We start from the raw sequence: 72,089 nt of genomic DNA, 5'->3' as shown, positions 1-72,089 counted from the left end.
GTCTCTGTACATTCACAGTCTTCCTGGGCCCAGAATAGCTTTCTAAAGGTGACTCAGGAGCCCAGTTACCCAGACACGAACAGACCTACAGGACTGGGCAAAGGCCTGGCCAGGGCTCCTCAGCCCACTCTCCCCCTTCTCAGCTGTGTTTCAGGGAATGATTTCAGGGGATCAGGGTGACAAATCGGGTCCCTAACTTTTTTCCCTCCTTTCACAGGAGCCCTCCCCAAACCCTCCATTTCAGCCTCACCTGGCTCCCCAATATCCCCAGGGACAGCAGTGACCATCTGGTGACAATTATCACTCCAGACTCCCCTTCAGAACTACAGCTTAGCCCTGCTGGAGGCAAAGAGCCTGCGGCCCTTCCATCAATGGAGCCCTGCAGGGACCTGGGCTGTTTTCTTACTTCTGTCTGTGAGGCCCGAGGACAGTGGGAGCTACAGCTGTATTTACTACAAGGAGACAGCCCCAGCACATCGGGTCCCATCCCAGCAGGCCCTGGAGCTGACTGTGCTTGATGAATGGAGATGGGAACCCCCAAATCCCCAAATCCTGCACCCACATAGGGCCCCACCGAGCCATGGGGACAGCACAAAATCCTGGGAATTCCAAACAGATGGTTTGGGGGGGGAGGCTGAAGGAGACCCTGGGACCCTCTCTTATTCTACACAGACTTATCTTAGGGCCCCAGGAGAGTGGGGGCATTCCCAGCTCAAGGCAGGCCCCAGACAAGAAAGTGAAAACAGAGCCAAGGTTGCTATTTCCCCTCTCACTAAAGGGTTTGAGGGTGTGGGGGGGGCCTAGAAATGACATCTAACTCTGACATTTGGTGTTTTTCCCCTCAGGACAGCTCCCCAGGCCCACTCTGTGGGCCCAACCTGGATTCGTGGTGGCCCCAGGGGCCAACATCACTCTCTGGTGCTCAAGGCCCAAGCTGTCTTCCCTTGAAGAGGTGACCTTTACTCTGTATAAGGCTGAGACCCTTACAGCAGCAGGCCTCAGCAGAGCTCTGGACTAGCTTCCTGATCCCATATGTGAGACCTGAAGACACTGGGAGCTACAGCTGTTCTTACAGGGAAAGGAAAGTATCTTCTAGAGGATCAGAGCCCAGTGAGGCCCTGGAGCTGCTGGTACCAGGTGAGAGGGGTGTGTGGGGCCCAGAATAACTCTGAGTATGACCCCTCTGCTCTCTGCCTAGACAGGTGTGTCACTGAGACAAGGCCTGGTGTCTACACAGCCAGCTCTGCCCTGGGGTTTGTCAGGACTCAAGGGCCTTGGAAAACATGAGGCATTTCTATTCTGATGTAGAAACTGGGGAAGAAAGGTGATGGTGGGGACTGTGCTGGGGGTTGGGAGAAGAGTCATAGAGACCCAGAGCTGAAAGAGGCCTTGGAGGTTCTTGAGGTCAAATCCTCCACTACCAATGAGCAAAGTGAGGCCCAGAGAGAGGGAAAGACTTGTCCAAGGTCACACAAGTTAGTGACAGAGCATGGAAATGACCTTGAGCCTTCCCATTCCTGGGCCGTGATCTGAGCCCTGGGTCTCTGTGATAGCCCTGATGAAAAGTGAGTGGTCATGACCTTCTCTCCTGTGAGTCATCAGAGGCCCAAGACCATAGGTAAATAAGCTCCCTCTAATGTGAAAGTCACTAAAGTCCCGGGTTGCTAGAAGAAGAAAGGGCTGAGAGATCTTCTAGTCAACCCCATCATTTATAGAGAAGATAACTGAGGCCCAGACAGGGCCAGTGACTGGGCCAAGGTCACACAGGGACTCAGAGGCAGAGCAGGGGCTTGACCCAGCTGTCTTAACTCCAGCCCCATGTTCTCCCTCTCACAGGATCTCTACCCAAGCCTTCCCTCTCAGCCCTCCTTGGCCTTGTGGTGGAGCCCAGGATGCATGTGACTCCCCAGTGCCGCCAGCCTCATCAGTCATCCCTCTGGAGGGTGACATTCACTCTGCTGAAGATGGGGACCCCCAAGCCCCTGCAGAGCCAGAACTCAGCTGGGACCTCAGCTGCCTTTCCTTTCCTCTCTGTGAGGGCCCAGGATGCTGGCAACCACAGCTGTGTCTACCACAGGAGGGTGACTTCATACCAGGTGTCTGAGCCCAGCGAGGTCCTAGAGATCTTGGTGACAGGTGAGGAGTCACCTGTTGTCCCCAGGAAACATCAGAGGAATGAAAATCCAGCCTTGAGAGACTCATACAGGGAAGTTGAGGGGAAGGCAGTGCAAGGAAGGGACTGATGTGAACACTGTTAAGAAACTGAGGCTGGACCAAGATTAATTGTGGGGACGCAGAGTAGATGTGGCCACTTCAGCTAATGCCCCATGATGCAGAGTCCTTGTCAATCAATAAGTATCTCTTAAGGGCTCACTTATTTGCTAGGCACTGGGGTAATTCCTGGGAATACAAAAAAATGCCAAAGACAGTCCCTGCCCTCAAGAAGCTCACACTTTAATGGAGGCAACATGTAAAAATTCCTGTGCCTACACGATATAGACATGGAAGGTGGGTGGTCATTTCAGAGAGGAGGCTCTAGCATACCTGGGAATGGCCTCCTGCAGAAAGAGGGATCTTAGCCGAGGCCTGAGGAAGACCAGAGGAGGTGAGGGGGCAGAGTATTCCAGCCAATGAAAAGGCACAGATTCAGGGGGTGGAGCATCATATGTGAGCATCCTCACAGAGGTCAGTGAAAATGGATCGTAGAGTTAGTGGAGGGCAGGAGAGTAGTGGAAGGGAGTAATGGAGGAAGGGGATGTAAACTCTGAACAGGGACCTTTCTGTTCACTCCTGGGAATCAAAGGGAGCCACTGAAGTTTATGGAATAGGGGAGTGATGCAGTCAGACCTACCTTTTGGGAAGCACACTTTGGCAGGTGAATAGAGGGGGTCTTGGAGCATGGGAAGATATGTGGCAGACAGGCTGGAGCTGAGATTAGGCTGTTGCAGTGGTCCAGCTGCATCATGATGAAGGTCTGCATCAAGTCACAGAGGAGAGAAGGGGAGAGCATTCAAGAGATGTTGGTGAGAGGGAAACAATGGAAGTAAAGGGATGGACTCCTACTTCTCAGGAGTTCTGGGGAATGAGGAAATCTCAGATCTGTGTTCCTGGGGCAAGGCTTTTGAAAGATGCCTAGAAAACAGGTATGTTGGGAGGAGCTCTTTCCTAACTCAGGAAGAGCTGAGCCCCCCGTCGGCAGGTGTCGTGAGCCTCTCCACAGGGGCATGTCTTTCACCTCCATCCCTGTGTACCAGCTGTTCCTACATGGGACAGGTATCCTGCGGGTGATATGGGCATAGGATTCATTCTCAAGATGGGTTTTCAATGACCTATCCAGTCTATCCCTAGGCTTACCTGCCAATTTTTGACTCCACCCTCATTCTGATGGGAATTTTTCTGGTTGGATTCCAGCATTGTTTCTATCACCTTAGACAGAAATTCACACAATCTTCCCATCATCTGTTGACTGACACGTTCAATACCCTGACCCCATAGATATCTCCATGTCCAGCACCACCTTAGAGCACAGGGCCATGAGTGGAGCACAGAGAAAAATGAAGGTTTGTCCCAGCTACTGGCCCTGTGAGGTTCATCTCAAAGAGCGACCACACATGCTGCTTTCCTCTGAGAAGGCTGAGCCAAATCAGGGCCTGTAGCTACTCCAGGATTTGCAGATGTGAGAGGCTCAGAATCAGCTCTGCAAATCACGCATGATCATGGCTCCCAAGGTGCCTTGTCCAGAAAGATACACGCCCTCCTGATGCTATCTCCTAGCAGTCTTAGGGGTCACTGCTGTCGCCTTCTCCTCTCCAACTCCCCGTGCACAGATGTTCATTCTTTGTCCCAGAAGCTACCCAACTCACTTCTTCTAATACAGGTCTACTCTGAGGACACTCTTTCACTACCCTGCTGCCTCCTTGCCATCTATGGCTGCCCATACTCCAGTTACACAGACCTTTCAGAATCTACTTGACATATTGACATGCCTCTTCAGCACCTGTCTTAGTGGTCTCAGATGCCCTGGTTGTGCCCCTCTGCCCCCCTTCTCAAGGATGACCTCTCCTCTGGGGAAGTGATAAAGATAGGAAGAATGTAGCTCTAGGGTAACCAGGAGGAAGCATCAGAGGAAGGCCAGGGGAGGACAAGAGTTAAAGGATCCATCCCCATGAGAGTGGTTAGGAGCAGGAAAGTGAATCTCAGTTTCTTTCCTTTGCCTTTTCTCCTCCACAGGAGCTCTGGTGGGATCCTGTCCCACACCAAGCTGTCCAGAGCTGAAGACGAGTGAGTTGTTGGGAGTGCTCAGCCAACAGGAGGGGAGGAAGGACCGGGCTAGGGGCTGGGGTATTTCAAAGGCCCCTGGAATAGAAAAGCCCCTTTCTTATGTCAATAATGGCCTCTGACCTTCTATTTCTCAGCTTCTACCCAAAAGGATTATACTGTGGGGAGTCTAATACAAATTGGCCTGGCCACACTAGTCCTTGTAACCCTAGGGATCATCCTGGGTGAAGCCTGGAATAGCTGGAGGAGGAGTGAGGGCAGAGCTCCCAAAAGGGACCCAAAAATCAGCTGATGCCTGAGCAGTCAGGCCAGGAAACTAGAATGCAGAGAAGGGAGCAGGGAGGAGCAAGTGTTGGCTTCCTAGAAAACCCAAGGAAGATTACTAAGTGCTTGAGGTTCTGTGGAAATGATGCCACCTCAGGACATTTGCAGATACAGTGCCCCCTGCCTCAACTACCATCCCTCCTCCCTTTGGCTTTCTAGAATTGCCAGTTTTCTTTGATAAGCTTCCCAGATACCAAGTTCTACCCAGACCCTGGCTGGCACTGCTTCACTTCTTCCCCCCAGTTCTTGGCATTGTCCCTTTCCTGAAATGACTGTATTCCTATGGCTCATTGTATACATCCTGTATCCCTCCTTTCTCTCTCTCTCTCTCTCTCTCTCTCTCTCTCTCTCTCTCTCTCTCTCTCTCTCTCTCTCTGTCTCTCTATCTATCTATCTCCATCTCTCTCTTCCTCTCCACAGCAGAACATAATCTCTTTGAGGGAAGGAGCAAGTTTTTTCACTTTTATTTTTCTTTCAACAGCTCTAACATTGTCCTTTACATATAGCAGACACAATATATATTTGTTAAGTGGGTGAAGCAATAAATGATACAAAATGATATGACAAACATTTATTAGGGGCATACTAAGTGCCAGGCACTGTGCCAAACACTAGTGATGCACATAAGAAAAATGGAGGACAGTCTCTGCCCTCAAGGAACTTACAATCTATTGAAGAAAGTGATAAAAGGAAGTTGAAAAGAGCTGGGGGGAGAAGGGAGTGCCGGAAGGTACCTGGCCCTGGGCATGATGAAAATGATAGTAGATAGTAGAGTCAAAACCAAGCAAAGAAGCTGCTGGCAAATGAAGAGATGAAAGGCATTTTCAGGCCTCCATAAAGGGAAGTGATGGGAGGAGGTTTTTTGCTCCTAACCCCACATGAATGAATGAATGAGTGAAAGGGCTCTGGACTAAGCCCATTGGGATCCATCTAGATTCCATGACTATTCCCTGCTCTGCTATGCTCTGCCTTCACCCCTTGCCCAAGTCTCACTGCCCCTGTCCCTCCCATGTGCCCACATATACCCTGTTCCTATAGCAGTCAACATTCATTGGTACTGAAGCTTTATTCAGCACATCTTCTTTCTTTCTTCACAAGAGGGCTTTCAAAGTGTCTGCAGGTACATAAAGATAAAGGAGAAATGTAACCATAGCTCAGGGCATCTTCCATGTTCTAGAAGTCTCTAGGCACAAGAACTCTGGTTATGAGCCTGGGTAACAATGGTGGTGGTGGTGGTGGTGGTGGTGGAGGTAATGATGATGATGATGAAGATGGAGATGACGATGTTGATAATGATGATGATGGTGGTGTTGAAGATGGTGGTGGTGACTTGACATCTTTATTGTCTTCATGGGTTACACAGCATTTCTCTCCCACTAGCTTTTGGAAGGGGGCAGGATGGGTGTCACTCTCTTTATTGGAACAAATGCTCTCCTCTTTGTGTTCCTCTTTAGTCCCCATACATAAAATGGGTTGGTTGGACTCTGATTTTCTAGGATCCTTTCTTTCCTGCAATTCCATGGTTTGATCTTGACCTTCCATGGTGGCAGGGTCTGTAGTCCCAGAGGAAAGTGTGGGGGAAAGGTGACAAAACCTACTGGGTCTTGGGTTTCCCTTTAGCCTGCATCAGCAGCTCACCCAAAAATGCCCCAGCAAGACTGTTCAGAGCTTTCAGTATGTTATTCTGTGATCTTAGGGAGTAGAGCCAGCAGAGGTCAGTAGGGAAACTGAGGAACCAGGGAGGCCAGGTCCCTTAAAACCCAGTTTTGCCCCCAGCTCTGAGAAGCCTTTGCTAGTTCAATAGCCATGGTGTCTGACCTTACGTTCCAAAATTCCAGCAATGTCCCCACTCAGTTCTGCACCCAGTCATCATTCCAAGCCCTGTGGTTAAGACAATCCTTTGACTGCCCACACCATCCAGAACACTTGAGTAGAGGCATTTCCAGAGGTAACTGATAGCCTTTCAGGCTTTAAAAAGCTGTAGGCAAGAAGGTTGAATGCAGTCAGTCAGAAGGTCTCCTGGAGCCCCAACAGCTCCACTGAAGTTCTAAAAACTACTTCTATATTCTCTTGATGTCTCACTGATGGGTCCCCAGATCACTGCACCCAGGGGCAAATGCCACCTCAATCCCCTCTCCAGGTCTGCACCACAACTTCCATGCTCAGTGACACAGTGGAGAGAGTGCTGGCCTGGAGTGAGACCTCAGATACCTGACCTCAGATACTTCCTAACTATGTCACACTGGGCTAGTCACTTTGCCTCTGTTTGCCTCAGTTCCCACATTTATACAATGGGGATGATAATGATAACACTGATCTCATGGGGTAGTTGTGAGGGCCAAGTTAGATAATATTTGTAAGGCACTTAGCTCAGTGATGGGCACATGGTAGGCACTATATAAATGTTAGCTATATTATTATTAGTCCTGACTAGTTTTGTGTCCTACAGGACTTCTGAGCCCAAAGGCCCATCTGTAAGGTCACCTGTCCACCTGCCCTTTGGAGGGTCAAGCTACTTGTCTCCAATTACTTTCCTGGCCCTTTTTCTCTAGCCAGCAGTTTCCTTTTAAGTGAGGCTAAAGGTAATGGTGGGTATCCAATTTGATTTAAGCCAGTTAGCTTCCTTCACTGATACTGATTCATCTGTATGTCTAAACAAAACCTTGTAACTGTGTTTTCTCTGCTCTGAAAAGTTGTCAAAAATGATTCAACAGCTTTTTCCTTTTACCTTCTTTTCCAGGACCACCCCTCTCTTCACCTCAACTCACTCCCTTCTCCTCATCCCCTATCTTCACCTCCCAATTCCCAGGAGGCCCTGGAAGCACAGCCAACCCCTGACCAATAAGTGAAAGGTGGACATCTGTTAACCTCGACCCTGTCTCTCCTGGCCAGTATCTCAGAGGCTATAATTGTACCTCATCTGCCTCAGTGGCCATGTTTTGGGGAAATGAGGACAAGGAGAAGCAGGCTGCAGGCGCACCTACAGAAATATCCATCAGACAAGCAAGGGATCCCACGACCTCCAACGTGGTGACAGCCCCAGCTAGTCCTGATCCCAGGTTCACAGGACCTTCCACAAAGCCCCAACCCTTGCCACTCCAGGCAGAGGCACAGATTTGTGAGTTATTAGTACCTCTCATCTAAGGTGGAGAAGACTGGGCTGGGACCAGAATCGGGGGGTTTGTGCTGGTCCATGGGCCCAAATTTCTTGGTCTCCTTAGAGTTGCCCAAACCCTCTGTCAGTAGCAGCCTTTGTCCGAATGACTGCTCCCCTAGGTTGCACCACTCTCAGTCAGATTGCTTAATGTCTAATCTCATCCAGAGTGTCCTGGCCAGGCTCATCCTCATTGCCCTAGGACTCTTGCTGTCCAAGGCCAAAGACTACTAGAGTAGCCATGGAGCAGTGAAGGGACTCCCTGACTGAATGGAAAGGAAGATGGTGCATGTGGGGATAGGGGTGGGAATGTCAAAAGGTGGTGCGGAAAGCAATGAATAAATCATTCACCTAAACCTGGGCAGGGGAAGGGGTCCAGCCCAAATTCACCTGCTTTTGGGTACCCACCTGTATTTCCATTCAAGCTTAAAAGTGTTCATTGATCTCTGTGGCTCCCATAGAACCTAGGGTCCTTTGTACCTGAAACTACCAATGGCATACTGTCCTCAGTCAAATTGCATCTGCTCCCCCTGGTTTTACTGGTCATCTCCATGTCAGTCTTCAAAGCTGAAGGGTCCTTTCAGGCTACAAACTGACCAAGTCTTCTTTCCCTTTATGCTGGATATTATATTGAATGCAAATGGCCTGGAGCCATTGCGCTAAGTCTCATTAACAAGCTGGATCTCCAAAGGGTGGCTCCCATATCTCTCCTCAGAGCTCTAGGGGTATCTTTAAGGGCTTTGGGGTTGTCTTTCTAATTTGATGGCACATGAACCCTCACCGGTGTGATTCCAATGGTTAGTGAGCCAGACTGAAGTAGCTTTTAGAAAGGAGACGTTTAGTATAGTATAGTCGATAAAAAACATCCTCTCCCCACATTGTCATTTCTTCCTTCAAGTCCAAAAGTGCTTCGATAGTGCACCTAGTCATGCCAGGACAGGCATAAAGGATCTCCCTTAAGGACAACTCTCATTCATGGCCCCATCTCAAACTTTCTCCTTTCCAGGCTAAACACTCCTGCTTTCTCGACCTGACCCTCTAAGGTCATGGACTATTAGTGCTTGGAACTTTGGAGGTAATGCAAAAATCTAAATGACAGCAGCTACTAGAGCTTTCCCAGAGAACCGTCTTAAACTGGGGTATAGAAGGTCTTCTAGGGTACCCCACTTGACTTACTAGTCTGGAGTTGTGGGAGGGTTGACAGCAAATACTTAACGTTTTGTGTTCTGAGAGTCTAAGCTGGGGTATGAGGTTGATCAGGAGATCAATGTGTGCCTCTCAATAAATTTGTGGAGCTCACAGAGCTTAAATCTCATTCTGATGCGTAACTGGAATGGAATGGGAAATGCATTCATTAAGCACCTAATTTGTTCCAAATACTGTCACCAATGAGTTACTTGGACAGTAATATGTCTAATCTTTAGTAGGGAAAGGAGGTTGCTTGTTTAGCAGCCCTAGAAGCATATTTATTTTCTGGAGGGGTGTCTAAACTACCAGCAAGTACTACGTATTCTTGGGGAGACTGTAGGACTTAGGAAGGAAAAAAAATAATATTAATATATTTTAGCATGTTGTATTTCCCCATCAGATTATGAGCTCCTGCAAAGGGATGGAATCATTCTGCCCTAATTATGTCAACTGTAGGGTGGCAAACACCTGAGGAAAATGCTGAGATCTCAAAGAAGGGTGCACACCCAGTTTGGTTATTAATAGGTTTTGTCAGGGTTATTTAGGTTAATGGGAGAGTTTACTCAAAAGAGGTCAGTTGCTCTGGGCAGCAGCAGGACAAAGAATTATGGTGGATCATGCACCAGCCCTGGGACAGACCAGGTATTCTATAGAAACAGAATAAAGGAGTCAGAGTGCCAGGATGGCCCAGGGTCACATGATACAAGCTTTCTCATGGGATAGCTGCATCTTCCTTTGCTGTTTACTTTTACTCAAGGTAATTTACGGTCTCTGTGAGATTCAAGACGTCATGTTCCTAGGCTCTGACTACCACGGACAGTTCCTTAAGGGCAGGAATTGTCTTTTGTCTCCCTTTTTATCCCTAGTGTTTAGTACAGCGCCTGGTGCAGGGCAGGCACTTAATAAATGTTTATTGACTATCACTATTTCTACTAATAATAATAATTAGCATTTGTAGGAACTTGAAAGTTTATGAAGTGCTTTATGTATGTCATCTGATTTGATCTCAGAACACATTTTAGAGGTAGATACTATAACTATTCCCATTTTAAAGAAACTAAGGCACAGAGAGTTTAAGTGACTTGCTCCATGTCTAATGCAGGATTTGAACTCAGGTCTTCCTAACTCCAAGTCCAGCGCTCCATCCACTATGTCATTTAGCTTCCAGCACTAAGAACTCTCCTTTGATGGAATTACAGAATTAACCAATCAAAGGTGAAAACTAGATGTGGACAAGGCCTAGACAACTCAATGGATCAACCAGTCAAAGGCTGAGCAGGTACAGACCGGATAGAAACACATAACTCCACCCAGAGAATGCCTTGTGATTAAAGAAAATCAGTCATACCCTATATAACTTAGATCAAATGTGAGTCAGGCAGCTGAGGATGGGGCTGAAGACTGGCCATGCCCTCCCCCTCCACATGTATCTCCCTGTCTGTTTGGCTTTAGAGAGTCCTAGGGCTGAGCTTAAGTTCAGAGGGTGAGTCAGAGGTGGCTCCTTGGTGGTGTGGGGGAGGGTAAAGGGGCACAAAGGATAGCTGTCTGTGAGACAGGAGGGATCACTAAGGTCAAGGAGGGACTGTCCAGGTGTTGGGATGTCCCTCTGCTTCTGACCCAAGGCTGGGCTCAGAGGTGCTGAAGGAGGAGGTGCCCAGCACTGGGTCCTCATGGACATGGCTGAGTCTGGACCAGAGGATCAGGGCCAAGCATGAGTACTTCCTCCATGCACACCCCAGACCCTCAGGTAAGCACAGAGAACTCCTCACTAGTTTGTCAAATTCTTTCTTATTATATGTCCCTATCAACCAGCTCCTTATGGAAATAACCCAGGGGAGGGCAAACTGAGGTGGCCCTGGGATAGCTGTTGTGCTCCTCTGACACCAGGAGAGGAAGGCACAGTGTGAGAAGAGATGTTCCCCACCTCACAAGTGTCTGATGTGAAATCTTGGGCCTAGATTTGAGGGTAGTGAGGGAGAGAGCACAGAAGACAGCAATTCTGGAAACCACACTGGGGCTGCATCCTGCTCTTCCTTTTACCCACAGTTTGTCAATTCGGGGCAAGGGTGTCCCCTACACTCACCTGCAGAGTCATGGTGGTAGGATGGATGGAGGAAAAGAGCCTCCAGATCCCCAGAGCAGAGGATAGTGGTGCTGGTGAGAACTCACACTTTGCCCTGACCCTCTCCCATTCCTCTGGGCCTGGGACAGAACCTCTCTTTGGTAAAGGGCATGTGGGATAGGAATGGGAGAGCCCTCTCTCAGGGCACAGGAAGGTAAATCATCCCCTCTAAACATCGTCCAACTTCTAACTTCACTCAGCACAGAGAGCAGCCCCTAATGCCCCCAGAGAGGGAGAAGGGGAAGGGGGACATTTAAGAGCTGCGCTGAGGTCGATGATTCCAAGACTCCTAGGAGGCTCTGAGACAAGAGACAGAGGGAGAGTGGGGGGTGGGGGGAGAACAGGCATCTAAGAAGGCAGATGCAGAGTATGTGGACATGGTACCAGGGCCTAACCACCAGCAGGGAGAGGCAGGACTGGTGTGCATTCGTGGGTGCACGTGTGTGTGCATGTATGCACACTCTGGTGTATATGGGGAGATGGGTGATATCCATGACACATGACTGTGCCAAGATTCCAAAGTCATCCCCTCTTACCTCCTCTGGCTTCCTTCTTCTACACAATCTGCTTCAAATCTGCCACACGTGCATTTTTTCTACCTCTCCCCCACATTCTTTCTCTCTGAAGTTGTGTCAGTGTGCCTCCCTCCTGGGCTGACTTCCTCCCCCCATAGATATTTAGTCCATGGGATCCAAGCAATCTTTCCTCTAAACCACTTAGTTTAAAATCTTGAATTGAGTCAAATGCTCATGCTCTGGACCAAACAAAAACACTGGCCACCCTTCACTGTTGTGCCCAAGGTGATTGTACTTTCACAGCAAGGCCTACCTTTCCTCTTCTCTATAACAGGTTCTAAGAGGAAATACTCACCACCACCACCACCACCACCACCACCACACCATAGCCCTGTCAAGCCCCGTTCAGCAACCAGTCCTTCCCCACTGGTCCAAGTTGGCTATGAAGGAGCTCTTGCCACCCCACTCACCTTCATGGATTCCCTTCATATCACCTTTGATATGAGGTCTTCCTTCATCTTCTCAGTGACTTATGATGCCTTTCCCCACCCCAGGTTGTCTTGAATTTTTGAAATTTATTTTGTTTACAATTTGTAGCCTAGTCATTGCTTCATAGTGAACACCAGACTGGCCTCCCACAGAAAGACTGACCTCTGACACTTACTTGCTCCAAGGTGTTTAACCTGTCACTCCCCCAGGGCGGTAAGACTATAAAATGCAGAGCAAGTGTAGACCTGAATTTGTGGAGGGAGTTGTCCTGCTGAGAGTTCCCTATCCTAATAAAGTCACTAGTCTGGTCCCAAAAGATTTTTGTATCCACTTCTGTATACCCACGTAGTCTCCCTTATTAGACTGGAAGCTCCTCCACAAGAGTGACTAATTTTCATCTTTACATCCTCAGCCCTTAGCACACTGTCCAACTACGCACAGTAGGGACTTCATAAATACTGGTGGATGATTGATTGATTGATTGACAAATTGATGTTTTCTTGAATTGTATCAACACCCTAAGCTCAACATTGTCTGCCCTCTACTGTCATCATCAAGAAGATCTCTTGCAATAATCCTGCTTCCTTCTTTCTTCTTCCTTTTCTTTCTTCTGGCAGACCATGGCAGATGGCAAACAATGGCTGTTTCCATTGCCCTAGGGTCTTTGATCAGAAGCTTCTCCCCACCTGGCTGAGACCTTCTCCCTTCACACAGGACTGGTTTATCCATGTCCAGTCCCTGGGAGATGCTGGAGCCAACCTACATGGGGGTGGCTTGGCAAAGATCAAAGGTGCCCCTCAGACATCAGGAGAAGGAGTCACAGGGATGAGAAAAGATACTTCCAGGCTTCTGCTGGCTTAGGTTGGAGGAAGGGAGTGAAGGGGGGGTAGGAGACACCAGGGTCTCAGGATTCCAGGGTTGGATGGAACTTCAGGGGCCAGCTTTACATGTACAATCTATATTAAAAAGCCTGCCTTCTGAAGGAAGAGGGAGAGGACAAAGGAATAAGAGAATTCAGAACTCAGAATGTTTTTTTAATTCATGTTAAAAATTGTTGTTATGTGTAGTAGAGAAAAAGAAAACATTTTCCCTAACACTGGTGATGTCCTCTGTTCATCAGAATCCTGACATTTTCAAGCCTCAGAGTGCCACCTAGTGGTTTGGACTCCTGTTGCATCAGAACTGAATTTGAGGTCACTCCCATTTCTCCCAGAATGAAGTTTCTATTGGCCCAGACCACTTTCTTAGAAGTCACTGACTGTTTCTGAATAGGGAAGGGACAGTCAAACATGAACCCTAGAAAGACTGTATTGGCAGAAGCTGAAAGACCAAACAGGAGGAAAAGGTCATTGCCCACATGAGAAGAGATGAGAGCTTGAACTAGGGTGCTGGCCCTGTGAGTAGATAAAGGGTGGCAGAATCACAAAAACCCAAATTCACCAGTTGGAAAGGCCAACTGCAGTGCCTCATCCATGGAAGACACTTAATAACTTCACAGGAAAGTGACTGTTCAGCCTCTGCATGAAGGCCTCCAAGGTGGGGAGGTGTTTCTCAAGGAGGCCCCTTATGTTTTGATCTAGCTTTCATTGGGAGGAAGTCTTTCCTGACATCAAACCTAAATGAGCCTCCTCATATCTTCCATCTACTGCCCCTGGTTCTGCCCTCTGGGGTCAAAATATGACTAATCTGAGCCCTCTTCCACATGACAGTCCTTCCAAGACTTGACTATCATGTCTTTCCTGAGTTTTCTTTTCTCCAGACCAAATTTTCTTCAGTCTTTCCATCAATATTCCTATGACATAGACTTAAGACCCTTCACTAACTTAGACGACTTCCTCTGGACACCCTCCAGCTTATCAGTGTCTTGCTTATCACAGACTATCACCTCCCTATTGCTAGAGGCCATAGCCCTCCTAAGGTAGCCCAACATCCCATGAGCTTTTTTGGCTGCCATATCAAACTGCTGCTACTTCACATTGGGTTTGCAGTCTCCTGAAACTCCCAGAGCTTTTTTCACATCTGTTGCTGTCTGCCTATCATTTCTCTAACTTATACCTATGAAGTTGATTTTTGTCCCCAAATCTAAGATTTTATTTTTAGCATTTTAAAATTTACAAACCTCTATCTTCTATCCATATGCATCTATCTATCTATTTAACTATATATACCTACCCACCACTCTATATACCTACCCACCTATATACATATATACATATGTACCTACTTATCTTCCTTTCTTCCTTCTTTCTTTCTTTCCTTCCTTCTTCCCTTCCTTGTTTCCTCCCCTTGCTCCATCCCTCTTTCTTTCTATCCATCCACCTACCCACCCATCCATCCTAGCATCTATCTATCTACTTTTCTATCATCTCTGATATTTACAATAGCTCTGTGAAGCAGGTGCTATGATTATTCCTATTTTAAAGATAAGTAAACTGGCTGAGAAAGGTTAAGTAACTTGCCTGGAATCATACAGCTATTAAGGGCCCAATGATCTCTCCACTGCACCACCTAGTGGGTAAAAGATTGTACTGTCATTTGGAAAATTCAGGCTAACTATCCTGCTGACAATGTCCTCTGTGTCTTTATCCAAGTTCATAAAATGATAAATATAAACAACTCAGGGCCAAGCACAGATTCTAGGGGCATTCCAATGGAGACTTCCCAACATGCTTTCATGGAATCACTAACAACTACCTTTTGAGCCTGGCCATTCAACCAGCTCAGAGTAGATACTAGATAGAGGGCACAAGGTGACTTGAAGTTTAAGAGGTCATATCTGGAGAATAAAATTAAGTGATGAGAGAGGATTATACTAGGAGAAGAAGAAAGGGAGAGGTAGAAACAGGGTAAATTATCTCACAAAAAAACAGAAAAGAAAAGGCTCTTGCAGAGGAGGGAAAACGGGGGAAGGTGAGAGGGAATGAGTGAATCTTATTCTCACAGGATTTGGCTTAAGAAGGGAATAACATACACATTCAATTGAGTATGGAAATCTATCTTACCCTACAGGAAAATAGGGGGAGAAAGGGACAAGAGAACAGGGGGATGATAGAGAGAAGGGCACATTGGGAAAGGGGTAATCAGAAGGAAGTACTTCTGAGGAGGGACAGGGTCAAAAGAAATAGAATAAATGGGGGGGCAGGACAATATTAAGGGAAATAGAGTTAGTTTTTCACAACATGTCTACCATGGAAGTGTTTTGCATAACTGCACATGTATAATCTCTATTGAGTTGCTTGCCTGTTCAATGAGGGTGGGTGGGGAGGGAGGAAGGGAGAAAATTTGGAACCCAAAGTTTTAAAAACACATGTTTAAAAAAACGTTTTCACATGCAACTGGGAAATAAGAAATACAGGAAATGGGGTACAGAAATCTATCCTGCCCTACAGGAAAATAGAAGAGGAAGGGGATAAGAGAAGGGGGGGAGAGATAGAAGACAAGGCAGACTAGGGGAATGGGTATTCAGACTGCATGCCATCTTGGGGTGGGGGGAGGGACAAGATGGGGAGAAAATTTGGAACTCAAAATCTTGTGGAAGTAAATGTTGAAAACTAAAAATAAATAAATTTATATTTTAAAAACAATTGGAGAAGCAAAAGAAGTGAAGTTTTTAGGCCTCAGGTAGCCCAAGCAAGAATTCAATTTTTATTTGTTGATGAAATACTACCCTGATTCTGGCAATGAGCAGGATGATTATAGCAGTGACAAGAATTAGCTCAGTTTGGTTCTGACTCATTCATGGGTCGTAGAGAGGACCACAGTGTGCAGAGATGTTGGGACTACTGCAGGAGCCGGGGCCTAGGACTATGAAAAGCCCACTGCACCCATCTTTTTAACCTAGTCCCAACTCCCCTGCTGTATACAATGCACCTTTTCAAGGCTTTGAATTGGCAAAAAAAAAAGAAAAACACCAATTTCTCTCCAGAGGTTTCATTCTGAGTTTTGAGATTGGACATGACGTGGTTAACACAGTCCATCTAATAAGAAATAGATTCATTTTTCCTGTATGCCAAGCCTTGGAGGTCCGCTCTATGAATATGTTTGTAAGGATGGACCTCATTTATCTGACCAGCACCAAGTTGGAAGTTCCTGGCCAGAAATGGGCTCAAGTCCATGAGGTCAATATCCATTACTGACCAGGAAAGACACATGCATTCAGATGTGTTTTTCTGAGAAGTCCATGTAGCACTAAAGCTCAGATGATATGTGGAGAACTGAAAGGTCTCTGTAAAACTCAAGGAGCCACAGTACAAGCAGATGACAGTAGAGAGGGCATTTTAGGACTTCCACCAGATAGCATGCTAACAGCACATTGAGCCAAGCCCATTTAGCTCACATATCTGATGAAGGGCTCTGTAAAGTAATAAAAGGTGGCCATGTCAAAGGGAAAGCACCTTATGGTAGAAGCAATGGCAGAAAGGGGAGCTGTCCCAACCAAATTGTCACTGATCCTTCTCATGATGCCAAATAGCAGCTGGTTCTGCCCACAGCTGATCACTCTGTAGTCACAAAAGTCATACATGGTGACTCTAAGCATATGACTTAAGAAAAAACTCTCTGATGAGTAATAAACAGTTTTTATTGGCCAGAGATAGCCACAGGTGGCACTAAGAAGTGTGAAACTTACATGGTATGATATTACCAACTGGTGCCCATATTTGGAGATTAGGTCAGAGATGGTTAAGGCTTGTCTGCCTTGGCTTTTTTCCCTCTTGAAGGAGAGAGCAAGAAAACGAGTCACAAGTTGGTGGTAACTGACCACTTCCTTGACAATGTGTGCATAGGCTTATCTAATTAGCAAGCAGACAGCTTACATGGTTGCTAAAATATTCTGAGAGTTGTATCTCTGAACATATATATTTTCTGCCTGTTTCCTTTGGGACCAGTGCAGAGACATTGAAATCATGATGTACAAATAAATGTTAGCTTCGGTTGTGAGACCCACAAACTCAACATTTCAGTCATATCCTGGTGAACACATGACAAACAGATTGGGATGTGTTGCAGTCAGGTACACTGATAACAGAGCAACAATTTCAGTGGAATTTATGGCTCTCTTGTCACATTCATACAGCTCGATCCAGAATGACACCACTGGCTTCGTATCCAAGTTCCTGGTGTTTGGGCAGCAGCCACATGGACTTGTTGTGTCTGAGCCTCTGAAGCTATAGAGAATGCAGAAACCCCCCATTAGGACACACCTTTGCTTAGAGAGAAGCTAAAGTATCTCAGCCCATAGAAATTCTGAAAGAAACAATGCCAGGATGCCCAAATCTGCTGTTAGGACCTTTGACAAGGTCATGCTTTCTACTGGGCAATGTTGGTGTTCATGAAGGACGCAAGGGAGCAGATGCAAGGCCCTCTCTATACTTAGCAGTGGAGAGACAGGGCAGTTTGTTCATTTACAAAATAGTCTGAGAGACTGGTGGGCACCCTTCAAAGATGATTCACTTAGGACAATCACTGGCTGCCAACAAGTGAGACTCCCTGCTGAGCAAATTGAGAGTGATGGACATTCATCTCAGTGGAGTCTGTCCCATAGAGAGAATAAGCACTCATGAAGTGCCTCCTATATTCCAGCTACTATATTGCATGCTTTACAAAGATGATCATCTTTATGGCGCAGCATAGGGACCGCCTGCCAGTCATGCAAAGTCTGTCTGGCTCAGAAAGGGACATTTGAAATGAACAACCCAAGACGTCCTTGACACCAAGAGACCAATAACACCATGCATGGGCCTGGGCCCCTACAAATTCTGGTCCAAGAAGGCAGGACTTTAGTTCTGATGGAGAGGATAATCAGCCAATCCCAGGAACAAGCCTTGCTATAGGGCAGATGGGTCAGCAGGTCACAAGAGAGCAAGGCTTGTCTGACCAAGGACCAAATTGCCTGAAGATGTCCCAGGTGATACTGGGAAATCAGGTATCCATGTGACCAACGCTCACTGAGGCATTGGGTGATCTGTATGAAATTATATTTTTGCATTGATATTCACACTAGTTACTCCAAGCACATTTTGAAATGTGTTCCCTCTAGAATATTTTTGTATTAGTTAGAATGATGCCTGTATTGTATATTTGGGTAACTATGCATAAGTTTGAGTTCACAAATTAATCTGCCTATCTTGCATAGCCCCCTAATGTAATTATAGGATGGCCCAGGCTGGCAGGCACAAGAGGCAGGAGGAGACAGTAACAGGAAGGGTTAGGATAAAGAGCAGGCCCATGGAAATGGGGCTGAGGAAGGCTTGGAGGGTCAGGGATGGAATGAAGAAGGACCCAGGCAGCTGGGCCTCCTTCTGGGGTGGGGCTGGGGGAATTGTCAGCTGTGCTGTCCACACCCTGAACGTGCAAAACGCCTCATCTTCATTCTTGCTCCATTTTTCAATCAATAGTCCCCTTATTTTCCAATAGAGTCTCTTTAGGAGACACCCCATGTGCCTAAGCCAGGGGAGCTGGCACATGTGCGTAAGTAAGTGGCAGCAGCAGCAACAGGAGACAGAGAGAAAGAGGCAAAGAGACAGACATAAAGAAAGAGACAGAGAGAGAGAGAGAGAGAGAGAGAGAGAGAGAGATCGTCTTCACTGTACTCAAAAAAAGCTGGGGTTTGATCTATAAGAGGCTGAGGAAAACCTCATTTCCTTCTGGGATTTGGGGGGCCAGATGGCTTGTGCAGATGTGGGGCTCAGTCAGGGACCTAAGGGTGGTCCAGCCCAAGTTTGTGCCAACACTTATCTTGTACCATCCTCAGGGGAGGCTGTGCTTAGCTGGTCAATGTGGGATAGAAAGGAGAGAAGCAGCCAAGAGAAATGCCAGGAGAAGAGGCTCAGAGTCCTGTCTAGCATGAAGCCCCATTAGATGAGCATTTATGAAGAACCTGCAGCACTTTGGGGAGGACAAGACAGATACCGGGGATCCACACCCTGGAGGCTCAGTCTGGGTCTCCAAAGAATGAACTGTCTCCTGGGGAGACCAGAGGTGACCTCAGGAAAGTATGATCCTAGGCACTGGGGGAAGGAGGATCTTCTGCAATAACGGTGTGAGATCAGGACCCTGACTATGCAGGCTTCTATCCCAGTCTTCAAAGTCTGGAAAGTGAGGCCAACTGCACTGGGGTCACTCTTCCACTCAGTGACACCCTGTGGGCAGAGCCAGGCTTGTCCACGGCCCCAAATCAATGTGGCAGGAGATGAGGAGGCCGAGGGCAGAGAGGAGGCACTTGGTTGGAAGAACTCTGGCCCCAAGTGGACCTCCCCAGCAGCATCATGGCTGCTCAGTGACGGGGACCTGAGGAAGATGTATAAGAGGTCAGATGAAATGGGGCTGAGGGAGAGGAAAACTGAGGGAGGGAGAGGGTGAGAGAGGAGAGGGAAGTCTCTGTGCTTATCCCTCCATGCAAGGACACAAGAGTGAGAGAGTGAGCTCTGAGGATGTGTCCTCAGTGTCTGCCTCCTAGTCAATGTCCTTCTGTTCAGCTGAATATGGGTCACTTCCTGAGGGTTCCACCATTACTCTAGCTCCCAGGCCCACTACTGCCCTCCACCACCCTGCCCCAGGATCATGCCTCTTTCCTTCCCAGATAACTTACACATGGCCTCTTCTTGTGGGCTTCAGGCCATTGGGGGAGGCAAACACCCCAAGGAGGACAAGGGCAGCAGAGGCACCTGCAGGGACAGGAGGAGTTCATAGGAGAGGGGGGACAGAGGTCATTCAGGGAGGCCCTGTGAGCATCCTTTCCTTATCAGGGACTCTGTCCATGAAGATGTTCTAGGGATATGTGGCAAGGAAGGAACAGGGACTATGGGAAGAGGAGCAGGGTCCTTACCTCTCGAGCTGTCTTCCTGCAAGGTCCCTGGGGAGAGAGAGATGGCAAGGGAAGCAAAGTCAGAGAGGATCCCACAGGAGGAAATGAAGGCCCCAGTCCTCACCCATCTCCTTGTTCCTTCAGACCCCAAGGGGTTTCCCTCTCTCCTCTCACACTCACCCATAAGGATGGGTCCGTGGCAGAAGAATTCAAGGAAAAGGAGGAAGAGAAGGAGGAAGAGGAAGACCACACAGTGGACTGTGACAAAGAAGGTGTAACTGGGTTCTGATGTTGGGTGGGGGGAGGGGGGCAAGGGGAAGAGAAAATTCCCATGAATTACTGCCCAGAGGAGATCTTTATCTGACCTCTGCAAATGTCCTGAACTTCCTCCTCCCCCACAGCCCCCATCACCGCCAGCATCCAATAGTTTGGCACAAATCCTGCTCAGAGAGGCTCCCTCCCTTCAAATTAGGGATAGAAAGTCAGAAACCAAGATGGGGAAGGGTGAGTCACAGAGAAGTATGGGAAAAGTCTATGTCCCAGATCACACCCAGGTCCCCATGGACCCAGAACTGGGGACAGGGTCAAAATTTTTCTTCTCCTTTTTCCTATGTCTCTTGGCTAGAGCCAAGGCCTTGGTTTCATTTCCTCATAGGGATGATGGAGGGAGTGGTCATTGGCACCTCCAGTGGGTCCCAGGGGCTTCTTCCTCTCACCTCTCACTCTAAGCTGTAGCGGGTCACTACTTTGTAGTGAGAGACTTCCATTGGTGACAAGCTGGTAGCTGCAGCTATAAGTGCCAGAGTCCTTGGGAGTCACATGACTTAAGAAGAACCAGGCCCCATCTGGAGAAGTATCCATGCTCAGCAGGCTTTTCTCATCTCCCTCTTTGTACAGAATAAACCTAGAACCCCATGAGGGTCCCCAGCAATGGAGGGTCACATTGGCCCCTGGGGCATCTCTGGACCAGGCTGGGCTGAGAGGGAAGGCTTGGGAAGACAGCCTGTGAGAGGGAGAACATGGGCTTGGCATCAGGACACCGGGGCCAAGTCTGTGCTCTACTCCTGAGTTCTTTTGTGACCGTGGGCCATGCACTGGGCCCGTCTGAGTCTCAGTTTAGTTGTTCAGTTGTCTCAGTCATGTCCAACTTTTCAGGACCGTGAAGGGTTTTCTTGGAAGAGGTACTGGAGTGGTTTCCCATTTCCTACCCAGTTCATTTTACAGATGAGGAAATTGAGGCCAACAGGGTTAAGTCACTTGCCCAAGGTCACACAACTAGTGGCCAAAGTCACATTTGAACTCAAGAAGACAAGTCTTCCTAAGTCCAAGCCCAACACTGAGCCACCTGGCTGCCCATGAGCCATGGTTATCTCATCTGTAAGTGAGGGGTTTGACCAGAAGACCTAGCTAGGAACCTAAGGAGACTTTTATATTTCAGGGAGCTCAACCAATTTATGGTCTCCTGCATCTGATGATGCATAGTGGGGAAAATCATGACCCCTCCCTTTTCTTCGGACTGTCTCAGACAAGCCCAGGTCTCAGTCTAAATCCAGACTCAGATCATGGTCCAGGAAGGAGAAAGCTCAGGCTCATTTCCATGCTCTGTCCCTCACTTGTTGTGGGACCTTGGACAAGTTCTTCCCTCTCTCTGGGCCTCACTATGCTCATTGGTAATGGGAGGGTTTGGGCCTCAAGAACCTCCAAGGCCTCTTTCAGCTCTGGGTCTCTATGGTTCTTCTCCTAACTCCCAACTAAGTCCCCACCATCACCTTTCTTCCTCAGTTTCTACATCAGAATAGAAAAGCCTCATGTCTTCCAAGGCCACTGCGTCCTGACAAACTTCTGGGCAGGAATGGCTGTGTAGACACCAGGACCTGTCTCTGTGAGGCCCCTGTCTGGGCAGAGAGCAGAGGGGTCATACTCAGAGTTATTCAGGGGCCCACACACCCCCCTCACCTGGCACCAGCAGCTCCAGCAACTCACTGGGCTATGATCCTCTAGCAGATACTTTCCTTTCCCTGTAAGAACAGCTGTAGCTCCCAGTATCCTCAGGACTCACAGATGGGAGCAGAAAGCTAGTCCAGACATCTGCTGAGGCCTGCTGCTATAAGGGTGTCTGGGTCCCAGCCTTATACAGAGAAAAGGTCACCTCTCCAAGGGAAGACAGCTTGGACCTTGAACACCACAGAGTGATGTTGGCCCCTGGGGCCAGCACAAGGCCAGTTTGGGCCCACAGAGTGGGTCTGGGGAGTTGTCCTGAGGGAAAAGGAGCAGCAGAGGTCAAGTTCAGATGTCATTTCTAGGCCTCCAACCTCTCCCAACCCTTTAGTGAGAGGGGAAATAGCAACCTTAGCTCTGCTCTCGCTTTCTTGTCTGGGGCTTGCCTTGAGCCTGGAATGCCCCCACTCTCCTGGGCCCCAAAGCTGGTCTATGTAGAACAGAAGAGGGTCCAGGGTCTTCTCCAGCCTCCCACCACACCATCCCTTCAGAATTCCCAGGATTTTGTGCTGTTGCCATAGATCTGTGGGGCCTTATTTGGGAGGTAAAATTGGGGATTTGGGGGTTCCCATCTCCATTCACCAAGCACAGTCAGCCCCAGTGGCAGGCTAGGATGGGACCACTGTGGGGGGCTGTCTTCTTGTAGTAAATACAGCTGTAGCTTCCAGCATCCTCGGACCTCACAAACGGAGATAAGAAAACAGCCCAGGTCCCTGTAGGGCACTGTCGCTGGAAGGGCTCCAGGCTCTTTGCCTCCAGCAGGGCAAAACTGTAGTCTTGAAGGAGAGTCTGGGGTGATAATTGGCACCAGATGGTCACTGTTGTCTCTGGGAGTATTACAGAGCTAGGTGAGGCTGAAATGGAAGGTTTGGGGAAGTCTCCTGGGAAAGGAGGAAGGAAGAAAGTTAGGGCCTTGATCTGTCACCCTGATCCCCTCAAATCATCCCCTGAAACAAATCTGAGAAGGGGAGGGAACCTAAGAGGGGTGAAGGCATCATGCTGGGAGGGCCAAGGGCCAGGACAGTGCCACTTGATGCAAGCAGAGACAGGATTCTGGAGCAGGGAGAATCTGTGCTGGGAATGAAGGATGTGTAGGAAAGAGATGCATGGAGGAGGGGAGGGCACCCCAGGCAGGGGAACTGTGTGAGCAAAGACAGAATGGCAGGACTTGAGGGAGGTGATGTCATCATCTGTCCAGGCTGATGGGACTGTAGGGAGGGCAGAAGGGAACAAGGGGAGACACAACTGGACAGGGTGGATGTGACCAGGTTGGGCCTTAGAGGAGGCAGGAAAAGTTTATCTAAATCAAGTTTGCTCTGATAAAGCTGTGTGCCCCTTCTCCCAACAGCTGCTGTGCGTCCTCTGAGAGAGAGGAGGAGTCACCAGGTGACACTGACCACATAGAAAGATCCCTGGGTTTGGGGATAGGAGACATGGGTTCAAATCCTGGCCCTGACACTGAAAAACCCATTGACCTGCTCAAGTCACCTTTTCTCTCTTCCAGGCCTCAGTTTCTGCATCTCTAAATGCGAAATCATGGTGCATGTGCTCTCTGCCTCACAGGATTTTTGAGGGGAAAGATTTCACTTTATCTATGCCACAAAAATGTGAGCTGGGAAGACAGGGGTTCCTGGAGTCTGGGGAGGAGCAAGTGGTGGTAAGGGGAGGCAGGTAGTCAAGCCTGAGGGTTTGTCCACTTGTAGGTGACTCTCCAGTGAGGGCTCTGGGGCCTCTCTCAGGACTGACCTCCTTCCCACCAAGGATGATTGTAGACCAGCACCCCTCACCTGTCACCACCAGGACCAGGGCTTCACTGAACTCTGAACACCAGGGCCCCTGCCCAGAGTGGCAGCTGTAGCTTCTGGCATCTCTCTGGTCATCCACATTCCTGAGCACAAACTCTGCCTGCTGCCAGGATGCATTTCTCTCATCTCTGAGCTCTCCATCCTTCCAGAGCTGGAATCTGTCACTCCCCAGGTGGCCCTGGCACCTGAGGGTCACATCTGCTCCCTTGGGGACCACAGGACTCGGGACAGCCCAGATGATGGGTTTGGGAAGGGCATCTGAGAAGGAAATAGATTTGATTTCCAGAGATTCCTCTGGCCTCAGTGTCTTTCACCTCTGGATTCTCACGCTACTTCCTGAATTACCCCATCCATTCATTGCAATGTCCTCTATTTCCTTCCTTACTTATCCTGGAAATAGATGTCTAGATTATTCTAGTACAATGCAGGAAGGGGAAAGAGAACAGTGGGATCTTGGGAGCGGGACTCACCCATCTGTGCCCTCACCACTCAGTCAAGACACAGCCCTGTAAGAGAAGCTCGGGTTGTAGATGCCTCCTTTCCAGCCCACACTTAACCCACCCCCAGCTCTCAAAGCCCCTGAACCTCTCAGTCTGCTTTGGTCAGAATATGCAGGAAGAGCCCTTTGAGCAGACACTGGGGTCCGGCTCTGCCCAAAAGATTCTTTCTCCTTCTTAGGCTTCCTCTTTGTCCTTCAGCATCAGGAGCCAAGGACCTTGTCTCAACGTCCCTCCCTCCCCAGATCTGACTTTGGACACTCACCAATGGAGATCAGGAAAGTGACTGTGGGGCCCATGGTGGGTCTTCAGCTCTGGCCTGGGCTGCCCAGACTCAACAGCACAGAAGGGAAAAGGATGTGGTGGCCCACCTTGTGGCCTTTCTTCCCCCCTAAACTGAGGCCCCACAATTTCTGCTCTTATACTGATGAATGAAGGACCATGGTCTTTCAAGGCTTAGCTCTGACGGGATCAGGGTATCTTAAGGTAAAAGTATCCTGGCAAGAACGAAGGAGTCTAATGGGTATCTACTATGGAAGATGACTGAAGAGGACCAGGGCTGAAAATACTTAGACTTGCCTGGAAATGACCAGGCCCCATGAAAGGCTCACCCTGAATGGACCAAGATTGGGCACAGAGGCCTAATGCCATGGCCCTGAAAGACTAGGCCTCACACCCTAGACTCAGTTGGTTTTTGAGTACACATTCCTTGTATGGTTTTCTTTCTGGGTCAGTCTCATCTTCTACTGGCTTGGGGTGAATAACATGAAAAATTGGCCATTATTTATATAGCATTTCAGGTTTGTGAAGTGTTTTACAAATATTTTTTTCATTTGATCCTCACAACAACATAAGAAGTGAGCTCTATATTATCCCTATTTTAAAGATGAGAAAACTGAGGCAGACAAAGGTTAAGTTGCCTACCCAGGCTCACACAGTTTATAAGGCAGGATTAGAACTCAGGTCTTCCTGACACCCAATCAGTTGAAATCGTGAACCTGGCACCAAGTGCTATAGGAATTTGGTGCAATCTGGGGGTAGCTGACTGCCAGCTATTTAAATGGCTCAGTCACTGCATCTCCTATAGAACCCCACAATGGCAGCACCTTTCAGCCCAGGAATGGCCAGCCATGGTATTGGCTTGCTGTTTGCACTTGGGCCAAGCATCGTACCTACCCTGAAAGTTGTCCCTTGGCCAGGACCTCTCAGGAGCCCTTCATGGCAACAGCTGTCAGTTCTGGGCTACCTTGTACATCATTACTCAGTACTTCCCTGGCACAGAACCCGTGAGGCAGGGAGCCTCCCACCTGGACAAGACCCAGCTGAAATTCAATGACCATTTATTAAACTTCTCCTTTATGGCCTGACCTGTCCTAGGTGCTGGGAATGCAAAGAGGAAAAACAGAAAGAGTACAGCCCTCACGGGGCTTACACTTTACTAGAGGACAAAATTAATTTGAAGTATACATGTCAGTACAAAATATTTATGCAAAATGATTTTGGATTGGAGGGCACAGTTCTTTCCCCAAGGAAAGTCGGTTAGTGACACAGGTTGCAAAGGAAGAGTAGAGGAGAAAGGGCCAAGAAACAGGACAGAATTAAGTTGAAACAGATGAGCCTGACAGAAGACAGTCGGGTGATCGAAGAGACATTTTGGCCTGGGTAGCCCATGGCTCAGAATTCAGAGCAGAGGCTTTGGGTCATAGGTAGTCAGCCCGTCACTTCAAGACAAAGTCAGATGGACTTAATTTTCATTCTCTGTAGATGGAAAAAAGGGATGGGTACAATGTGTGATGGCAGATCACACAGTCACTTGTCCTGTATGGTGCGCAATCATAACCAATTATTAAACAACTAATGTTGGCCAGGTTCTAAGCCAACTGCTGGGCTTCAAAGACAGAAATGTTGTCAACTCACTTCCATTCACTCAGGTGAGAAAACATGTGCATGGGTGGATGTTTGTGCAGAATATGTACAAGGTCAAGATAAGAAAACATGCTTGCATGTGAGTATGTAACAGTTTGAGGGAGGGGGGTGATGTGTGAGCAGTGCCTTAAATGGATGGAGGGACAATGTAAGGCAGTGGTCAGAGGGGAGGATATTATAGCTATGACAGATGGCCCAAAAAAATATGTAAATTAATATGTGTGTATGTAAGTATAAATGTGTGTGTGTATATACATATATATACACACAGCATAAACATACATAAACACAGACTTAGATATATGTGTATACACATATACACATACCTATAAATGTGTGCGTATATATATCTATAGATATAGATGTGTGTGTTTGTCACAATTAATTTTTCATCTAATAATCTGGTTGTTTTAGTGAATGAAAAGTTTGAGACATAAAAAAAGCATCTCAAACACAGCTGAGATCTTCACCTGCATTTAGAGAAGTGGTGTTGAAAACACATGTCCTGTACCATGCCCAAGGCACACCACATCCAGGGTACTGTGTTCAATGGTGAGGGTGATCCTGCAGGAAGAATGTGGATAAACTGGAGAAAATCCCGTGCAGGGTGAAGGGAGTCAGTGGAGATCTTTTTCTAAACCCTCATTTTAAGATAAGGAGACTATGACCCAGGAATCTAAGTGACGAGCTCAGGGTTAGAAAATGGAAAACCATTCCACATATATACAGTTCAAAGAACTGGATATATTAAGCTTGGATAGTAAAAGGCTAAGGCATCATTGGTATCTTATTTTTAATACAGATTTTTATTAATATTTTAGTTGTTTATCATCAGAATTTCTTCCAGTATACCTGGGCCATTTCCCTCTCTCAGGGCACCTTCTTATGAAAACTAATAATATTGTTAAAGAAAAAAAGAGAAAAGGTAGCCAACCCAGTGAATACATTAAAGAAGTAGCCAACCCAGTGAATACATTAAAGAAGTCTGAAAATATATGCAGTGCACCACAGCCAAGGAGCTCCTTTCTGCTGAGCAGCGGGTGAGGGATGTCTCCCTATGTCTCTCAAGGACTGTGCATGTTTGTTGTCATTTTCTCACATTCACTTTTAGTGGATTTGTGCTGGTTCTTTCCATTCACATTGCTGAAATGTGTGTGTGTGTGTGTGTGTGTGTGTGTGTGTGTGTGTGTTGGTTTTGCATACTTTACTCTTAATTCAGTCGAAGAAATATTTACATGCTTTTCTGAATTCAGCATATGCATTGTTTCTTATATGTCAGTAATGTATTGTAGCATTCCTGTACCAAAATTCCTTGGTCTGCTTTCTAATTGATGGTCATCTACTTTGTTTCAAATTCTTTGTTATAGCAAAGTGTGTTGCTATTAATGATCTGGCATATTTGGGGCCTTCTCTTTTTATCAATGCCCTCCTTGATGAATAAATCTAATCTTTATAGTCTCTAGCCTGTCTGATTTGAAGATTATTTTTTTATTTTTTTTAGGCAATTGGGGTTAAGTGACTTGCCCAGGGTCACACAGCTAGTAAGTGTCAAGTGTTTGATCCGAGGCCGGATTTGAACTCAGGTCCTCCTGACTTCAGGGCCGGTGCTCTATCTACTGCGCCACCTAGCTGCCCCTTGATTTGAAGATTATTGACATTTAGTGCCACTTTTTGGATAATTTCGAATTACATTGCAAAACTGTTGCACTGATTCACAATTCCATTAACAATACAACAGCGTGCCTATATTTTTACAATATGTCTAATAATCAGTGTTCTCATTGTTTGTCTTTTTGTGTTGGGAGAAAAGTTTTTTTTAAATGTACCCCAAAATTCGATTTTAAAATTTTAGGGCACTTAGAAAACGTATACATAAAGGACCAAGTGTGAGTTGGCTCTGATGTTATGATTTTAAAAAATTAAGGGGTGAGAAAGGGGTTTGCACTAGAAGAGAAAGGAAGGGACAAGTGGAAGGGGGTAAATTATCTTACTTAAGAGAGGGAAAGGAATACCTTTTACAGGAAAAGGGAAAATGGGGGGATGGAGAATAAGGCTTGAACCTTAATCTCATGGGAATTGACTAAAGTGGAAATAACATGTACACTCATTTTGGTATAGAAATCTATCTGGCCCTAGAGGGAAGTAGTAGGGGAGGAGGATAGGAGAAGGGAGGGTTGATAAAAGAGAGGGCTGATTAGAGGAGACAGCAGTCAGAAGCAAAACAAACACTTAAGGGAGAAAGAATAAAAGGAGAGAGAGGAAAAAAAGAATAAACAAGGAGGAAAATAAAATGGAGGGAAATACACAGTAGTCATGACTGTAATTTAAGAATGGGATGAACTCAACTCTAAAATGGAAGTGGATAGAAGAATGGATTAAAAATTAGAGTTTGACAACATGCTGTTTATAAGGAATACACTTGAAGAGAGACAGAATAAAAATGAAGGTCTAGAGCAGAATCTATTATTTTTCACCTCAAATTTTAAAAAAAGTCAGGGGAGTAATAATGATAGAGAAAGCAACTAAATATAATAATCTAATCCTAAAGAACGAGTGGGTCGAGGAACAAATCATAGAAATGATCAACAATTTCATTAAAGAGAATGACAACAATAAGACAACATACCAAAATTTATGGGATGCAGCCAAAGAAGGACTGAGGGGGAAACTTACATCTCTGATGCCTTATATTCATAAAATGGGGGCGGGGGGAAGGGAGAGAAATGATTTGGGCATGCAACTAAAAAAAACTAGAAAAAGAACAAATTAAAAGTGCCCACTTAAGCACTAAATTGGACTTCCTGAAAATCAAAGTAAAGATTGATAAAACTGAGAGTAAGAAAAACATTGAACTAATAAATAAAACTCTGATCTGGTTTTAAAAGAAAAAGCCAACAAAATAGAAAAAACCCTTGATTGATTCAATCAAAACAAAAAAGAAAGAAAACACCATTACCAGTATCAAAGATGAAAAGATTGAATTCCCTACCAATAAAGATAAACTTAAAGCACTTAATAGGAGCTATTTCACCCATTATATCCCAATAAATCTACCAATCTTAGTGAAATAGATGAACATTTGCACAAATATAAACTGCCCAGAATAACTGAAGAATAAATAGAATACTTAAATAACCCCATCTTAGAAAAAGAAATTGAAAAGCCATAAAGGAGCTCCCTAAGAAAAATTCCCAGGATCAGGTAGATTCACAAGTGCATTCTATCAAACATTTAAATAATAATTAATTCCAAATCAATATTACTTGAAAAAAAAAAGATGAAGAATAAATTCTTTCAAATTCATTTTATAACATGAATATGGTGCTGATATCAAAACCCAGAAAAGCAAAAACAGAGAAAGAACACTATATGGCAATTTTCCTAATGAACGGTGATGCAAAAATTTAAATAAAATATTAGCAAGGAGATAGCATCAACATATTACAAAGATCATACACTAAGATCAGGTGGAATTTATAGCAGGAATGCAAGTTTGGTTCAATATTAGGAAAACTATCACTATAATTGACCATATCAATAACAAAACCAACAGGAATTGTATCACTATCTCCAGAGATGCAGAAAAAGCTTTTCACAAAATACAACACCCATGCCTATTAAAAACACTGGAAAGCACAGAAATAAATGGGGCCTCCCCTAAAATGATAAGCAGTATCTTTCTAAAACCATCAGCGAGCATCATCTGTAATGGTGATGAGCTAGAAACCTTCCCAATAAGATCAGGAATGAAGCAGGGATGCCCATCATCATCACTATTATTCAATATTGTACTAGAAATGCTAGCTATAGCAAGAAGTAAAGAAAAAGAAATTAAAGAACTTAGGATGGGCAATTAAAAAAGAAAACTATCACTCTTTGCAGATGATATGAAGTTATATTTAAAGAATCCTAGAAAATCAAATAAAAACTGGTTGAAATAGTTAACAACTATAGCAAAAGTGCAGGACATAAAATAAAGTCGCATAAATCATCAGCATTTCTATATATTATTAACAATGTCCAGGAGCAAGAAATAGGATGAGAAATTCCATTTAAAATAAATGTAGATTATATAAAATACTGGGGATTCTGTCTGCCAAGATAAACCCAGGAATTATATGAGCGGTTACAAAATCTTTTTCACACAAATAAAATCAAATCTTAACAATTGGAAAAAATATTAATTACTCGTGAGTAAGCAGACAAATACACCTAAATTAATTTACTTACTCAGTACCATACCAAAATATCAAAAAATTACCCTACAAAACTGAAAAAATAATAACAAAATTCTTTGGGAAGAACAAAAGGTGAATAATATCAAGGGAATTCGTGAAAAATATGAAAAGGAAGGTGATCTAGTCATACCAGATCGGTAATCATGGAAAAAATGGTAACAAATACCGTGGTGGCACAGTGGAGCAGATTAGGTACAGAATACACCATTAGGTACATAAAACCCCAAATAGGGTCATACAGAATCAAACACAACTAAATCAAGTCAACAACAACATAGAGATGCAAAATAAATAATTTTGATTATATTAAATTAAAACCTTTTTTGCATAAACAAAACCAATGCAGCCAATATTAGAGAGAAAGCAGAAAGCTAGAAAAAAATTTGTAGCATGTGTCTCTGATGATCTCATTTCTGAAATATAGAGAGAACTGAGCCAAATTTATCAGAATAAAAGTTATTTCTCAAATTATAAATGGGCCAAAGGTTATGAGCAGGTGGTTTTCATACAAAATAATCAAAACTATCCATAATCATATGAAAAAAACTGCTCTAAAACACAATTGATTAGAGAAATGCAAATTAGAATAACTCTTAGATACCATCCTACACCTATCATATTGGCTAATATAATAGAAAATAAAAAATGATAGATGTTGGAAGGGATGTGGGAAAAGTGGGAAACTTCTGTGAACTTACCCAATCATTCTGGAGAGTAATTTGCAACTTTGCAAATAGGGCTACAAATCTATGTATACACTTTCACACAGAAATGTCACTATAAGGTCTGTATCCCAAAGAGATCAAAATAAAAGGAAACAGATCTGTATGTTAAAAAATGTTTATAGCAGCTCTTTTGTGGTAACAAAGAATTAGAAACTGGGGGATGGGGGATGTCTATCAATTGGGGAATGTCTGAACAGATTGTGGTATATGATTATATTGTGATACTATTATGCTATAAGAAATGACAAGTAGGATGCTTTCAGAAAACCTGGAAATGCTTGCTTGGACTGATGCAAAGTGAAGTGAACAGAACCAGGAGAACATTGTACTCAGTAATATCAATATAATATGAGGATTTACTGTGAATGACTATTCTCAGCAATACAATGATCCAAGACAATTCCATAGGACACATGATGAAAAAAATGCTATCTCCAGAAAAAGAACTGATGATGTCTGAATGCAAATTGAAGCATTCTATTTTTCACTTTTTTTTCGTACATTTTTGTCTGTTTTTTGACAACATTACTGCTATGTAAAACACGTATTGCAGGATTAAACAAGTGTAACCTAGATCAAATTGCTTGCCATCTGAAGGAAGGTGGAGGGGAGGTGGTGAGGGACAGAATTTGGAACTCAGAATCTTTAAAAACAAATATTAAAATTGTTTTTACATGTAATTGTAAAAAACATTATTTTAAAAGTTCTGCTTCCTTGGAGATGATGAGATGGTTTAGTGGGTAAACCATGGAGAGTTACATTTCTTAAAAACAATCAATAGAAGCAACAACTTTGGTAAATTTTCAGGATATAAAAGACTCAGGAATCCCTGAATATTTTTGTATATTACCAACAAAACTCATTAGAAAGAGATAAAACAAAGAGGTTCCAGTATCAAGGCACAAACAGGAAATGTAGGAATTCAACTCTCATTAAGGACAAAGTTTAATCATTGGGTTAATGACTCTGTGTGTGATTTCATTGGGATGCAGAACTCCCAAGCGATGAAATTCTATTCATCAATGCACCTGGACAATGCACAAGGACACTCTCAAGGTCTCTCTTAAGAACTTTAGAATTGATTGTGTGACATGGGAGACTCTGGCACAGGACCACTCAGTATGGCATGCTCACATCAGAAAAGGTGCAGCGTTCTGTGAGCAAAACGTAATTGAAATAGCTCAAGGGAAGAATAAGATATGCAAACCTAGAGAATCCAACCCAAAGGTTCACATGGACTATTTTTGCCCAAGCTGTGGTAGAGCATTCTGAGCTCATATGGTCTGGTCAGCCACAGTCGGACACACTCAAACTTGACTCTACCATCGTGATGGCATTTCGGTCCTCTTCAAAAACAAAGGACAACAACCAACTTTGCACATATTTTCAGACATTTTTAATGTGATGATTCATTTTTCTGGTTTTTTTTTTAATACTTTTATTACATGAGATATCTCTCTGGAAGGGTGAATGGTAGGAAACTGACAAGAACTTTACTGATATTGAAAAAATAAAAGATGGCAATAAAATGTATGTATTCTACTTTTCAATATTTGTTTTTCCCAATTACATATGAAGTATTTTTTTCAGATTCATTTATTAAATTTTTGTTTTCAAAGTGCTCTCTCTTCTTTCTTCTTCCCACAAAATCAAGAAGGGAAATAATTTGATATAGGTTATTCATGTGCAGTCATGTAAAATATATTTTATATTAATTGTGGTGTGAAAGACACAGATCAAAAAAATGAAAAACATATATTAAAAAATAGTTTGCTTTCACCTGAATTCATAATGGACCATTTTTTTTCTCCAAAGGTGAATAACATTTTTATCATAAAACCTTCAGAATTTTCTTGGATCTTAGAATTGCTAAAAATACCTAAGAAATTCAGTTAATCCTTTTACAATATTTCTAATACTGTGTATAATTTTCTCCTGGTTCTCCTCACTTCATGTAAGTCTTTACAGGTTTTCTTGACAGCATCCTGCTAATCATTTCTTATAACACAATAGCATACAACCAAAATCATATACCACAACTTATTCAGTTGGTGAGCACCCTCTCAATTTCTAATTCTTTGCCAGAACAACAAGAGATGCAATAAACATTTTGCTACACATAGGACCTTTTTGTTTTTTAAAAAATTTCTTTGTGGTAGAGACCTAGTAGTGTTATTCCTGGGTCAAAGGTTATGCACAGTTTTATAGCCCTTTGTGCATAGTTCCAAATTGCTCTCCACAATGCTTGAATCAGTTCACAACTCCACCAACAGGGTCCAACATAAGCCAATTTTCCCACATTCCCTCCAAAAGACAAGCACAAGGAATAGGTGAACAAGTTGTGGTATATGAATGTAATGGGATACTATTGTGTTATAAGGGATGATGAGCAGGCAGACTTCAGAAAAACCTGGAAAGACTTGTATGGACTGATGCTGAGTGAAGTGAGCAGAACCAGGAGAACATTGTACACAGTAACAGCCATGTCGTGAGGTGACTAACATTGATAGACTTAGTCCTTTTAAAGCAATACAAGGATCTAAGACATCTCCAAAGGTCTCATGATGGAAAATCCTAACCATTATGCTAGCCTGACTTAATGATCTTGGAATCAGAAAAGTGATTTTCCTTGTCTGAAAATTTAATCACCAGTATTGTAGTTTTGAAATTTGGCTTCTGTGTTTCTTAATGAGTTAATTTTGGCATTTCTTTTTTATTCACTGGTGTTCTATGGAGTCTCTTGTTCTGTATTTTCTCATCTCCTTCAAACATTTGAGGGCAAATTTTCAAGATTTCTCAGAGTATGATATTGGATTTCTTTTACACTATATTTTCCAGAAAACCTATAATCTCTACATTGTTTGTGGGCACCCCATCTCTCAGCAAGGTTTTCTTATTTTGCAAAGTTATCAAGTATTTTTCCATTTTTAATTAAAATATCAGTTCTATTATTTTCCTTTTGTCTTCTGATTTTTGCATTCAAATTCTCTTATTCTCTTTTTCGAAGATTTTATTTTTCTGTAATGTGGACAATGCCTCCATTCTTCAAAGTTTTTTCAGAATTCCCTTTTAAAAAAATTATGCCCCCAGTGCCTATTACCTGGCCCATTGTTAAGTTTTTAATAAATATTTTAACTTATTCAGTGAGTCTTGGAAGGGTAAACAGAAAGGCACATCAATTCAATTCAATAAACATTTATTAAGTGCCTACTATGTATCAGGCACAGTGCTAAGCACTGGGTATGCAAATAAGAAGAAAGATATTTTTTGCCCTCAAGAAGCTTACATTCTAATGGGAGAAGACAATACACCAAAAGAAGCTGAAAATAGGAGAGGGTGCACAAGGGGTACCTAATGGGGGGGGGTTGATATTATGTGGAAGTGAACCCAAGGACGGCTTCTGGTAGAAAATAGAGAGCATTTATTATATACTTACTCTGTGCCAGGCACTCTGCTAAGCACTGGAAATACGAATAGATAAACAGGACTGTGTGCATTATGTTCTATGGGGGGAGGGGGAAGCAACATGCAGATGAAAACTTAGTTGTAATACAGGTGGAAATGTCCAGAAGTCCTGAGGGTGCAGCAGCATGGCCAATGACAGGGCCAAAGGCTGTTCATGATGAGATCTGGATGGCCAAGGTTAAAAGTAAGGCTATTGTGGGAAGTGCCCTTGACTTTCCATTGAGCTCTACTCATGGTGGTCACTAAATGGGCAATGCTTAGTCTGGGGAGGTTGGGGGACAGACCATGCCCACCTTTTGGGCACCACCTTTCCCTGACAATAAAGCACAATGCCTGGAACATAGTGGTTAGTAATGCTCATCCCTTCCTCTCTTATATATAATCAGGAAGACCCAGAAGCAGCACCCATTACACAGAGGTGAAGGTCATTTCTGTCTCTTGAGCATAGAAAGGATTGGGTTGGTTATTGGGGGTTATCACATGCAAAAGCCAAACAGGGAAATGAAATCATTCCTTGAGAACCAAGGGAATCAGTGTTCAACCATACCCACAGAGGTATTGAGGTATACTTTGGTGGTGGGTTGTGGGCCCTGAAGGAGAGCCTTTACCTGAGAGACAGAATGATGGTATTCCCATGCCTCTGTTATATATTCCAAAAGACTGTTTACACATAATTCACACAAAGCATATGGGACCATGGTAGTCAGAAGAAGTGATATGAGGACACTCTCAAGCTATCTCTGAATAACTTTGGTATTGATTGGGAGACGTGGTAAGCCCTGGCACAGGATTGTCCAGCAGGATAGGCATGCATTAAAGAAGGCACTGCGCACTATAAGCCAAGCAGAATTTGCTCAAAAGAAACATTAGAAGTGCAAATTTAGAGCCAACTTCCTCCCCAATGGTCATACAAGACTATTTGTGCCCACCCTGTGGTAGAGCCTTCTGAGCTTGTATTGGTCTGATCAGTCTGAGCCTGACCCACCGTACATTGACCCTGATATTATGGTGTCATTTTGGTCCTCTTCATTCATGTAGGACAGACAATGAGGATTACTACATATCCCAGATATCTTATGTGGGGAAAGTCAAACTGCAGTTTAACCTTAAGGCTTTATTGCCTTTTGGAGCTTGGGGGTCTAATGACCAGAACTAAGAGGCTGGGAAAAGTTCTTCCCTATACGAGACCAACACTGAGTATCCAGAGGAAGAGAGGTCCTCCAAGTCCTTCAGGAGCTCAAAGAGACTCTATTTCTGCGGTGGCTTTTTCCATGTGTACAGGAAGTCCTATTACATGAAGGCCCCTGGAAGTCTTCAGTTAGTAGAAGCTCAGGGGTGATCTAAAGGAGACAAAAAACACTAGGACTTGTGGGGATTAGGACTTAAAAAAAACTGTTTGGATCAGAGTTGGTTTTGCTTAACAGTATTACTCTCCAGGTAATGAGTGAACAAGGGATGAAAAAGACATGCTAGTCAGAAACGCCCACCAGAGATAGGCAAAGGATGGGTAAAGGATTTAGAAGCGCTAGATGGGCAACACCTGCAGCAGTAATGGATTGTCCAAGGAAAAGGGCATCAGAATGTCTGAGCACAGGGGCATTGAAAGTAGAGCAGAAAATCAATGACCCTGTAATCAAGGCACAAGAAATAAAGGTCAGTCTTGGTGTGTGGGGATAGAGAGAGCTACTGAAATCAGAGAAGCCAAAGAAGAGAAATTGTATGCCTCAAGTTGTCCAAGAAAGAATTTGAATGTGTATTTGTTGATTACCATTGCAACCTTGATTGTTGCAATGACCAGGATATTTGTAACACTGACAAGAAATGGACTTGGTTTGTTTCTGATCCAGTCACAGGTAGTACAGAGGACCAGAGCATCTAGAGATGTTTGGGCTACTGCAGGAGCCACAGCCGGGGACTAAGAAAAGTCCCTCATACCCACCCCTTTGACCTGGTCCCACACCCCTTCTGTGCACAATGTACCTTTTAGCAGGTCAGCACCAAGTCAGAAGTTGCTGGCCAGAAATGGGTTCAGGTCTACAGGGTCAATATCCATTACTGACCAGGAAAGACAAGTGTGTTCAGATGCCTTTTTCTAAGGTATCCATGTAACAGAGAAGCTCAGAAGATATGTGGAGAACTAAAATGTCTATGTAAAACCCAAGGAGCCACCGTACAAGCAGATGACAGTGGAGATGGCATTTTAGGACTTCCACCAGATAGCACGCTAACAGCACATTCAGCCAAGCCCATTTAGCTCAGATGCCTGTGGATGATGGGCAAGGATAGCAGATGGCTAATGAAGAGCTCTGTAAAGTAATAAAAGGTGGCCCTGTCAAAGGGCACAAGAGCCAATCTCCTGAAGGCACCTTATAGTGGAAGCAATGGCAGAAGTGGGAGCTGTCCCAACCAGAATGTCACTGATCCTTCCCATGATGCCAGATAACAGTTGGTACTGCCCAGGCTGTAGTCACAAAAGCCCTACATGATGACTTTACACATATGAATGAAGAAAAAAGGTATGATCAGTAATAAACAGTTCTTAATGGCCAGAGATAGCCATAGATGTCACCAAAGTGTGAGATGTACATGGTATGTGCAGAGGCAATATTACCAACTGGTGTCCACATTTGAAGATTAGATCAGCAAATGGTTAAGACTTGTCTGCCTTGAGGGGGCAGCTAGGTGGCGCAGTAAAAGAGTAAAAGGAGAGAGAGGAAAAAAAGAATAAACAAGGAGGAAAATAAAATGGAGGGAAATACACAGTAATCATGACTGTGATTTAAGAATGGGATGAACTCAACTCTAAAATGGAAGTGGATAGAAGAATGGATTAAAAATTAGAGTTTGACAACATGCTGTTTATAAGGAATACACTTGAAGAGAGACAGAATAAAAATGAAGGTCTAGAGCAGAATCTATTATTTTTCACCTCAAATTTTAAAAAAAGGCAGGGGAGTAATAATGATAGAGAAAGCAACTAAATATAATAATCTAATCCTAAAGAATGAGTGGGTCGAGGAACAAATCATAGAAATGATCAACAGTGAAGCATTGGAGCTCTCTTTCTCTCTCTCTCTGAAAGTTTTTCCACATTGAACATATTCTTATGATTTCTCTCCAGTGTGGATTATCTCATGGTCAACAAGATTGGACCTCCAACTAAAAGTCTTTCCACAATGATAACATTCATAAGGTTTCTCTCCAGTGTGGATTCTGTGATATACAGCAAGCCAAGCCTTGCATATGCAATTCTTTTCACATTGATTACATTCATAAACTTGTTGAAGGTCGTAACAACAGATTTGGGCATCCTGGCATTGTTCCTTTCAGAGTTTCTATGGGCTGTGGCTGAGACAGGTGCTAAGCACTCTTTAACTTCTCTCTCAGTACAAGTGTGTACTGATGGTGGGTTTCCGCAGTCTGTATATCTTCAGGGACTCAGCATTTACAAGTCTGTGTGGCTGCTGCCCCAAATCCAGGAAGCTGAGCACAAAGCCTGTGGTGTCCTAGGTGGAGTTGCATGCATGTGCCAGGAAAGCTATGTTTGCTCCACTGAAATTGTTGTTCTCTCCTCAGTATACCTGAGAAGTCTTGTGTTCACCAGGATGTGGCTGAAATGTTGAGGTTGTGGGTCCCACAAGTAAGATATTGTTCTAAACTTCTTGAAGACAGCCAAAGCTAACATTTCTTTGAACATCATAATTTCAAAGTCTGCATTGGTCCAAATGGAAACAGGCAGAAAATACACAGATTGAGAGATACATTTCTCAAAATATTTTAGCAATCATGGAAGCTGTCTGCTTGCTAATTACAAAAGCCTGTGCATATATTGTCAAGGAAGTGGTCAGTTACCACCAATTTGTGACTCGTTTTCTTGCTCTCTCCTTCAAGAAGGAAAAAAGCCAAGGCAGACAAGTCTTTTTTTTTTTTTGGCAATTGGGGTTAAGTGACTTGCCCAGGGTCACACAGCTAGTAAGTGTCAAGTGTTTGGTCTGAGGCTGGATTTGAACTTTCTTTCCAGCATGGATTCTTCCATGTCTAGCAAGATCAAAGCTGCATCTGAAAGCCTTTCCACACTGATTACACATTCCTAAGGTTTCTCTTCAGTGTGGATTCTCTTATGAACAGTAAGGGATGAATGTTCAATAAAAGCTTCGCCACGTTCATATTCATGAGGCTTCTGTGTCCAATGTGGGTTCTCTCATGTACAGCACAACTAGACCTGCCTTTGTAAGACTTTCCACATTGTTTACAGTAATACGGTTTCTCTCCAGTCTGGATCCTCTTATGCTCAGCAAGACTGGACCTCTGTCTGAAACACTTTCCACGTTGATTACATTTATGACGTTTTTCTCCAGTGTGAATTCTCTGATGTACAGCAAGATTGGAAGCCCATCTGAAACTCTTTCCATATTGGCTACATTCTTAAGGTTTCTCTCCAGTGTGGATTCTCTGATGTACAGCAAGAGTGACATTCTTTGTGTAACTCTTTCCACATTGATTACATTTATAAGGTTTCTCTCCACTACAGATTCTCTGATGTACAGCAAGAGTGGCCTTCTGTGTGAAACTCTTTCCACACTGATTACATTCACAACGTTTCTTTCCAGTGTGCCTGCTCTGATGTACAATAAGGGAGAACTTTTCACTTAAAGCTTTACCATAGTCATAACACTCATGAGGCTTCTCTCTAGTGTGAATTATCTGATGGGAAATAAGGGATGACTGTCTCCTGAAGGCCTTTCTGCATAGCATACATTTATATTGCTTTTTGCTAGTATGAAATTTCTGCTGGTAAACGAGGCATGACTGTTGCTTAAAGGCTTTACTGTATTCATTGCATTCGTGTTTCTTTCCAATGTGAATTTTCTGATGGTCAATGAGCTTTGAATTACAACTGAAGACCTTCTCACTTTCATTGCGTGTAAGAAGCATGTCTCCAGTATGACTTTGCTGATGTCTGATTAGGTCTGAATTCAAGCTGAAGGCCATCTCACATTGATTACATTCATAAGTTTCTTCAGGAGTCTTCTCCTGAGACTCAACAAGCTTTCTCTGTTCAGTAAAGTATTCCCTATGTTTACTATCCTGACAACAGCCATTCTCTGAGGCCCTTTCCTCACAGCGAATTAGGAATGAACATTGCCTGAAACTCTTTCCACCTTTATGAAATTCACAGTGACTCTTTTGCTTTTCCTCTATCTTCATATCAGAGTCAGAGATTTCTCTGAAATTGAGGTTGCAACGGCCATCATTCATGAATCTTGGCTGCTTTGATTATTCCACAGAAATACTGAGCTTGTCAGTTGTCTCCCTCATTTCAAGCCTCGTTTTTCCATCTGAAGGGAAAAAACAAACAAACATTTATAGGACACATGCACACATATACAAATATATCTTCTTCTCTCCCTTGACATAAAGTTAAGTGATTTATTATCTATTCTGTGGAGAAAGAGAAGGGTCTTCAAACTTCAATAGGCAGAATTAATCATTTGAAAATACCATTAGCTCACATCTCCATGATTAAATGTACAAAGAGCTTCTCACACAACAACAACGGATCCTCATTAAAAACCTGAGACATGGACAAGCCCAGCATTCTCATTATATTTACAACTCAGGCCATGAGTTCAGAGAGGCTGAGCAAGGTGAACAACATCCCTGCAACGGAGAAAAGAATTCAAATTTGGGGGGGGGGGGGGGATGGAGCCAAGATGGTGAAATAAAAGCAGTAACTTGCTTGAGCTCTCCCCCAGGTCCCTCCAAATACCTATAAAAAATGACTCTAAACAAATTCTAAAGCAGCAGAACCTACAAAAAGACAGAGTGAAACAAATTTCCAGCCCAAGATAACCTGGATGGTTGATTGGAAAGGTATGTCATGCCCGGTTGGGAGAGGAACAGTTTGGCATGGGCGGTCAGGCCACAGCGAACCTGGAGCAGGCCTTAGAGGACTGAATAGTGGGCAGCTATAGCATTTTCCAGGCTTCTCAACCATGAAGGCCAAAGACAACTTAGAAGGTCAGTGGGAAGTCTGTTTCTGCAGTTGTGAGAAAGAAGCACTATGGGGTTCCAGCCCCATTCCCTGAGCTCGGCCCCGGTACAGCAGCTGCCTCCTGAGATTCCAGTCCACAGACTGAGGGGGAATTCAGTGACTGACAGAGGGAGACTGCAGGGATCTCTCTGCTGGTGCAGGATTCTCTTGCTTTGCCCATGCTTGGATCTGGGTCACATTTCTGGATGGTGGTTCTGGGGCAAGCAGGAGTGCTGGCATGGTGGAGCTTGTAGTGGCTGTGTGGAGAAAACCCTCTTCACAGTTCCAAGGCAGAAAAGAGTGCTTGTGTTCACTCATACACCAGAGCACAGGCCAGGAAAGGAGTAAAAACCTCGCCCTTCATCACAGCACCTTGGAAGAACTGAAAATATAAAATCCTCTGCTGGGCTCTTAGAGGCTTTCATCATCAGCCCCTCTCTTCCCTTTCCAGTCTTCTTTCACCTTCCTCCCTTTCATGTATGCTAAAATCCAGTAGTAAAGGCCTCCTTTCTATTCCTTGAACAAGGCAAACCTTCTCCTGATTCCATGGATTTTCCCTGGCTACCCCTCATGCCTAGAATGTTGCCCCGCCTTCTCTGAAGCCCCAGCTAAAGCTCACCTTCCACAACAAGCCTTTTCCAAACCTCCTTTCTGAGGAGCCATCTCCAGTCATCCTAATCTATATCTAGCCAATGGATCCAGATGGCTCTGGAGGAGTGAGCGAGAATAGTGACTCTACACAGCCCTGCCTCACTTAAATCCAATTCACTTGCAAGTCATGGCATCATCTCCCTGATGTCATGGTCCATTTCAAAATTGCAGGACAAACAATTGCTTTCTCTCTTGATCAGCTCCAATTTCTCCTGTATACAGTGTGGTTTACATTTTTCTGTCCATGCTTTCTGTCCCCACTGTCTGTGAGCTTCCTTGAGAGCAAGGGATGTCCCTTGCCTTTCTTTGAATCCCCAGCACTTAGTATGAGGCCTGGCACATAGTAAGCACTTAATAAATGCTTGTTGACTTGAAAAAGGTCTAGGAGAGAGCACGTATTAGATTACCTAAAGTCTTTTAAAGTTTTTCCAAGATATTTCCATGACCCAAAGTTCCGAACAATGGATATTATAGACTCATAGTTTTATCACTTAGAAGGGAAGTGAAAGATCATGTTGTACAACCCCTTCATTTCACAGATGGGGAAACTGAGGTTCAGAGGTTCAATGACTTGCCCAGGATCCCACTGCTAAGAAGCCTTTGAGGGGGCAGTGAGGTGGTGCAGAGGATAGTGCACCAGCCACAGGAGTCAGGAGAACCTGAGTTCAAATTTGGCCTTACACGCATAACATTCACTAGCTATGTGACTCTGGGCAAGTCACTTAACCCCAATTGCCCTCACCAAAAATAAATAAATAAATAGATAGATAGATAGATAGATAGATAGATAGATAGATAGATAGATAGATAAATAGATAGATAAATAGATAAACAAATAAATAAATAAATAAATAAATAAATGAGTAAATAAATAAATGAATAAGTGAGTGAGTGAGTAAATAAATAAATGAATGAATGAATGAATGAATGAATGAATGAATGAATGAATGAATGAATAAAAAGCCTCTGAAAAAGTCAAGGTCTTCCTACCCCCAAGTCTAGCATTCCCTTCACTGTGACATGTAGCTACCTCTTGTGATAACAGCCTTCATACAGCTGTGTTTACCACACTCACCTGGACAAAAGATGCTTGGGCCTTCTCCCTTCAGCATCCAAGATGTTTCCCCTTGCTCAAAATGGGCGATCAGATCTTTTCTGGGAACTGGAAGTCCTGGGCATGGAAATAAAGAAAAGATGAAGATTAAGAGACATTTGTAATTTAGTTCTATCTAGGGAAAGGGGGCATGCAGGGAGGGGCATAGGATGGTCTCCACAACTCCTCAAAGATGGTTTCCATGGTACTTAGTGTTGAGAGCTTTGGCAGGGGATGGGAAGGAAATCATTTGGAAGTCAATTTGGAATTAGAAAATTCTATTTTATCAACTTACTTCACAGAAGGATGGGTTGATTCCATAGATTCCATTATCTAGATATCAAGAGGCATTTAATAGTGCAGTGGAGAAAGCCTCAGGCCTAGATTCAGAAGCCCTGAGTTCAACTCCCATTTCAGACTTATTAGCTAAGTGCCCCAGGTAAGTCACTTAAACTGCCTTAGTTTCCTCAACTGGGGATAACAATATCATCTATCTCACAGGCTTGTTCTCAACATCAAATCAGATATTTTTCTAACATTTTTATTTAAAGTTTTAAGTTCCAAATTGGTTCCCTTCCTCCTTCCCTCTCTTCCCTCCTACCTCCCTGAGATGCTAAGCAAATATAGGTTATATATGTGCAATTATGTAAAACATTTCACTATCAGTCATTTTGTACAAGACTTAAAAAGTGAAAAATAGCATGCTTCAGTCTGCATTCATTTAATGTTAGCTTTTCTTTTTCCTCTGGCGGTGGATAGTCTGCTTCATCATTAGTCCTTTGGGATTGCTTGGATCACTGTATTGCTGAGAATACCTAAGTCATTCACAGTTGATCATCACACAATATTGCTATTACTATTACTGTTCATGTTATTCTGGTTCTATTCACTTCACTATACATCAGTTCATTTGAGTCTTTCCAGGTTTTTCTGAAATCATCCTGCTTGTCATTTCTTATAGCACAATAATAATCCATTATAATCATATACACCAGCTTATTTAGTCATTCTCCAATTGATAGGCATCCCTTTGATTTCCAATTCTTAACCACCACAAAAAGAGCTGCTATAAATATTTTGGTACAAAAAGGTCGTCTTCCCTTTTTTTGTGTCTTTAAAATACAGACCCAGCAGTGGTATTGCTGGATCAAAGGGGATACACAGTTTTATAGTTCTTTGGCTATAGTTCCAAATTGCTCTCCAGGATGGTTGCATCAGTTCAAACTCCACCAACAGCGAATTAGTGTCCCAGTTTTCCCACATCCCCTGCAACATCCAACTTTTTGCTTTTTCGTCATATTAGCCACTCTGATGGGTGTGAATTAGTACCTCAGAGTTGTTTCAATTTGAATTTCTCTGATCAATAGTCACTTGGAGCATTTTTTCATATGATTATAGAGAGCTTTGATTTTTGTCTGAAAACTGCCTGTTCATAGCCATTGGCCATTTATCAATTGGGGGATGACTAGTGTTTTCACTTTCTTTTTTTTTTTAATTTTATTTTTAAGTGATTGGGGTTAAGTGACTTACCCAGGGTCACACAACACAGGTAGTAAGGGTCAAGTGTTTGGTGTGAGGCCAGATTTGAACTCAGGGTCCTCCTGACTACAGGGCCGGTGCTCTAGTCACTGCGCCACCTAACTGCCCTCGACTTGTGTTTTTATAAGTTGGACTCAGTTCTCCATATATTTGAGAAATGAAGCTTTTATCACAGATACTTGTTGCAAAAAGAAATCCCAGTTTTCTGTTTTCCTTATAATTTCAGTTTCATTGTTTTTAAATTTGTATAAAAACTTTTTTTTAATTTTATGTGAGCAAAATTATTTATTTTACATTTTGTAATGCACTCTATATCTTCTTTGGTCCTAAATTCTTCCCTTATCCATAAATCCAACAGATAAACTATCCCATGCTCTCTTAGTTTGCTTATGACATCACCCTTTATGTGTAAATCATGTACCCATTTTTCCTTTATCTTGGTATATGGTGTGAGATGTTGATCTATGCCAAATTTCTGCTACACTGTTTTCCAGTTTTCCCAGTTTTTGCCAAACAATGCGTTTTTGTTCCAAAAGCTTGCATCTCTGGCTTTAACATATACTAGATTACTATGGGCATTTACTATAATGTAATTTCTACCTAATCTGTTTCACTGATTCACCAGTCCATTTCTTAGCCAGTACCAGACTGTTGTGATAATCACTATTTTATAATACAGTTCAAGATCTGGTATGGCTAGGCCATCCTCTTTCTCATTTTTTTTTCATTGATTACCTTGATATCCATCAGTTTTTGTTCTTCCAGATGAATTTTATTTTTTCTAGCTCTATAAAAAATATTTTTGAATATGTTTAATAAGAATGTAAATGTATACCTATATGACATTGTGTGCCATCTTAAGAAGAGTGGTAGGGAGGAAGGGGGAGAAAAATTTTAAACTGAAGAGCATATGGAAGTGATTATTGATTAATCAAAATAAATTAATAAAAGAAAAAAATAAAAGAGAAATACAATCAAAAAACAAAAACAAAACATTTTTTGGTAGTTTGAATGGTATGGAATTGAATAAATTAATTTAGGTAGAATTGTCATTTTTATTATATTGCCTCAGTCTATCCATGAGCAATTAATATTTTTCCAATTCTTTATATCTGACTTAATTTCTATAAAGTGTTTTAGAGTTGTGTTCATATAATTCCTGCCTTTGTCTCAGCAGGTAGACTGCCAAGTATTTTATGTTGTCTATAATTATTTTAAATGGAATTTCCCTTTCACTCTCTTGGTACTGAACTTTACTGGTAATATAGAAATGCTGATGATTTCTGTGGGCTTATTTTGGATCCTGCAAACTTTGCTAAGGTTGTTAATAATTTTAAGTGTTTTTTAATATGATTCTCTAAGGTTTCCTAAGTATAACATTATATCATCTGCAAAGTGATAGTTTTGTTTCCTTATTGCCTATTCTTATCCTTTAATTTCTTTTTCTTATTGCTATGGCTAACATTTCTAGAACAATATTAAATAATAGAGGTGATAACGGGCATCCTTGCCTCACCCCTGGTTGTATTGGGAAGACTTCTAGCTTATCCCCATTACTTACTGACGGTTTTAGATAAACATTACATATCATTTTAAGGTAAGCTCCATTTATTCATATGCTCCCTGGTGCTTTTCATAGGAATAGGTGTTGTATTTTTTCAATGGCCTTTTCTGCACCCATGGTCAATTACATTGGTAGTTTTCCTAATATTGAACCAGTCCTGCATTCCCAGTGTAGCTCCTACCTGGTCATAGTGTATAATCCTTGGGATATATTGCTATAATCCCTTTGCTAGTGTTTTATTTAAAATTTTTGCATCAATTTACTTTGGGAAATTGGTCTATAATTTTCTTTCTCTGTTTTGGCTCTTTCTAGTTCAGGTATCAACACCATATTTGTATCATAAAAGGAATTTGGTGGCACTCCACTTATTTTTTTCCAAATAAATTTATGTAGTATTGGAATCATTCTTCAAATTTTTGGTAGAATTCACTTGTGAATCCATCTGGTCCTGGGGATTTTTTCTTAGGGATTTCATTAACAGCTTGTTCATTTTTTTTTCTAAGATTGGTTATTTAACTACTTTATTTCTTCTTCTGTTAACCTAGGTAATTTACATTTTTGTAGATACTAATCTATTTCAATTAGATTATCAAATTTATTGGCATATAATTGGGTAAAATAGCTTCTAATTGTCTTAATTTCCTCTTCATTGGTGGTGAATTCACTGCTTTTATTTTTGATACTAGTAATATGATTTTCTCCTTTCCTTTTTTAATCAAATTAACCAATGGTTTATCTATTTTATTGGGGTTTTTTTTTCATAAAACCAGCTTCTAATTTTTATTTATTAGTTCAATGGTTTTCTTACTTTCAATTTTATTTATCTCTCCTTTGATTTTCAGGATTTCCAATTTGATATTTAATTGGGGATTTTTAATTTGTTCTTTTTCTAGTTCTTGCAAGTGCATACCCAATTCATTGATCTGCTTTTCCTCCATTTTATTGATGTAAGCAATTAGAGATATATATATTTTCCCCTAATTACCAATTTGACTGCATCCCATAAATTTTGGCATGTTGCCTCATTGTCATTTTCATTAATGAAATTGTCAGTTGACTCCATGATTTGTTCTTTGACCCACTTTTTTTTAGGATTAGATTATTTAATTTCCAATTAATTTTAACCTCTTTCCATTGTCCATTACTGAATTATTTTTATTGAATAATTTTTACTACATTATGATGTGAAAAGTATAGTTTTACTATTTCTGCTTTTCTACATTTGGTGTCGAGGTTTTCACGTCCTAATACAGTCACTTTTTGTGCAGATGCTATGTACTGCTGAGAAGTACCTTTCTATTCCCCTTCAATTTTCTCCAGAGATCTATATCTAACTTTTCCAGAATTTTATTCATCTCCTTAACTTCTTGTTTGTTAGGGGGTTTTTGGTTAGATTGATCTGGTTCTGAGAAGAAAGTTGAGATTCCCCACTAGTATAGTTTTATTATCTATTTCCTCCTGTGACTCATTCAACTTCTTCAAAAATTTAGACGCTATATTATTTGGTGCATATACATTTTGTATTATGATTTCATTGTCTATAGTACCTTTCACCAAGATGCAGTTTTCTTCTTTATCTCTTTTAAGTAGATCTATTTTTGCTTTTGCTTTGTCTGAAATCATGATTGCTACCCCGGCTTTTTTTGTTTCAGCTAAAGCAAAATAGACTCTTCTCCAGCCCTTTACCTTTACCCTGTGTACATCTCTCTGCTTCAGATGTGTTTCTTGTAAACAAGATATTGTAGGATTCTTGTTTTTATTCCATTCTGCTATCCACTTCTGTTTTATGGATGAGTTCACATCATTCACATTTATGGTTATGATAACTGTGTAATCCTCTCCATGCTATTTTTCCTTTGTTTATCTCCCCCTCTCTTACCCACCCTCCCTTTTCCCTCCTCACAAGTGTTTTACTTCTGATCCCTGCCTTCTCCAATATACTCTTCCTTTCATCACTGTTTCCTCGCCCTTCTATCATCCCCATCCCTTTTTTACTTCCTTATAGGGTAAAATAGATTTGTATCATCAACTGAGTGTGTATATTATTCCCTCTGTGAGCCAATTTTGATGAGAGTAAGGTTTCAGCTTTGACTGCCACCCCTCACCATGTTCCCCTCCATTATAATGGCTCTTTCATGCCTCTTTTATGTGGGGTAATTTATCCCCATTCAATCTCCCTCCTCTTTCTTATTCTAGTGCAATTTTCTTTCTCATTCCTGTATTTAGTTTTTTTGGGTATCATCTCAACAAAATAACCTTATGTCCACATCCTCTGTCTACATATACTCCTTCGAATTGCTCTCATAGTAATAAAACCATTGAGTTACAAATATTATCTTGTCATATAGAAATATAAAGAGTTTAACCTTACTGAATTTCTTATGTTTTCTCATTTCTTTTTTACCTTTTTATATTTCTCTTGAGTATTGTTTTGGGAGGTCATTTTTTTTTATTCAGCTCTAGTCATTTAACTAGAAATGTTTGAAAATCCTCTATTTCATTAAATATCCATTTTTTCTCCTGAAAAATTATATTCAATTTCTGAGGCTGGCTGCTGCTGTTGCTGCTCTTTGACCTCCCTCCCCTCCCAGTGCAGTGATAGAGACCTTTCCTGCCATGCTGGAAAGGTGCTTTCCTCCTGCTGGATCCATTCTGTGATGGTTTTACAGTTGTTTGCAGGGGAATTTAGGAGGGCTTCAGAGGACTCCTTCCTCTTTCCTCCGTCTTGGCACCAGAAGTCTCAAACTAGCTAATATTTGTAAGGAAAGCTTTTAGCACAGTGCCTGGCACATAGTAGGTATACATAAATGATTATATCCTCCCCTTCCTTTTCTACAGTTTGCAACTGGAGTTTTTGGGAAGTATAAAGGAAGAATAATGATACACTTGCTATAGGAGGCTTCTGAGAGTAAGACTAGGAGCTGTAAGTTAAAACTTTTGGTATGTTAATAAGAACACTCCAAAGAGTACACTCAACCAAAGAGGAAGAAGAGGCTGATTTCAGAGGTAGGGGGTACCCTTCATTACCCATTTTCAAGAAAAAACTGTGTGAGAGCAGTTTTCAGAGACATGGCAAACAAAATTCATATTCAGGGAGAAATTAGACTTCAGGGATGGGAAACCTGTGGCCTTAAGGCTACATATCACCTTCTAGGTCCTCAAGTGCTGCCCTTTGACTGAATCCAAGCTTCACAGAACAAATCTTTTTATTAAGGTAAGGACACTCCCCTGGATTCAGTCAAAGGGTTACACTTGAGGACGTAGAGGGCTACACATGGCCTCCAGGCTACAGGTTCCCCAACTATGAACAAGACATAACCTCTGAGATGGCTTCCAAGTCCCAGATTCTTCTCTGATTTGATCTTTGACCTCAGGCTCCCCTCAACTAGTAAGCGGCAGCTTCAGGGGCAACAAAGGACAATCCCACCTCCCTACACACACTACAAAGACCTTTCATAGGAAAAACCAACAGCAGGAGGACCCTGTCTCTTGGACATAAGAGATCGGCACTTTGGCTTTTCTAATCATTGATAAATGCCAGAAACTCTGCATACTGGGGAAGGAATGAAGGCAGTCCCTTTGATAGTGGATTCAGATTTGCCAGAGGAAGTGTCCTTACCCAGGGACAGCAAGTTCCAGGCATTCTCCACCATGACCTCCTTGTACAGCTCTTTCTGAGAATGGTCCAAGAGCTCCCACTCCTCTGGGGTGAAGTCCACAACCACATCCTTGAATGTCACCAACTCCTAAAACATCAAAAATGATAGGACTTGGAGCTAAAAGGGACTTCAGAATTCATCTAGTCCAACCCTTATCAATTTACATGAGGAAACAGACACAAAGAAAAAGGATTTCCTCAAAGGTCATACTCTTGATGAGTAGCACAGCCAACACTTAGAACCATAGTCATGTAAAGATCAATGGAATACTGTGAATAGCTTTTTATATAGTCAGTTGGAATAAAATTTGAGAACTGTGTTACTGGGAATTGCTTCTCTCTATTAAATAAGAGGTTGCGTGTTCTATCAGAGATACATGAGAATCTGTGGAGGACAAAGAAATAAGGAGATGTGAAATTTCTTCCTCATCAGAATAGACATTGAGTGATATGTTACAAAGCAAATTCCATGGAAAGTTGGTGATATACTAGCAGGTACTATGTATTGAGTGGAAAAAGTTTCCTGTGATAGCCTCCATTTGGTGACAAAGTAATTTTTCTAAGTCACAGGTCTGATCACTTGAGTCCTCAACTCACTAAACTCCAGTGGCCCTGTACCACCTCCAGGACAACATAAATTCTCCTGCACTCAAAGCCCATCATGACCTAGACATTACCAGGTGCCTACTCATTGCTCCAATGGCACTGGCCTTCTTCCTACTCCAGGAAGAAGACACTTCATCTTTCCTTTCAGGGCAATTTCTCTGGCTGTCCTCCATCATTGCAGTTCTCTCTCCTTCCATGTCTTTCTACTGGCTTTGCAGCAAGTCCCAAGTAAAATCCCTCCTTTTACAGGAAATCTTTAACAACTTCTCTTAATGCTGGTGCCTTCCCTCATTTAATTATATTCTATTTATCTGCTTATAGCTTGTTGAAGATTGATAACAAGTTCAGATCAGTGGGCTGCATCACATCAGCCAGGCATAGGGGCACACCTAGAGTTCTTTGTGGCTGTCTATGTTCCTCCAGAGACCAAGACACAAAATCAGCAGTCTGACCTTTAGTGCCCTGCGCCCACCAAGACTGAGGAAGGTCTCATCACTTTTTAAGGAAAAACTAACTTCCAGTGTTAGATGTTAAGATAGGGGTGCCTACATGGCAAAGGCGAAAACCAGAATGCCCCTGAAGTAAGGAAGACCTGAATTCAAATCCAACCTCAGAAAATTACTAACCATGTGACCCGCAGAAGATCACTTACCTGTCTTAGCCTCAGTCCCTAATTGTACAATAGAGATAAAAACAGCACCTGGGCCCCAGGGTTGTTGGGACAGGATCAAATGACCCAATATTTGTAAAGCATTGAGCACGGTGCCTGGCACATAGCAGGTGTTATGTAAATGCTTATTCCTTTCTCTCCCTTCCTTCCATCTCCTCCTCTTTGGTTGTCCTGCCTCTTTTCTCTGGTCCCACCCTCCACACTCCTGCCAAAGTCATTTTCCTTAAGTAAAGATTTGACCATGTGACTGCTCTGCTCAGCCAATGCCAAAGGATCCCTCTTGCCTCTAGGTCCAAACACCAATCCTCTCCTGATGCTGGGAAGCCCTGCAAACCTGGTCCCAACATCTCCTTTCAGCCTCTTTAGACACTCCTCAGCCTCTAGTCTTCCAAGTGATCCTGCCACACGAGCCTTCTCTTGCATTCTCACCTCCCATTTCTCTCTCTGTGCATTTCCCATTCCCCTTACCTGGAGCTCCCTCCCTCCCTCCACCTACACCTTAGGCACCATCTTCTGCATGAAGCCATGCCTGCTGCCAACTGCTGTTCCCCCCACCCCCGCCACCACCCCTTCGAAACCCCAGTACATGTAGCCCATTTGTATTTGAATTTATTCACTTATATTTATGGTATATCAATTTCAATGTGAACTTGTAATCTCCATTAGAACATAAACTCATTTGAGTAGGGATAATTTCATTCTTTGTAGTTTTATCTCTCACACCTACTACAATGCCTGGCGCAGAGTAGGTATTTTTAAAAATTGTTCAATGACTCGATCTTTTTACTTGATATTTTCTTCCTTTTTCAGTCTTTATTATTCTGATAAGTTGACTTTCCTAGCCTCTGGGCCTAGCTGTATAATGGACCATTTTCTCATAAACATTCTTGCCATTTCTCCCTTTCAAAGAGAAACACCTTTGTTCATGTATCTTTGCCAAAGCTCTTCTGCTCCCTCCAGGGAGTTTTAAAAAATGCATGATTCTCCTTTCTTCCTTTTTTTAGGAGGAATTAAGAGGAATTGGGAAAATGGGTACAGAGAAGATTATCCATATTTACAGGAACCTAGTGACTGATGGGGTGATGGTCCTTGTGAAGGGGTGTGAGGCCAAGCCCAGACCTTTGCCACTTGGCCCAAAAAAGAATTTGGCTCCCATTTGTCTACAGGTCCCAGAAAATCCTTACACTTTTATGATTCTCGTCTCAAAAGATTCCTTATTGACTCTCCTCATCTCCCTTTCAAAGCCCTAGCCCCACCTTTTGATTTTGTTCAGATGCCTTTCAAACTTCTACCTCCCAGTTTCCTTCATTATCTGTTCCCCTTGTCTATTCAGTCTCTCAGACTTTCCAATCAGAATTCTCCTTAAGTCACCTAGACCCTTTTACCAGACCCTCTCCTGGTCACCCGAAATTGCTTGAGTGTATATAAGATCCATATTGGCCCCCTTTTAAACTCTGAGACTTTCCCACGCCTGCTTGTCTTTATGGGCATCACTAATGTTCAGATTCCTTAGGATTCTGGCCTGTATGGTTTATCTCTAATAAACTTTTTCTCTGGCTGAAAGATTTGGATTGAATTCATACAGACAGAGCCCGCATTTCCTGATCTCAGGGTACCAGAACCCCTGAACCTCTAGACCTCATCACTTGGACCCCTAAAAGGAAAAGACCAAGACTTTGAAAGCAACCCAGTCCCAGAATTTTCCCATACATTTCAGCAGCCCCTATCTCCAGCCTCAGCCCAAAGCAACTGGCCCACCCCAGCCCACCTAGATCACCTAATTAGTTTAATGGACAGTCCTTTAACAGTTGCTCTAGGCCCACCCTAGACCATTTGCATAATTCTTAATTCCATCTAGATCACTTAATTACCCTACCGGAAGTCCTTTCACTGAGCTACCTGGCCTACCCTAGACTACTTACCACTCCTTAATCCCACCCAGCTCCTTTCAAGGTTCCTTCAGCAACATCCTCTTCAAATTGCAGGTTCACTAGGAATCTAGCCTGCTCCCATCGGAGTTACAATAATGCTTGCTACTCTGACTAAAAGGAGGCTTGAGTGCTTTAATTCTTTCCAGGCAGATTGGCCCTGTACCCCAACATTTCTAGGTTCCCAGCAACCCCAAACCGCATCAACTCAATAGATAGAATTCTAGGCCTGGAATATCTTAGCACAGTGCCTGGCACATAGAGAGCCCTTCCTAAGTGATTTTGATTGATGACTTAAGCTCACAACAACCTTGAGAGGTGGTGCTATTGTCATCTCCAATTTTACACATAAGGAAACTGAGGCAGACAGGTTAAGTGATTTGTCCAGTGTTACCCTCCTGGTTAAAGTGTCTTATGGCAGCATCTGAATTTAGTTCTTCCTAACTCCAGACCCTGCTCTCTAACCACTGGGCACCTCCCTGTCTACTAGGTACATACAAGTAGACAGATATTAATCTCACAGGGGAAGGCACCAGCTGCTTAGGGATCTTTTCAGCTGAATCTTGAAGGAAATCAGGATTCTTTATTGGTTTAATTTATTCTAAATTTGATGCTCACCCCCAAAAGGGGAAATATTCCCCCAAACAAAGCAGACAAGAAAGAGGGCTGCTCAGGGGTGAAATCATGAATCACTGTCATAATCAGCTTCCTCTTACTAGTAAATGCTGACATCAACATGTTCCTTTCAAAGATATTTGGCTTGTCTATTGTCTTTCGCAGCATTTGCCTCTTCCCTCCTGGGAATTTTAACAAACTTTAATGATTCTCTTTTCTTTCTTTTTTAGGGGGAATGGAGGGGAATGGAAAAAATGGGCGAGGGGAAGACTATCCCTAGCTAGAGGAATCTGGTGACTCAGATAGAATCCTGGGCCGGGAGTCAGGAAGATCTGAGTTCAAATTCAGACTCAGACACTTACTAGCTGTATGGTCCTGGGAAAGTCACTTAAGCACTCTTTGCCTCAGTTTCCACAACTGTGAAATAAAGACAATAACAGCATCTACCTCATGGTGTTGTTGTCAAAAGGGGATTGGGAGGAGGGAATAAAACTCACTCCATTTTGTCAACTATGAGATTTATCTACCTTTCTTTGACAGGTACAGAAAGTTTCCTTCAAGGACCACCCTTCCCCCATAACAAAGTCACTATTCACTCCCTTCCCTTCCTTCTGGGGAGAGAAGCCAGTTAGTGGGAGCTTAACATATGCTAATTAACTAGCTGGTAAAGAAGAGACTATGTCTTTGGTCCCTCCCAAATACAGAGGAAAAGTCCTTTTACAATTTAAGTATCTTCTTTCTTGTTCAAAAAAAATAGTTTGCCTTAGTTTACATATCAGTTTATTTCTACTTATGACTCAGCTTACTTAAAAAGAGGAAAATAACAGTACCTACCTCCCAGGGTGGTCAAGGGGATTTAATTAGATAATAATTGTAAACTGCTTAGCACAGTGCCTGGCACACAGTAACTTTCATAAATGTTAGCTGTTATTCTCTGGGAAACACACACTGTGCACACACATAAATACATACACATACACACATTTATGTATATACACATATCTGTGTATATGTAGACATAATGTCATCTCAGGAATTAAAGGACACTCAAATGCATCTTCTACTGATGGAGTAGGGGATCTTGAAAGGATTAGAAAGGGCAATGCACTGTCTGGCTCCATCCTGAGCTGCCTTACTCAGGCCATCTCTACCAAAGTCTCTACCACTGTCTACCAGACAATTCTTACTACAGGATCAAATGAGACAATATTTATAAGGCTCGTGGCATGGAGCAGACACCATGACCAGCTCCAAGCCCCTTCCAGTCTTCTTTCACCTTCCTCCCCTCCAGCTCCTCTCTGACCCAGGGACACTGGCCTCCTGGCCAATCCTTGACCAAAACCCTCCAACCCCTCACTCTGACTTCCCAATGCCTGTCTCTCATCCTTGGAATGCCCTCCCCCTTCACCTGGGTCTCCTGGCTTCCTTCCAGTCTCTGATAAAATCTACCCTCTGAAAACAAGCTTTTCCTGGTCTCCCAAAACTGTTAGAACCTTCCCTCTGAAAGCACCTTCCTTCTATACTACAGAGAGCTTGTTTGGACACAGCTGCTGACAGCATGTCTCCCCCATTAGACTGGGAACTTCTTGAGGACAGGACCTGATTTTTCCTTCCTTTGTATCCAAGGAAGTTCTGAACAGTGTCTGGCACAGAGGAACCACTTTCTAAATGTTTGTTGACTTGACTTCAAAAAATGGCAAAGGGAAGAGATTCAGAGAGATCTGGGGAGACACATTTGAGCTGAGGCAGAGTCAGTGAGCAGAACCAGGACAATTTTGACTCTGAGGCAACACAGTCTAGGACCAGAGCTGGGGGAGCCTTCAGGCCTCTGCTCCAGGCCTGTCCAGACAAGACTCAGGTGGGAAGAGGTTTTCTTTGACTTTCAGTTGCTACAGGGAAGAGCTTGAAACAGAGTGGGGAGGACTTGTGTGTAGGAGGAGGGGGGCTGAGCGGGAAGAAGAGAGCAAAGCCACAATGCCTAGGGACAGGGACTGATCAGTGAAGTGGTCACCCTTGTCAGTCACTTGTACTGAGAGAGAACCTGAAAACAAACAGAGGGCAGGGACTGGGGACGTTGGTGCTCAAGATGCCCACCTGCCATGAATGAGTTCAAAAGGCAGAAGGAGGGAGCAGGACAGTGTGGTTACTACTGTATTCAATTCCCTGCCTACTTTCGTAAAGGAACAATCCACAGGGAAGAAAGACTGACAGCCTCACAGACAATCCTGTCTCTGGAAATGGCCTCATTGGCTGATGTTCATCAAGTCTGAGGACAGAGTGCACTCACCTGGGCTGGGGGTCTGCGGCTCCCAGGGGCCATTCCCTCTGGTTCCAGGCTCCCTGCTTGGGCAGGGCCTTGGTCCTCTGCAGGCTCAGCTGAGGAGGGAAAAGGATCCCAGAGATGGAGATGTCTTTCCTTTCTCTTCCTAAGCAGGAGGGTGACCTACAGGGTTAAGGGAGTGAGTCTCACAGGAGTTACAAAGATCCTGGCCCTGCCCTCAGGGCAGAGACTACAGCAAGGGAGGTACCTGGTAGGGTCAGGCTTGAAATGAAGATGGTCTGAACAGGAAGACTGCTTCCTTCCCTCTCTTACTCCTTCTCTCCTGCCCCATCTTTCTACAGAGACCTAGGAGGCAAGAGGGGGCTTTGAGATCCCAGATGAGATGAGAGGAGTCAGAGCCTCAAAGAACCCTGGTTCAGAGCTCTAACTGGTACTCTGTTCTCTCTGCAACCCCTCACCCAAACTCTCTCTCTCTCTCTCTCTCTCTCTCTCTCTCTCTCTCTCTCACACACACACACACACACACACACACACACACACACACACACTCCAGACAAAAGACAGACTTCTTGATCTAGGAGGGAGGGTAGCTAAAGAAGAAGGTTGGGGTGGGCTGTGGGATGCAGCTGCCAGGAATAAACAAGGGAAGCCTGAGATGAGAGAAAGAATCCTGCCCAATATACAGTTGCCTGGCAGGGGCTCTGAAAAAGTGGGGGTGTGAAAGCAGGAGGCCAGGGGAAGAAGGGTCTGGGAGGCAGGACACTGTAACAAAGCTGGGGGAGAAGAGAATGACACACAGGTTCCAGGAGGGCAGCTGAGCCTGGGAAAGCAGGACGACTGTGTCTTGGGGTCTACCTAGGAGCTGGGGAGGGCTCCTGGGACCCTTCTTTGGAGCTTAGGCTTGGAGGCCAATTATCTAGGTCCCTAAAGGAAGACTGGAGAGAGGGAGCCAAATGCCTGTGATCTGATGGGGAGCCAGCAGGATAGCCCTGACAGGTCTAGTTAAGAGGAGCCAGACAGGAGCTTTTGGGCCTGGGTCCTGGTAGGTCCAGTGGGCAAGAAGGCAGGACTTGTGGGTCCTTAAAAAGAGCCAGGGCTGTTGTCGGGACAACCAAATCTCTGAACACACTCTGGGAGCAGGGAAACAGGACCCGTGGGTCCTGATGGGGAGGCTGAAGGAAGTAAACCTGAGTCTGTATGAGGGAGAACTAAAGGTCAGGCAAGTGTGAACCCATGGCAAAGCAGGCTATGGTAAATGGGAAAACACTCTAGGGTGTTTGGAGTGTGATTGAGATCCTTGACAGGAAGCAGGATCAGGGAGCCAGGTTTGGGAAGGAAGGGGGCTCTTGGTGGCCCTGAAAGACACTCAGCATGAGGTCAGACAGGGAGGATGAGATGCAAAGGAAAAGCTGGGCAGGTGCAGACCTACCTAGGAATTGCATGCACAGACTTGGAGTCCAGAAGGCAGAGGGATCTTGGGCTGTTAGGGGAAGGCAGAGTGACTTCAGCAACAAGGGACGGCAAAACAAATCCAAAGGTTCCCACTTCCAATCGATCCACTAGGGCCAGGTCCTCCCAGTCTCAAAAGTCCCACGCTATCCAGTCCAACTAAGAACCCAGGATCTTCCTTTTCCTCCAATAGCTCCTACAGTCCAGACCTCAGACCCTGCCCACCTCTCCTCCATGAGCCCTGCCCTCCACCACGTGGAATGTCTTGGCCATTGGAATAACTGTCTTCCACTCTAAACTCCTCCCAGCCCTCCAAACTCCACCCCAAGGTTCAAATTCCACCCGTTTCCAGCAGGCTGGTCACCTGAAAGAGTTCTCCAACAATCTCTGCCACCTTACCCCTTCCTCCATAGCCCTCCTCTGGGACTCAGACTTTCTTCCTTCTGAACAGAATCTCCTTGTCTTCTTCTGGCTCTGTCCCTTCTACACTCAACTTCTTCCAGAGTAGGATGTCCCGGCCCTACTGGTCTTTCTCCCTTTTCTTTAATCTCTTTGGGATACAGACCTTGTACTGATATTTCTGGGTCAAAGGGTATGCACAATTTGATAGCTCTTTTGGCCTAGTTCCAAATTGTCCTCCAGAATAGCTCAACCAGTTCACAATTGCACTAACAATGTAATTAGCATCCTTATTTTTCCATTTCCCCTCCAGCATTTTTCATTTTCCTTTTCTTTCATGTTAGCTAATATGATGGGTGTGAGGTGGTACCTCAATTATTTTCATTTGCATTTGTAATTATTAGTGATTTAGAGCTTTTTTCATGTGGGTATTGGTAACTTGGATTTTTCTTTGAAAACTCCAAGAAGAAATCCACGTTATCAACAACTATATTAAAAAATAGTTACAATCTGTAATCACTTATCCAATTCACTGATAATTAGAAAGAAAAATGACAAATATTTGCAGGCCTGAGGAGTGCTTTTGTGGAGCAGTGAACTGACCCAGGCATTTCTGTAAAACAATTTGGGGCTGTGCACAAAAAGTTCCTAAAGTGTTCATACTCCTTGATCTTGGAACACCTCTCTTAGCCTTGCGCACCAGCAGGATCAAAGAAACAGGAAAAGAGCCCAAGTGTTCAAAAATATTTTTAGTGGCCTTGTTTGTTATAGCATAGAATTGGAGAAAGGAGGTATCTATTGATGGCCCTAATGGCTGAGAAAATTATGACACATTAATGCAATGGAATATAACAGAAAATTCATTCTGGGGACAAGCCCTAAATGTACTCAATGTGGGAAGGTCTTCAGCCAGAAATCATCTTTTATTTACACTAGAGGATTCACATTCATCAATGGACTTTATGGAGAAATGGCTTTCTCTGGAAGGAGAGGGTCATTAGACATTAGAATATTCATACTGGAAAGAAGACCTGTAAAAGCAATGACTATGGGAAGGCATGCTTGACTGTTCATTGGAGAAATTGTACTGGGGAGAACACATACGGACCTCTTAGAGGAGGGTAGGCCTACTGCTGCAGCAAAGACTAGATTAGGCATCTGGAATTTCATTCTATGCATAAATATAATGAATTTTTCTCTAAAATACTAATGTTATGATTACACATGTATAACCTATATCAGATTGCTTGATGTCTTGAGGAGGGGGGGATGGGAGGGATGGAGGGAGAAAAAATCTAGAACTCAAAATCTTACAGTAAATGAATGTTGAAAACTATCTTTACATGTAATTGGAAAATAAAATACTATTTACAAGGAAAAAAAAACAAATAAAATACCTTTTGTCATTACTCCTTAATAATATTCAATACCATTCCTATACCATAACTTCTTTAGCCATTCCTCAAATGAACGGTACTCACTTGTTTCCAGTTCTTTGCTGGCACAAAAGAGCCCTAGTATTTATATTTTGAAATCTGTTGGACATTTATTTTGGAAATGATTTCTTTAAGCAGCTAGGTGGCTCAGAGGATGAAGTTGTATGTCTGGAGTCAAAACACCTGAGTCAAATAAAGTCTGATACTGACTTGTTGTGTGACCATTGACAGGTCAACTAATGTACTCCTGCCTGAATTACTCCAACTGTTTGTTGCTGTAGTGGTGGTTCAGTCCTTCAATCTTGGCTGACTCTTCAGGACCCCATGGACCTTTCCCCCCAGGCCCTTCAATCACCCACTACCTCTCCAAGTCCGTCCAAAATCATGTTTGTTGTTTTCATGTCACTATCTCTCCACCTCATCCTCTACCATCCCCTTTTCCTTTTGCCTTCAATCTTTGCCAACACTGAGATCTTTTCCAATGAGTCCCATCTTCTCATTATGTGGCCAGAGTATTTAAGCTTCAGCTGCAGTATCTGACCTTCCAGTGAATAGCCTGGATTAATTTCTTTAAGTATGGGCTGATTTGATCTCCTTTGTGGTGTCCACCTGAACGTTGGTTAAAGAGACAACAAGCTAGGTGATAAGTAAATTCATATTGTTTTATTCCCTTAGGTTAGCAGCATGTAACCTGTTACATGGAGGCAGAGCTTTAACTCTGACTCATTCAAGTAATTTTAGGAGGACATTTAAATCCTGACTCAGGATGTCTGTGTTACTCAGTTTTATGGTCTCCATATGTTTAACCAGAGCATGAGAAAGGAAATTTAAATAAGATAGGCAAATGTCAGGTCCAGGATACCTGTGTTTCCTTTACCACCATCTAGGTAGTGTCTGGGTTAAAGGACCCTTAGTGGTCATATACATAAGAATGCTCTTGATCAGCTTTAGCTCTTGACACAGGAAGGGGCATTCTCAGCTCACTCAGGAAGAAAAGATCAATTCAGGTTTTTGGCCCTTCTAGAGGCTCAGTTGATCTTAAATGATTATCATTCCCTGCTTTTGATCAAAGGTAAAATGAAGGCTTCACCTGTAGACCAAAGAAAGGTGTGGGAAAAACCTTCTTCCTCAGGGGGTGGAAAGAGATGTGCACTTGGAGCAGGCATCTTCAGATGATCCTGGAGTCCACATCCAGAAGTTGGCAGTGATAATCGTTTAAAATCAATTGACCCCCAATAAGGTCCAAAACCCTGAATTTATTTTTTTTTCTCTCTGAGAGAACTAAAATACCCCTTCCTGTGTCAGCAACTACAGGACCAGATGGAACTGACCAGCACTGTTCCTACCTGTGATCACTAAGGACAGGATACCTGGGATAAGACACACTCTTGAATGGTGGTACTTTTCTTATCTTGGTACCCTGTGGACATCTGTTATGTAAGGGAAACATAGATATCCTGGATCGATAATTTCAATTGACACTTTGAAATTCTCCTATTTTATTGTGTTTACAAACTATTCAACTAAGAAAGTTCCTTTCCCATGCTATATGTTAAAAAACATATGGAGGCTGGGTCAGGGTTTAAATGTCTTCCAAAAATTTCTTGAGTCAATCAGAGTTAAAGCTCTGATTCCATGTACATGAGCTACTTAAGGGAATAAAACAATATGAATTTACTTATCACCTAGCTTCTTGTCTCTTTAACCAAATTTCAGGTCGACAGTAACAGTGCTGTGACGTTGGATGGAACTGAAGGAACAGGAGAAAACTACAGCCCACCCCAGCAATGCTTCAGTGGCTCAGGTGCCTCAAGATCTTTTTTTTCCAGGAGTCCTAACCTGGATGAGATTGGGTTTCTCCTATTCCCAGCTTCCATGGACCTCCCACTAGTTTGGTTGCAGGTCAAAAGAAAATTCCCTTTAAGTTAGCTCTGGGGTCAGGGATCTCTCAAAAACCATCAGCAAGTATTATATATAATGGGGATAAACTAGAAGCATTTCCAATAAGATCATGGGGGAAACAAGGATGTCCATTATCACCACTGTTATGCAATATTGTGCTAGAAATGTTAGATATAGCAATTAGAGAAGAAAAAGAAACTGAAGGAATTAGAATAGGCAAAGAAGAAACAAAGTTATCACTCTTTGCAGATGACATGATCGTCTACTTAGAGAATCCTAGAGAATGAAGTAAAAAATCACTTGAAATAATAAATAAATTTAGCAGCGTCTTAGGATATAAAATAAACCCACACAAATCATTGGCATTTCTATTTATTACTAACAAAGCCCAGCAGCAAGAGATAGAAAGAGAAATTGTATTTAAAGTTATTGTAGACTCTATAAAATATTTGGGAGTCTACCTACCAAAACAAAACTAGGAACTTTATGAACACAATTACAAAACACTTTTCACACAAATGAAATCGGATCTAAATAATTGGAAAAATATCAGTTGCTCATGGGTAGGCTGAGCTTATATAATAAAAATGACAATTCTACCTAAATTAATTAATTATTCTGTGCCATGCCAATCAAACTACCAAAAAATTACTTTATAGAGCTAGAAAAAGCAATAACAAAATTCATCTAAAAGAACAAAAAGTCCAGAATATCAAAGGAACTAATGAAAAGAAATGCAAGTGAAAGTGGCCTAGCTGTACCTGATCTTAAATGTTTTATAAAGCAGCAATCATCAAAATTACTTGGTACTGCCTAAGAAAGAGTGGTGGATTAGTGGAATAGGTTAGGTACGCAAGATACCACAGTCAATGACTATACTAATCTACTATTTGATAAATCCAAAGATTCCAGCTTCTGGGATAAGAAATCACTAATTAGCAAAAACTGCTAGGAAAACTGGAAAAATGTATGGCAGAAACTGGGTATAGACCAACATCTTACACCCTATACCAAGGTAAAGTCAAAATGGATACACAATTTAGATATAAAGACTGATACTATAAGGAAACTAGAAGAGCAAGGAATAGTTTATCTTTCAGATCTATGGAGAAGGGAAGAATTTATGACCAAACAAGAGATAAGAGAACATTATGAAATGCAACATGAACAGTTTTGATTACATTAAATTGAAAAGTTTTTGTGCCAATAAAGCCAATGCATCAAAGATGAGGATGGAAGCAGAAAACTGGGAAAGAAGTTTTACAACCAATGTCTCTAATAAAGGCTTCATTTCTGAAATATATGAATGGAGTCAAATTTATAAAAATGCAAGTCATTCCCCTGTTGATAAATGGTCAAAGGTCATGAACATGCTGTTCTCAGATGAAGAAGCTAAAGCTATCTATAGTCATATGAAAATTGTTCTAAATCACTATTGATTAGAGAAGTGCAAATCAAAACAACTCTCTGGTACCACATCACATTGATCAGATTGGCTAACATGACAAAACAGGAAAATGATAAATGTTGGAGAAGATGTGGGAAAATTGGAACACTAGTGCATTGTTGGTGGAGTTGTGAACTGATCCAGCCATTTTGAAGAGCAATTTGGAACTATGCCCAAAGGGCTATAAAATTGTGCATACTCTTTGACCCAGCAATACCACTTCTATTTCTTTATCTCAAAGAGATCATAAAATTGGGAAAAGGACCCACATGTACAAAAATATTTATAGCGGCTTTTTTTGTGGTGGCAAAAAACTGGACATTGAGGGAATATCCATCAGCTGGGGAATGGATGAACAAGATGTGTTATATGAATGTAATGGAATACTATTGTGCTATAAGAAATGATGAGTAGGTAGAATTCAAAAAAACTTGAAAAGACTTACATGAACTGATGCTGAGTGAAGTGTGAGGACCAAGAGAACACTGTACACAGTAACAGACACATGGGGTGACTGACTCTGATAGACTTGCCTCTTCTTAGTAAAGCAGGAATCTAAGATAAGCTCAAAAGATTCATGATGGAAATTAGTATCCGCACCCAGAGAAAGAAATATAGAGTCTGAATGCTCATGGAAGCTGTTAACCTGAAAGTTTGGTTAAAGAAGGCAACCAAATTAGGTGATACATGATTATATAGTTTATTCCCTTTTAGCTAGCGAATCATGTCAACGTGGAAGGCAGAATGTGATTCTGACTTGGAGATTAAGCAAAATGAGAGCAGTTTTATAGTTTAGAGTGATCAGAATCAGGATGTCTGTGTTACAAAAAATACAGCCTCCATATGTTTGCCTAACATATAGCATGGGAAAGGAATTTTCCCAATTGAATAAGGTTGTAAATACAATAAAACAGAAGAATGTCAAAGTGTAAATAGAAACTCAAGATAAGAAAAGTCCCATTATTCAAGAGAGTATCTGGTCCCAGACTTCCTGGGCTTAGTTGATCAGTTCTATCTGTTCCTGGAATTTGCTGACAGAGGAAGGGGTGTTCTTAGTTCACTCAGAGAGAAAAAGATTAATTCAGGTTTTTTGGACTTTATTGGGGCTCAATTGATCTTAAATGATTATCAGGGGTCGTGAGGAGTTAGACACAACTGGACTTGTGGATTCAGCTGATGGGGAAATGATGGGGCATGGGCCCAAGCTGAGATCTTTGCCCCTTGCCCCAAAGGAAATCTGGCTGCCATTTCATTTGTCTAAGGCCCCAGCTCCTCATCTCCCTTTGAAAGCCCTAGCCCTACCTCTTGATCTTATTCAGATGGGCCTTTGCCCCTTGCCCTAAAAAGAATCTGGCTGCCATTCATCTACAAGTCCCAGAAAACCCTTAAACTTTTATTACTCTTGGTCTCAAACAGTTCCCCATCAACTCCCCTTATCTCCCTTTGAAAGCCCTAGCCCCACCTTTTTATTTTATTCAGGTGCCTTTCAAACTTCTTCCTTCCAGTTCCCTTCATTATCTATTCCCACTATCTATTCACTCTCTCAGACATTCCAGTCCGAATTCTCACCTAGACTCTTTTCCCAGCCCCTCCTCTGGTCACCCAAAATTACTTGAGTGTATATAAGATCCACCCTGGCCCCCATTTAAACTCTGAGACTTTCTCATGCCCAGTCATCCTTACGGACATCACTAATGTTCAGATTCCTTAAGATCTGGCCTGTATGGTTTATCTCTAATAAACTTTTTCTCTGGCTGAAAGAACATGTGGGTTGAATTCATTCAGACAGTGCCCACATATCATGATCTGAGGGTCCCAGAAACCCTAAACTTCTAGACCTTATCACAGGGATAGCCCTCTGTCCATTGTGCCAGACATTATCTTGAATAAAGGGACTTTTCTTATCTTAATATTTTATAGACACATGTTATATTATGTTATGTTAATGATAGAAGAAACACAGATATCCTAGATCTATCATTTCAATTGACACCTTGACATTCTTTTATCTTACTGTATTTGCAATCTATCCAATTAAGAAATTCCTTTCTCATATCATGAGTTAACACATATGGAGACTATAACTTTGGCTGGCATAGGCATCCTGAGCCAGGATTACTCTGAAGATGTAAGGTCCCCTTTTTCTGTCCATCCTTGGGTTTGCTGTCTATAATGAGCTCCCATGCATATCTCCATATGCATGTTTCACAAACTTGGAGAGAAATAAACTGGCACATGCAGCCTAATTTTGTTTGTCTTTCTAATAATGAACTCAGTAATGGTTGACATCTTCTATGAATGATGTAGCAGTGTTTAATTGTTTAGGTAAACTGGAAGCAAAGTCACCTAAAATAAATTAGTAGAGACCATGAATTTGTAAGCTCTTACAAACCCTAGAATTCAAAGAATCATAATTACTTGGTATTATATAATTAGAACTTGTGCCAAATTTCAAAGGAAAAATTAAGCGGAGTGAAGATTTGTTTTATTCTGTAGATAGTCTGGGATAAGATTGAGAAATACAGACTAGAGGAAGTGAGAAAGTAGAAGAAAGTAAGAGAGTACCAGATCAGAATATGAAAGAAAACAAGAAAGAAACAGTTTTGAAGTTTGAAGGGTGTTGACCTGAAAGTTGGTTAAAGAGACAACAAGCTAGGTGATAAGTAAATTCATATTGTTTTATTCCCTTAAATTAGTGCAGGTATGTGGAATTGATAGGGGTGGGGCCCAAGCCAAGATCTTTGCCCTTTGCCCCAAAGGGAATCTGACTCACAGGCCCCAGACCCTCATCTCCCTTGAAAGCCCTAGCTTACCTTTAGATCTTATTCAGATGCACCTTCAACCCTTGCCCTGAATAGAATCTGGCTCCTGTTTGTCTACAGGACCCAGAAAACCCTTAAACCTTCAAATTTCCTAATCGGCTCCCTCTTGTCTATAGGCCCCAGAAAGGCCTTCCTTTATCTCCTTTTGAAAGTCCTAGCCCCACCTTGATTTTGTACAGATGCCTTTCAAACTTCTGCCTTCCTGTTCCCTCCATTATCTATTCCCATTGTCTATTCAATCTCTCTGACCTCCCCAATTAGAATTCTTACCTAGACCCTTTTCCCAACCCCCTTTTCTGGCCACCCAAAGTTACTTTAATATTTAAGATCCACCTTGGCCCTCATTCAGATGCTGAGAATCTCAAGCCCACAAGGCTGAGAACTTCTTATGCCCGCTTGTCTTTATGGGCGTCACCTGGTCAATGTGATTTATCACTAATAAACTTTTCCTCTGGCTGAAGAAGATTTGAGTTGAATTCATTCAGCAGGGCCCCGGTACCGCGATCTTGGGGTCCCAGCACCCCAAAACCCCTAGACCTCTTCAGAATCAGAGCTTTAACTCTCACTGACTCAAGCAATTTTTGGAGGACATTTAAACTCTGACTCAGGATGTCTGTGTTACTCAAAAAAAAAAAATACAGCCTCCATATGTTTTTGAACATATAGCATGGGAAAGGAAGTTTCTTAGTTGAATAGGTTGTAAACACAATAAAATAGGAGAATGTCAAAGTGTCAATTCAAATTATAGATCCAGGATATCTGTGTTTCCCTTACATAACATATGTCCACAGGATACAAAGATAAGAAAAGTCCCACTACTCAAGAGAGTGTCTGGTCCCAGGTATCCTGTCCTTACTGATCACAAACAAGAAGAATGCTGGTCAGTTCCATCTGATCCTGTAATTGCTGGCACAGGAAGGGGCATTCTCAGTTGACTCAGAAAAGATTAATTCAGGCTTTTGGCCCTTATTGGGTCTCAATTGATCTTAAATGATTATCAAAAGTTTGAATTAAATTCCACTCTAAGTGTTAAGGTTTAGGGATGCTGGGACTCCAAAATAGTGATGAACAGGTCCTGCCTGAATTGTAATGCAGAACATTATTTTACCATTTAGGTAGTAGAACCCTTTAGGCCATGGAAAACTCCAAATTCCTTAGCAAGACCCTTATCTGGCTGCTCAGACCACAGCCCTCAGATCATATCTCTGGAAGCCTCCATTGTGAGAAAGTTTGCACAGCATTATCATATCTACACAGAGGGAGAAGGGTGTCCTTGACTAGCCCCCAAAAAAACCTCTTCCTCTTGCCAGACTTCAAAGATCCATCCCCCTCCCTGTCCTGTATACTCCCTATATAAACCCTAGCTCAACCCCTGATGGGGGCTGCTTGATTTGGATGTGAATATCCCTGGCAGCCGCGCGCTAATAAAGTCCACAATTTAAAATTAACCTGGGTGGTCAACTCGCTAATTTCTCAGTATAACAGAATGAATTCAACCCAAGCCTCCTTTCAGCCAAAGACCAGGTTTATTAAAACATGGATGGGTGGTGGGTGAGATTTTAAGAATCTGCCATATTGGCCAGACTCTCAAGGAATCTAAGCATTTATATTGCTAATGCAAGTGGGCCAGATTGAATCTGAGCACTTTAATGAAGGCAAGATGGATCTTACATACAGAAAGACTGTGGAAGGATCTAGGAATAGCCAAGTAGTCTGAAGTGACTGAAAGGTGACAGAGAAGGGCCTGGGACCTGGAGTACTTGGCCAAGGGAGAATGGAGTCTAAATAGAATGTAGGGTGGGGAGGTAACAGACAATGAAGATTGGGCTGAGTCAGAGGTAACAGAATAGGGAGATTGGGCATAGCCACAATGAAAGGTCAGTGTTGGGTGGATTACTGGGATGGCTAGATGCCTCAGGGGAACCCCAGAGACTTCACCCTGTGGGAAAAGGAGAAAACTCAAGGAAAGTTGGGGGAGGGTGTTTCCAGGGCCTATACTCCATCATTAGGATATGAAGAAAGAAATGGAGAAAGTTTGAGTAAGTAGGGATGAGAAGAGGGTGGATATAAAGTTTTAAAAAAACTTTGGAGTTTACAGTGACACAAAGAATGAAGAGCTTGGGAGTCATGGGTTTGTAGTTGGGGAAAGAGGTTTGAGCAGGTTTTCACCTCATTGAGATAAAAAAGGATTTAAGAAACTTTTGGCAGAAATGTGTGTTAGCAATTTAAAATTGTTGTTATTTTATCCAGTTAAAACACTTACCAAATGGAAACTATAGTCATAAATTTGGAACATGGAATTATTTGAGGATAGCATACCAACATTCCATATCTGAAGGACCATTCAAAGGGTGTGTTTTCATCCTAGTGTGAGGAATATACATTCATAATTTTACTACTATGTAACAGAGGTCATGTTTGCGATTTCCCTGTTTCAGAAAATTCTCATTTACCCTAAAAGCCCACAACATTAACTCTTTGGTGGTAGACTAACTGAAAGTAGCAGGCCTTATGATTTGAAGAGTTGGCAGTAAATGGCCCTTAGGAAAATTGAGATTCTGAATGATACCATTTGTATATATAGATCCAGATATGGTTGAGTTTACTCTAATTTCATTTAAGGTGAGTTGCATTCTCCTATTGAGATTATTGTAATGTTTGACCCTCTACAAGTAGGTCAGGTCTTAATGAAAAATACAGTTGTTATTGAGCATTAAGGCAACATATTTAGATACTACAAAATTAAGGGATGTTAAGAGTATAATTGGATTCAAAATTACTGTAGATGGGTCTGGAATGCAATCAGGATAGTGATGAGGTCTAAAGGTTAGGGGTGCTGGGACCCCAAGATCATGACATATGGGCCCTGCCTGAAAGAATTCAACTCACATCTTCTTTCAGCCAGAGAAAAAGTTTATTAGAGATAAACCATACAGGCAAGAATCTTAAGGAATCTGAACATTGGTAATGCCTGTAAAGACTACCAGGCACGAGAAAGTCTCAGTGTTTAAATGGGGGCCAGGGTGGATCTATGGAAGATCATTTGGAGACTCCTTTAAATGAACTGATGTCATTTGGCTGCAAATAAGTTTTGTTTCATGTTTTGAATACACAATATTGTATATGTTCTTATTGTGTTTCTAAAGTTTCTTGTACTATAAATTTTGAGAAACCATTGTAAAAGAAATGGTGTTAAGAGGACAATGCAATTGTATCAAAAAAAATAAACCCTCTTTTAATCTGAATGCTGTGAAATTACTAATTAATTCATCAGAGGTTGTTGTCATAATATGAAAACCTATCCAGTATTCAATTGTGTATATCTTGTTTTCAAAGGAAGAATAATTGCTAATCGTGTAGGAAAAGTTTTGTTGTTGCTGTTGTTTTAAAGAGCCATTGTAAAATCTTGCCTATAAACTTGCCAGGTTCTATTTGGTCAAGTTCATCAAATCTTATCAGCCTTGGGGAAAAAAAAAAACCTTGTTAAATGTTGTGAAATTCTACAATAATCATTTGGTTTTCTGAGAAAGTGGGATCTCTTTTTCCATCACAAACATTCAACACCAAAACAGTGCAAAATAGGGTGGGAGGAAGGACTTGTAAGCATGCTTTTAGCATAGGAGTGATTTAGGTGATGATTTGTGATGAGGAAAAGTATGAAATTATACCCAGAATAATATACATTGCAGTTACATCTCCAGTCAATTTATTCTCATCAGGCTAGTCTTAAATTCATTAACTTGAGATATCGTCTGCTTTCTGAATTTTGGGACCCAGCACCTATCATGTCTTCAAAATTGGTGAAAATGAGCAAAAGGAAACTATTAATATTAGAATTCCTTTAAATTTTGAAATTCTCAAACACAAAATAAAAAGATATGTGTGTTTATATAGTGTAAATCAGAAAAAGAAGACTGTATATGGAACAATTTTGATAACGTATTTATTGTTATTCAGTCATCTTGGTTGTGCCCAAATCCTCATGATCCCATTGAGGGCTTTCTTGGTAAAGATGCTAGCGTGTTTTGCCATTTCCTTCTGCAGCTCATTTTACAGATGAGGAAACTGAGGTAAACAGGGTTCAATGACTTGTCCAGGGTGACATAGCTAGTAAGTGTCTGAGGCTGGATTTGACTTCAGGTATTCCCAACTCCAGGGCCAGTGCTCTGTCCACTGCACCACCTTGCTGCCTTTCTAACATGTAGAGCTTGGTTTTACTTCTGAGTTATTAAAAAATTCAACACGGCATTTCTACAGCTGTTATCATTCCTTCTGGCCTTCCTCCTCTTGTTTTTTAAAGAAATCCACCAATTTCCTTCTTTACTTTTTGTTTTTGCTGGAGTTTGGGGTATGAGTACAATGCTATTCCTAGCCTCCTTCACACTACCAATCTCTTCCATCCAAATCTGAAAAACAAATAAAAATGTTTATAATAAAAGTAAAATCAGTTCCCACACTACCATAGTCCACAATGTACTTTTTATTCAATACGTTGAACCCATCGCCTCTCTGTCAGGAGGCAGGCAGCAGAGTCCTCTGGAAGAGTGCTTGGTCATTACAATACTCAGAGTTGTGACATCTTCCAAAGTCGTTGGTCTTTACAATGTTCTTATTGTTACCAATAATTCCGTTGATGCTACTTACCTCACCCTAGATCCATTCACTCGCCAGGTTTGAATAAAATTGCCTGTTGTATGGTGTAGTTGTGTTCAAATCCATTTGTAGACCAACCTGTATCCATCTCTTGCCCTATCATAGGGCATGATATCTCAGGTTCCAGTTGTTATCCCTGAAGAAACTGTAAAAAATATTTTCATACACTTCAGTCCTTTTGCTCTTTCTTTGATTTAAGGGAATGGCCCCTAGTGGTATCACTGAGTCAAAGAGGAGACACAATTTAGTGACTTTGGGAGCTTCTCACCAACAGGGAATTAATTAATTTGCCTATTTTCCCACAGCCCCTCCAATCCTCGTTATTTCTTCCTTTGTTATCATTGCCAATTTGCATTTGGAACCTCACAAATGATTTAAGTTACATTTATCTAATTATTAGTGGTTTTTAGCATATTTCCTTAAGCTTTTTTAAACTTAATATTATTTTTAAATAAACATTTATTTCTCCCCCTCTTACCTGCCATCTTACAGGTGAAAAGGAAAGTAAAAAGACATTCATTACAAATTTACAGTCAAAAAAATAGATTCTCTCCAATATTTGTTATTTTCATTTTTGAAATAACCTTTGCCAATCTGATAAGCTTTCTAATTATTATTGATCTTCATTAGTGATAATAGATGCAGAGCATTTTCCCATGAGATTGTTATCATTTATATTTCTTCCTTTGAAAACTGCCTATTCCTAGCTTTTGATGTATTAGGGCACAAAAACCTCACAACAAATACAGAAAAGCAAAAATGTAAAATTAATCTTTTTTGGACCATCATGTATTTATCCTATTGCAGAACCTTTCATTACAACTGAAGTTAATCTGGCAACTTTTGTATTAGAGTTCATTTTCTTATAAAAATGTTCTGCTAATAATTCTTCAGTGGAAGGACTATAAAATTGTGCATACTCTTTGACCCAGCAATACCACTTCTAGGTCTGTATCCAAAGAGATTATATAAATGAGAAAAGGACCCACATGTGCAAAAATATTTATAGCAGCTCTTTTTGTGGTGGCCAAGAATTGTAAATTGAGGGGATGCCCATCAGTTGGGGAATGGCTGAACAAGTTGTGGTATATGAATATAATGGAATACTATTGTGCTATAAGAAATAATGAGCAGACAGACTTCAGAAAAACCTGGAAAGACTTATATGCACTGATGCTGAGTGAAGTGAGCAGCACCAGGAGAACACTGTACAGGGCAACAACCACATTATGTGATGACTACCTTTGATAGAGTTATCTCTTAGCAATGCAAGGATATAAGACAACTCCAAAAACTCATAATGGAAAATGCTGTCCACATCTAAAAAAAACTATGGAGTCTGAATGCAGATTGAAGCATATTATTTGTGCTCTCTCGTTTTTGGTTTATTTCTTCTTTCTCATGGTTTCTTCCATTGGTCTTAATTCTTCTTTACAACATGACTAACATGAAAATAGGTTTAATATGAATATTTAAATAAAAATTTAGCTTTTCAAAGAATTTTTGTTGGGCTTGTGTCCTATGTGCATCTTTCTTTGAGGCTTTGCTCGTGAATGTTTTCAAGGCACTGCAATCTTGTGTTCAGGTCTTGAGCTTCCCTGTCACCATAGCTATTTATGGTCAGGTTCTTTTTTGTTTGCTCATTTTTCTAGACTATTTCTTGACTTTGGTCTTCATATTAGAGTTCGACTCTGACCACCACTGGAATGGATGTCTGTCCCATGCCTCTGTATTTTATATCCTGATGTGTTTACTGCTAGATCTATGGGCTTGTCTGTAGTGCTTCCAAAGTGGTGTGATTCAGGGTAAGATATGATCACTTCCCTCTTGATCTGTGCTATGGTTTTTATATTAGAAGGGGCCCTGATCTCTCACAACTGAAACTCTTACCAGGAACTGGATAATGGATGACAGAGCTGCCAAAAGTCTCCTGATGCTATGCCCAGTAATAGCTCAGAGGCCCCCTGGCATCCCTTTCTGACCAGAAGTACAGTCCTCTGTAAAGTTCTTCTGCCTCTTCTGTGTCAACTCTGAAGCCACTAGCCAATGCCAATTCCACTGCACCATGCTCCCAGCCAGCTCCCACCCATGTCCACCAGACTTCTCTTTATGTCTTCCTAAGCTATATAGGGCTGTAAAAATGATTCACTGAGATTTTTGTCTCTTTTGCTCATTATATGTTAGGTACATTTAAGTTGCTAAAGAGAGGTGTATAGGAAGAGCTAGGCAAGTATACTGGTCTCACTCTACCATCTAGGCTGCAGCCCCCATTTTCTTTTGTACATTAGGCACCTGTTCTATTGAATTTTTCAAGCTTTCTATTTTTAATTACTACAAAATAGTCTGTACTATTGCTTTATTTTTCTTCAGGAAATTAGGGTTAAGTGACTTGCCCAGGGTCACACAGCTAGTGTCAAGTGTTTGGTCTGAGGCCAGATTTGAACTCAGATCCTCCCGACTTCACAGCCGGTGCTCTATTCACTGCACCACCTAGCTATACCCTGTATTATTATTTTAGATTTGTTCCTGCTAGGCCTCCTTTCTAGAATACTGGTAAAGGCTGTGGAAAGATATATGAACACGTTTTTCATGGGAGCAGAAATTTAGAGTTGGGAGACCATAGAACTAACTGAGGACAACTTCCTCATTTTAGAGAGGAGTAAATTGAGGCAGAGAGGTTGTTCCTTGCCCAGTGTTACACAGCTAGAGAACGTCTGAGGCAGGATCTGAATCCAAGTCTTCCTGACTCTAAACCCAGGGCCACATCATTACAATATACTGCCTTCTTCTATATTGTTTTGAATATCAATTTGA

At 42.5% G+C, this 72,089-nt stretch overlaps 3 pseudogenes; 1 reads left to right on the top strand and 2 right to left on the bottom strand.

Annotated features, from left to right (window-relative positions):
• The window catches only part of LOC110219843 (immunoglobulin superfamily member 1-like), a 4,659-nt pseudogene extending 2,415 nt beyond the window's left edge, over positions 1–2,244 (top strand).
• A 14,892-nt stretch (positions 2,245–17,136) lies between these two features.
• LOC144454408 (leukocyte immunoglobulin-like receptor subfamily A member 3) lies at positions 17,137–24,473 on the bottom strand (annotated as a pseudogene).
• A 13,034-nt stretch (positions 24,474–37,507) lies between these two features.
• LOC144454285 (uncharacterized) lies at positions 37,508–55,326 on the bottom strand (annotated as a pseudogene).
• Positions 55,327–72,089: the final 16,763 nt, after the last annotated feature.

Source organism: Phascolarctos cinereus, unplaced genomic scaffold (genome assembly GCF_003287225.1).
Source record: "Phascolarctos cinereus isolate Bilbo 61053 unplaced genomic scaffold, phaCin_HiC Scaffold_726;HRSCAF=1367, whole genome shotgun sequence".
Classification (NCBI taxonomy): domain Eukaryota; kingdom Metazoa; phylum Chordata; class Mammalia; order Diprotodontia; family Phascolarctidae; genus Phascolarctos; species Phascolarctos cinereus.
This window is presented reverse-complemented; position numbering and strand designations above follow the sequence as displayed.